Source organism: Medicago sativa, chromosome 6 (assembly GCF_051527215.1).
Source record: "Medicago sativa cultivar Bolivia chromosome 6, Bolivia_mono, whole genome shotgun sequence".
NCBI lineage: Eukaryota > Viridiplantae > Streptophyta > Magnoliopsida > Fabales > Fabaceae > Medicago > Medicago sativa.
The window spans coordinates 26,929,683-26,983,535 of NC_140754.1; the positions used below are offsets into that span (position 1 = coordinate 26,929,683).

Here is a 53,853-nt window from a genome sequence, read left to right on the forward strand (position 1 = left end):
TCATTTTCCTCCCAAAAACAGGGGAGTAAACTCATTTTAGATTATATAATTCGAAAATCCTCAAGGACACTTTCAGAACAAAATAGGATGCGCAAGAAATGGATAATGCGGAAAAAAAAAGTAAATCCCTTGGAACAATGGCAACATAAATACGAGAGGACATTTTTTATGTCAATGGTAAACCAAATTGAGAGGACTTTTATTCTTCTTAACTAACTCAAATTGAATTAATAAACTTGGTGTCCCACGTCAATAAAGCTTGGAAATAAAATAAAACTAAATTATATTCTTGTGAAAAGAGGTTGGCAATAAACTTAATTCTTCTCTTCGTGACATACAATATTAAACTAAACAACTAAATAAATGGTGGTGATGCACTTTTGGCGGAACTTCGTGCTATTCAATTTGGGATCACAACTTGTTATGATCTCGGCTATATACACTTCATCTGCGAGAGTGATTGTTTGGCAGCGATAGACCTTATTCTCAATGTGGCAAATGTAAGTTTGCATGTGTATGCCTATGTGTTATTAGAAATCTCAGATGCCTTGAACCGTGGGACAATTTAGTGAATATTCCAAGGGAGCAAAATATATGTGCTAATTTTATGGATAAGAATGATACTCATTCCGCTTCTTCAGCTAACTGGGATAGTCCTCCAGATGGCTTAGAGTCTCTCCTTTTGAGAAATAAAATAGCTATGTAGTGTTTTTTTTTTTTTTGTTTCCTTTTGCTTTGTTTCTTTGTAACACCACTAAAAAACAACTAAACAAATGAATCCCTTCAAAAATAAAAATAAAAATTAAACAAATGAATCAAGCTTCCAATAATATAGGAGTTTATATCAATAAAATATATAGTTCACATAATCATGTGATTGAAACACATTGGAGTAATTGATGATCTCAAACATAAATGTTATAACCAACAGCATCTCAGCAGCATTGGAAAACCGTCAAGAAAATCAATCATAGACCGCAGTTTTTTCTCTGCAAATTAGAATGAAAAAAAAATAGCAAAAATCAATTGAAGAGAAAATTCAGAGAAGTGTAAATCAGAAGAATAGTAAAGAAATAAAACATGAAAAATTCATTCATCTTCGCACCTCAGTTTTGCACATATATATATTATCAAAATATAAAAAAATTACCTTAGCACGTCTAGGGCGGCCAAAATTTCTCAATGCCTTTCCTGCAGCTTTTTTTTGGAATTGTAGAGCTTTCGAATAAGCCTTGGAATTCAATGCTTTTGCAATTAGTTCTCCTAATGGAGTATTCGAATCATCCCCGCTTCGCTTTGATGTAGTTGATTTCTTTTTACAAGGGCCTGCTCGTGAAAATAATTGAGGAGTAGCCAACCCTATTCTAGAGGATTGAGCAACATTCTTCATTTTGACTTGCAAATTCGAACTGTCCTCTTTAGGTATTTGGATATCTTTCACATGACTATTTGTAGCTTCTGGTTGCATTTCAAATTTACTTTCCTTCAAGATTAGGTCAGATTCTGGTGCCGCAATTCCACGAGATATGTCGACATTATCCGAGTGTGCCTGTCATAAAGCATACTTATTTGAAATTCTGTGATATCAAACGGTAACCAGGCTTCAAGAACATGAAGCAAAACATATAATTAAACATATCCCAAAATAGGATCTGAGAAAAAAGATAATATCGTATACATACCACAACTTTATGAATGGTTTCAATTGTCTTCCCCTTGTTACTTTTACTAACGTCTTCACTAATTATCACAAAATCATCAGAGTCGTCACTCTCATCGATGTCAATCACATCATGCCGAATGCCCTACAATATCAAATTACAATCATTATATCCTAAACAAATACAGGGTCATATCATATGGATAGGAGTTTGTCACATGATTATCTTTAGCATATCATACCAAATACTATTTTAAATGTGCTCCACACATCAAAACTAGTATACATTTTGACAACCATATCAAAGGTTCTCAGTTTTTTTTTTTAAGAGGCTAAACTAGTCCACCATAATTGACACCGAGGAGAATCGAACCCTATATCTCAAAGAGTAGCACACTCCAAGAACCCAAGTCATCACGGCCAGACCAATCCAAGTGGTCTTATATAATTGTTCTTGTGATAAAGCATATTAATCTACATTTGTATATTCATACAAAAAGATACCAATGCAGTCATCATCTTCATATGATACCAAAGAGTTACAGTTTGAAGACTCAATTCAACTTACCGGTCCAAATCTTTTCCCGACAAGTACGAAAAGATAATATCAATCTATTGCAAGAAATGAAAAATAACATCGTATACAAACAACAACTTGATGAATGGTTTCAATTACCTCCCTCTTGTTACTTTTACTAACTTTTTCACCAATTATCACTAAATCCTCAGAGTCATCACCATTGTCAATATCAAACACATTATGCAAAATGGCCTGCAAATGTAAATTACATTCTTCATATGTGAGAACAGAAAAATAGAAACTTCAGAAACACTTGCAAGCGTAGACAAATTATAGAAATTTGCATTGATTGTGCATCTTTCAGAATAAACAAAAAAGCAGAATGCTTCTTTGGTAAGATCATCTGCATATGTGTTCAATATTGTCTATGCACCCCACTTGCTTTAAATATACATACAACAAGTAAGTTTTCTATTGGTATTTTAATTAAATAAATAAATAAATGAGACTCATGTTAAAATTCAGCTTTGTAAAAAAAGAGTGCCAAAGGAATCTCCATAAACAAATCTCCACAAACCTAAACAAAAATTGTAAAACTATACATTGATAAAACAGAAACAACTCTCGATTTCATCTTTAGGTTTAAAAAATAAGGGGGCTCTTTATGTGCTTTTGTGCGTTTATGCTATAAGCTACAAATTAAAATGTTTATCCAAACGGGACCTATGTTACCCCAAAATCCTTAAATTCCATCATCCCAAAAGACCTAAATAAAGTCTTTGTTTTTTTTTTTTTTTTTTTGGAAACTCAGTGTATAGTTCTCAAAATGTTACCCCAAAATGATTTTTTTTGGCACTCGATGTATTCAAACCCTAAATTATAAGGAAACAAAACAACTCTCTAAGCATACGAATATACGATATATAGCAAGAGAATCACTTATAGCAATTAATCCATAATGAAATTGAAGAAAAGTGAAAGCAAAACGCGAAAGCAATGAACATAGAAGCTTGCATGCATACACGTTTATGCTCTTTGAAGGGATGAATTTCGACAATGTCATCTTCATCCATTTGAAACTGTTGCTATCACCGTTCTTCTCAAAGTCTCTTGATTAGGGTTTCGTTTGACAATACCTATCAAAACATGTACGAGTGATACGAATAATGAGGGAAACTTATTTTTAAAAGTAAATTACACACCCCTCCCTTAGAAAATGTGAATTACTTACATTCAACTGCTCTCATAGGTTAAAATATACACTCCTCCTCGCCTCTTATGCAAAACATATTAGAAAATATTTCACTCTCACCCCTGAAAGAAGCTTGAATTACATTCTCCACCCCTCTTATGTTAAAATCTAAAGTTTCCTCCCTTAATAAGTTTTTTTTATTTCTAGTAATTATCAATAAAAAAAAAATCGAACACACTCCGAAGAAAAATAGTATTGTGGGTCCACTTTAATATAATCAAAATTCAAATTCATATTTTTCTTTATTTTTTATTTACAATTTTACTAACATCTAGTTTTAAACCCTATATTTTGTCAAAAAATAAACCTTATTATAAATTATAAAATATAAAATAACACAAAATAAAATATGATTGTTTTAAAATGAATTTTATATTCTAAGTTATAAAATTAATAACAATATTTAAATTTAATTATCATTGACACTTAAATTTAAAAAAAAAAAAGAATTTTTTTCTTAAATGGTGTTTTAAAATTAGTAGATATCATAAAAATATTTATTTATGTTAAATTGTAGTGCATATTTAATTATTAAGGGAGATGGTTGTAATTCAAGCATCTCATCGGAGAGGGGAGTACAAGTTTTATTTTTCAAGGGAGGGGAGTCTATATTTTAACTTAAGAGAGTAGTGGAATGTAATTTAATCTTCTTTTAGGGGAGAGGAGCGTAATTTACTCTATTTTAATTTAGATTCTTAAAAAAAATTATGAAATTCAAAGAGTGCAAATGGATATGCACTGATCGTTTAAACTCAACTTTACACTATCATTCAATCAAAGTGTTTCTTTTGAACACATCAGCATCAAATACTTGAAAATTATTTTACTAAAAAAATATAATTAGCCATATTGTTCTCTCCCATATTTTTTTTTTGTGGTGTCCGGAGTTCGAATCCCGACTAAGACGGTAAAAATGGATTCTAGGGACGAACTGATAAAATCTAAGTCTCAATGTAGGAATTCTAATGATTTAGAATAGAATACGGTACAAAAGAGAAGTCATGTGCGAATAGTGTTGAATGAGAGTTTTAGGTTTTAGAGAGAAGATAATTTTTGAAATGTTTGATTGATTGCAAATGAGGCACGTGACCAAATTTATTTAAAATGAGGCACAACCCTCAAGGCTAAAAGAGTAAAATAACATAAAGTATATCCTTATTTATTAATTTTATTAGGTCTGCAGCAACTTAACCTAATAATTTTCCTCTAAAATGTTGCATTAGGTTAGCAGCAATTTAACCTAACAAATTCCCTTTAAAATGCAGCAATCCCTAATATTTCTCCTATATAATGAGTTTTTCATTCATATCATGTTGTGTCATCGTTTGTGTGTGTGTATATATATTGTGTGTGTGTATATATATATATTGTTTCTGTAGATTTTTTTTTTACAAGTTGTTGTACACTTATTCAATACGTTTAGAAACAGAATACCATAATTTCAATGCAAACTCAGCTACCCTAATTTCCATGCAAACTCGGCTACCCTAATTTCTATAGAGAGTCTCAATACTTGAAAAATGTTTATTTTATTCAATGTGAATTTTTTTTTGAAGGAATTTTACTCTATGTGAGTTAATGATGTTACTAAATCTAGTTAATTTCAACCGCCAGTGCTTCTACTAATTTACGGTTACTTAAAATATGGTTTATTTTATTCTATTAACGTGTACTCATTAAGATATTTGTCATGTATCCGTCGTGAATTTTGTTTGCGGATATCACAAACAAATTTTTGGTCATCCTTAATTATATGTTTAACCCAGGCAACGCCGGGTAAATATACTAATATTATTTAAAATAAACTAATTATCTAACACTTTATTCCTGTAACTAACAATACCCTCCCCTTAGCATCCTTATCCTCAAGGATGAACAATCACAAGTGTCATGTTTAAGAGGCAAGACTTTCCATTTGATTAGAACTTCAGCATTCCGAACATTTCCCCTATCGATCATCTTTCTATGCACCGCAAGCACCGACTTTGTTTGTTGAAAGATTAGCAAAAGATCCTTGGTTAAACTGTGGTAACTAGCATAATGTGGACATATCTAATTTGCTGCCGACCGGTGTCAGCTGTCTCATTCTAACCTAGGATCAGTTGGCAGGAATGTTGCAGCTGCAAGGGTTATGTGAATAAACCGGTAGAAACCGGTAAGACTTGCTAAAAACCGGATTAAACCGGCGACTCGGCCTGTTTTCGGACCCAATCCGGTTCAATAGTTTTTTTATCATAATTATTTACTCCCTCCGGTCACTATTATAAGCAAAACTTCACTTTTTAGATACATTGAATAATTAATGTATCTAGTCTATAATAAAGACTAGATACATTAATTATTCAATGTATCTAAAAAGTCAAATTTTGCTTATAATATTGACCTGAGGGAGTATTAATTAAATCCATTAATGCTCCATAATGCTGTTTAATACCGTAATGGTCAGACTTTTTTTTAGTTTAATGCTTTTTTTTTTAAATATTCAGTTTAATGCTATTTAACACCATAAACCATAAATACTCTGACTTTTAAACTTTGTAGAAAAAATCAGAATTTGAAAAAGTTGGGGATTATGGGAATCGGACCATACACATCAAAAGGAATAAAGGGGAACTTAACCACCGCAACAATTAGTAGTTTTTGTTTTCAAATAAAATTTATTATATATATTTAAGTAGACAATATGTTTTTAGACATAGTAAGTAGTATTTCATTATTAAATATATTATTTACACAAATCACAATAATAGTAATATCTTATCATCTCTCCCCTAGAAAACATATACACATCAAAATATAGCTATACTCTTTAAAAAAATATATAGTTATATAAATATTATTACACATATTATATGTCAGTTTTTTAGTTTTTAAGTGGCCGAGTCATTGGTTCAATCCGATTTAATTGGGCTAATTACCTATAAAGATTTAATCTTAAACTGAGTCATCTAGCCATGTTATTCGGTTTAATCCGATTCAGTCATGCGGTTCAACCAATGACTCAGTGGTTCGACCATTAACCCAGTGACCCGGTACGCTTACCGAGTCGATGACCGAGCCGAGTTTTAAAACTATGTCATTCAAGCAATACTGTTATCTACATGGTGAAGCGCGAAGGCGACGATCACGACAGTGGTGGACTGGTGGTAGCGATGATGGTCGAAGTTCTAATGCATTATGCATTACAATCATTAGATTTAAACCAAGTGCATGGTAATTCTTCAATGGTTTCAGGATATAATGATCATAGAGAGTTATCTACCGTCGTGATCGTCGCATTTGTCCAATTTAGCTGTGTGGCCAAAGAGTTTCAAAAAATATGGAACAAATAATATGAGCATTGGCCTTTATTTCTTTCCACAGAATGAAAGGTAACAATGTTCATATGATATTAGTAAACTAGTATATCACTTTTATTTTCTATTTTCTTATTTCTTGTTTATGAAGATGTCACTTTTATTTTCATTTTGTTTTCCGTTTAATTTCAAGTATTTGTATTAAGACATCATAAATAGTATTTGTATGGATTTATAGGATATGCACCGTCAGGCGTCAGTGTAAACTAGTATACACTAGATTTATTCAATTTTGTCAAAATACCACATCAATTCACTTTCATAACAGTATTTTAAAATTAATGAATGTCAATGTAAAATTAAGTTACACTAACAGTTATTATGTCCACTATTTTGAATTTGTTTATGGAAAAAAAGAAACAATGTAAGAAATAAGATATTTTTATAATAATTAATTAAAGCATAATATAATCTGCGCGTGTGGTTGAGGAATATATGGAGGAAGAGCGCGTGATTCTTCATGAGGAGGAGTTGGATGTTCCAAAAGCTGTGGTGGGTCCGGTTTTGGAGGAAGTGAGGCAAGCTAATGGGCTTTTGGATGCTGGGCCTAGGTTATCTAATATTTCTGAAAATGAATATGTTCCAGAAATCATTTTGAAGAAAAGGGGGGCTGGAAAAATTAAAAAACCCAAGAAGGGTAGCACAAGTTTGGGTGCACCAAGGTGTATGGCGTTGAAAGAGTTGGCGGTCAATGGCAAGAAAGGAAGAGGGAAGGAAGTGGGTGAGGGTGGAGTTAAAAAATCTAAAGGGGGTGAAAGCATGGAGGAGGCTAAGGAGGGGTGTGCGGCTATTGTAGGAGGAGAGTTAGAGGTGGTTTTACCGAGTTGTTCACAATTGCCTATGTCCGGTGTTCAATTCCTAATGAATGAAGAGGAGGGTGGGGTACCGGACACCCCTTTGGAGGAAATGAGAGATGAACGTGGGAAAGAGGTGGATGCCGAGAGATTGTTAGGTGTGGAGAAGGAGTTAGGCATAACTTTTTCTATGGCGGATGGTCGAGTAGTTGATAGAATGGTTGTAGCCAAGGATGTCGATTTTGGTAGAAGACTACCGAAGGGGACGACGATGGGTATTTAATGATAGTGTTATCATTTAATATTAAAGGTTTGGGTGGAGTTTTGAAGAGAAAGAAAATCAAGGAGTTGGTGAGAAACTACAAAGTCGACTTTTTGGCTATTCAAGAAACAAAAATGGAGATGGTGTCCGAGTTGGTGTGCCGTAATTTATGGGGGGATAATTGTAACACCCACGACTGACGAGAGCAGGGGAGTGATCGTCGGTGCACAAGGCACGACAATGAGCGGCTCCCGACAGTTTCTAGAGGAACCGAATCACATCAGAATGAGAGGGATCCTGAGGCCGTGTAGGTATGTGACTACATGGTTGAAGGAAGGCTTATAATAATTGTTAGGTACTACCTATATCAACAAGATGCATCTTCTTTTCGGTAGCTCATTCCATAAGAACTCCACAGTTAAGCGTGCTTGACTTGGAGCAATTTTGGGATGGGTGACCTACCGGGAAGTTTCCCGGTAAGCGTGCGAGTGAGGACAAAACACGCTGAAAAGACTCGTGTTGGTTGCGTGCTTGACTTGGAGCAATTTTGGGATGGGTGACCTACCGGGAAGTTTCCCAGTAAGCGTGCGAGTGAGGACAAAACACGCTGAAAAGACTCGTGTTGGTTTGTGGGTCAGTCGGCAATGCTTGAAGTCGTCTGTGATGTTACAAATGGTATCAAATAAGACCTTTCCCAGTACGGTGTGGTTCGGGGACGAACCAGGCGGAAGCTGGTGGGCATGTAACACCCATGGCTGATGAGAGCATGGGAGTGATCGCCGGTGCACAAGGCATGACAATGAGCGGCTCTCGACAGTTTCTAGAGGAACCGAATCATATCAGAATGAGAGGGATCCTGAGGCCGTGTAGGTATGGGACTACATGGTTGAAGGAAGGCTTATAAGAATTGTTAGGTACTACCTATATCAACAATATGCATCTTCTTTTCGGTAGCTCATTCCATAAGAACTCCACAGTTAAGTGTGCTTGACTTGGAGCAATTTTGGGATGGGTGACCTACTGGGAACTTTCCCGGTAAGCGTGCGAGTGAGGACAAAACACGCTGAAAAGACTCGTGTTGGTTTGTAGGGTCAGTTGGCAATGCTTAAAGTCGTCTGGGATGTTACAATAATGATTTCCAATGGGTGTATCTCCCATCGGAAGGAAATAGTGGCGGTATTCTATCTATTTGTCATAAGTCGGCGGCAAATTTTTATTACTCTTTTGTGGGGGATGGTCTAGTTGGTGTGTGTCTTGAATAGGGAGTGGAGCGAAAAAGGTGTTTTGTGGTGAATGTCTATTCGAAGTGTGAACTTTCGGAAAAAAGGCGGTTATGGGAGAAGTTGGTGGTGCTTAGAAGATCTTTAGGAAGGGGAGTGTGGTGTTTTATTGGTAATTTCAACTCGGCGTTGGAGCCGGAGGAGCGAAGGGGGGTAAATCCGTCGGTTTCTTCGAAAGGTAGGTTGGAAAGGGTTCTTTTTAATAGGGCGTTGGTAGATTTGGAGGTGGAGGATGTGAATTTGGTGGGTAGAAAGTTTACTTGGTATCAACCGAATGGTAGGGCGATGAGTAGAATTGATAGGGCCTTGGTGTCGGAGGAGTGGGCGGATTGTTGGGGGAATTATTCACTTTGGGCACTACCTAGAGATGTTTCCGATCATTGCCTATTGGTGTTGAAGGTGGATGTCATCGATTGGGGCCCTAAGCCGTTCCGTTTTAATAATTTTTGGCTTGAGAATAGTAGCTTCAAGAAGGTGGTGGAGGAGGCGTGGAGGAAGTATGGAGGGGTTGGGTGAATGGGTTTTGTGTTGAAAGATAAATTGAAAGGGTAGAAAGAGGATATTAGAGAATGGAGTAGAAAGGAGTATGGTAATGTCGACTTGAGATTGCTTAAATTGAAGGAGGATATAGAGATGTTGGATTTGAAGAGTGAGGAGGGGTTGTTATCTTTAGTAGAGGTGGAGGAGAGGAAGACGAAGTTTGTGGAGTTGTGGAAATTGTGGAAGAGCAAAGAGGCGACTTTGTGTCAAAGATCAAAGTCCAAGTAGCTTAAGGAGGGGGATGGTAACACAAAATTCTTCCATAGGTGTGTGAAGAGTAGAGCTAACCGGAATGGTATCAAAATTCTTAAGGATGGGGATGGTTGGGTGAATGATGTGGAGGGAGTAAGAAGGGTGGTAGTGGAGTATTTCAAAAACCAAGTATCTAGTGAGGAGTGGGAGAGGCCGAAATTTGATGGAGTGAATTTCAAAACTATTTTCGAAGAGGGTAATTGCTCTCTACATGATGTGTTCCCTAAATGTCTATTGGCATATTTTGTTACGCTTATCCCGAAAGTGAAAGTTTTGTTGTCTCTCAAGGAGTTTAGACCGATTTCCTTATTGGGAAGTTGGTATAAAATCCTCTCAAAGGTGTTGGCCGGTAGGTTGGCAAAGGTGATGAATTCCGTTATTTCCACGTCTCAATCGGCCTTTCTTAAAGGGAGGCATTTGGTGCATGGGGTGTTGGTGGTGAATGAGGTGGTGGATTTGGCCAAGAGAAGGAAAAAGGAAGTGATAATTCTTAAGGTGGACTTTGAAAAGGCGTATGATTCGGTGGATTGGAGTTTTTTGGAATACATGCTTAGGAGGGTTGGTTTTGTAGAGAAGTGGATATCTTGGATGAAAGCTTGTGTGTGTGGTGGGAGTATGTCTATTCTTGTGAATGGTAGTCCAACCGAAGAAATTAATATTCAAAGAGGCCTAAAGCAAGGGGATCCTTTGGCGCCTTTCCTTTTCCTCTTGGTGGCGGGGGGTTTTAGTGGTCTTATGGAAAATGCGGTACGGAGAAATTTGTTTAAAGGCTTTGAGGTGGCTAGGGGAGGGGTGGTGGTCTCTCACCTTCAATATGCGGATGACACTCTTTGTATAGGAGAGGCGACGATGGAGAATTTATGGACTTTAAAGGCGATTTTAAGGGGGTTTGAAATGGTTTCCGGGCTCAAGGTGAATTTCCATAAAAGTTGCCTTTTGGGTGTTAATGTGTCTCCGCATTTTTTTGGAGATGGCTAGTAATTTCCTTAATTTTAAGTTGGGGTCTTTTCCTTTTACATATTTGGGACTTTCGGTGGGAGCTAATGCTCACAAATTGTCAACGTGGGAACCTTTGTTGGATCAATTGAGAAGTAAATTAAATTCTTGGGGGAATAAGTATGTTAGTTTAGGAGGTCGCGTTATCCTTTTAAACTCCGTGCTTAATTCGATCCCAATTTTTTATTTGTCTTTTTTGAAGATGCCGGTGAAGGTGGTTAAGAAGGTGGTTAGCTTGCAATGAAGTTTTCTTTGGGGAGGGGTGGGGAGTGGAGGGAGGAAGACTTGTTGGCTTAGGTGGAATAAGATTTACCAACCTAAAGAAAAAGGGGGTTTAGGTGTCAAAGATATTAGGAAGATGAATATGAGTCTCTTAGCCAAGTGGAGGTGGAGATTGTTATGTGAAGATGGGTCACTTTGGAAGTTGGTATTCGCGAGTAAATATGGACCAAGAGTGGGGAGGCGAGTGGAGTTGGAAGGGGAGGGGTGGTCGTCATACTCATCTTGTTGGTGGCGTGACTTGATGGCGTTGGGTGTGGAGGGAGGGGATAGGTGGTTTGATAGAGAATTAGTTAGGAAGGTGAACAATGGTAGGGGAACTCTCTTTTGGAAGGAAAATTGGGTGAATAATGAGCCCCTTGGTGTGACATTTCCGAGACTTTATTCTCTTGCAATTAACCAAGATTGTTGTGTGGGAGATGTGTGGAAAGGGGGTGGGGCCGATGGTTGGGAGTTTATTTGGCGTAGAGAGTTGTTTGAGTGGGAAAGAGACTTGTTACATAATCTTAAGGTGGTTTTGGTGGGGGTGGTGGTGGGAGTGGAACCGGATAAGTGGGTGTGGAAGCCGGGTGAGGGATGTGTTTTTTCCGTTAAATCTTGCTATGTTTGTCTCCAAAAGTTGGATTTAACGGAGGAAGAGGTCTCAAGGGAGGAGGGGGTGCTATTCTGAGAGTTGTGGAATTGTAGGGCACCGTCAAAGGCCTTGGCTTTCTCTTGGAAGTTGATTCTTGATCGCATTCCAACAAAGGTTGTTGTGAAAGTGACTCAAAATTGGAGTTTGGAGGCCAAAATTAATGTTTGCTGGAAGTGGAAATCGGTGGCCGATTTGAGAAATCGGGGCCCGATTTTGGCTGCAGGTTGGAGCAGTTTGGTGCTGGAAAAATCGGCGCCCGATTTGGAAAATTGGGGCCCGATTTTGCGTGATGTTATTTTTCAGAAACGTATTTTTTGGGCCAGATTTGGTACAATTTTATGGGAGTTACTTTTACTATAAATATAGGCAATGTATCAGTGTAAACCTTAAGATAGAGGGGGCTGAAACAAGGGTTTAGAAATCAAACTAGGGTTTGTATAGAGTTTGTCTCTTGGCAACAAACTAGGGTTTGAAGGTTGATTCACCTTGGGAAACACTATTAGGATTGAGTCTCTTGGTTACGGGAAGAGGCTGGGATTTGGGTAGGATTAGGCGGGAGACTGATTCTTGTAACTCAATACCTCTTTGTAACGTTACTCATCCTATAGTGGAACGGAGGGCTGCTATCTCCCCCAGACTAGGTCAATTTGGACCGAACTGGGTCAACAAATTCTTTTGTGTTCTCTCTTCTTTTTCCTCGCTGTTTTCTACTTTTGCTTGTGATTATAATTGTTCCATACACTTTGATTTTGGTTGCTTGATTATCCCTTGCTCCACACATCAAGTTTGTTATTGGTGTGATTTTTTCATCGAATTCGCAAGAATTGGCGCCCACCGTGGGGCAAGGGTCAAAGGATAATTTAGTACCATGGGTTCGAAGTGGGATATTGAGAAGTTTACCGGAGATAACGATTTTGGATTATGGAAGGTAAAGATGGAAGCGGTGTTAATACAGCAGAAGTGTGAGAAAACTTTGAAGGGTGAAGGTTCGTTACCGGTCACCATGTCACGAAAGGAGAAAACCGAGATGGTGGACAAGGCCAGGAGTGCCATTGTCTTGTGCCTCGGGGATAAAGTTTTGAGAGAAGTAGCAAAGGATACAACCGCGACATCAATGAGGGCAAAGTTGGAATCTTTGTATATGACAAAGTCTTTGGCTCATCGGCAATTCCTAAAGCAACAACTCTACTCATTCAGGATGGTGGAGTCAAAGGCCGTCATGGAGCTACTTGTGGAGTTCAACAAAATCATTGGTGATTTGGAGAACATTAAGTTGCGTGTTGAGGATGCGGGTGCTCTGATGGTATGGTGTTGTTTGGAGGATGAAGAAAGTGATGTGTCTCACCTTGAGAGTGATGCCTAGTGGAGCGGTGGTCGTCTGGAGAGACGTTAAACACTCAACATCAGCCTGGAGAGGCGGTGGTAAAAATACTCATGATCAGTCTGGAGAGGTAGAGGCAACAATACTCATGATCTACCTGTTGAGGTGGAGTTTGAAGGTTGAAGACATAGTGGGATGTACGCATTTGCTAGTCGAGGTAGAGTACACTCAGCTTGAGGTGGAGTTAAACACACCGGTAATGGTACGACTATGGAGGACCTTGGGTGCTATGCTCTATGGTGAGCAAGAGATTTCTTCATGAAGACGGAAGGCATTCCGGAGGTTGAAGAATGTATAGCACGGCTTGCGGGATTACCCTAAAAAAAGGCCAAAGGTGATTGGATGCAAGGTGATCTTCAAGGAAGTGGGAGATGTCCTGTGTTGAAGATGTCATGGTGAATGCTTGTGGAACTACCTAAAACTCCTAGCGTAGTTGGACTGCAAAGACCTTCGAGAAGGCGGAAGACATTCCGAGGGCTGAAGGGGTTGAGGTGTATACTTGTGGATTACTCTAAAAGCCAAGGGTGATTGGGAACAAGTAGATCTTCAAGGAAGCGGGAGATGTCTCGTATTGAAGAGGTTATGGTATAGTCTTGTAGAACTACCTGAAATTCCTAGCGTAGTTGGACTACAAGCATCTTCGAGAAGGCGGAAGACATTCCGATGGCTGAAGAGGTTAGGGTGTAAACTTGTGGAGCTACTTGGTGTAGTGGGAAGCAAGGGAAAGAGCAGCAAGGTGTTGATGTTATATTGGCATCATCACTAATTTGGAGTCAAGGTGGAGATTGTTGTGAAAGTGACTCAAAATTGGAGTTTGGGGGCCAAAATTGATGTTTGCTGGAAGTGGAAATCTGTGGCCGATTTGAGAAATCGGGGCCCGATTTTGGCTGCAGGTTGGAGCAGTTTGGTGCTGGAAAAATCGGCGCCCGATTTGGAAAATTGGGGCCCGATTTTGCGTGCTGTTATTTTTCAGAAAAGTATTTTTTGGGCCAGATTTGGTACAATTTTATGGGAGTTACTTTTACTATAAATATAGGCAATGTATCAGTGTAAACCTTGAGATAGAGGGGGCTGAAACAAGGGTTTAGGAATCAAACTAGGGTTTGTATAGAGTTTGTCTATTGACAACAAACTAGGGTTTGAAGGTTGATTCACCTTGGGAAACACTATTAGGATTGAGTCTCTTGGTTACGGGAGGAGGCTAGGATTTGGGTAGAATTAGGCGGGAGACTGATTCTTGTAACTCAATACCTCTTTGTAACGTTATTCATCATATAGTGGAACGGAGGGCTGCTCTCTCCCTCAGACTAGGTCAATTTGGACCGAACTGGGTCAACAAATTCTTTTGTGTTCTCTCTTCTTTTTCCTCGTTGTTTTCTACTTTTGCTTGTGATTATAATTGTTCCATACACTTTGATTTTGGTTGCTTAATTATCCATTGCTCCACACATCAAGTTTATTATTGGTGTGATTTTTTCATCGAATTCGCAACAAAGGTCAATCTTGCAAAGAGAAGGCTGTTATCTAGTCAAGATTCATAGAGGTGTGTTTTTTGTGGTTTGGTTGATGAAACAAGTGTCCATTTGTTCCTCCATTGTAATTTTATTTCTCAAGTTTGGAGGGGGGTTATGAATTGGATGCAAATCAATTTTATAACTCCTCCTAATTTGTCGACTCACTTCATTGGTTGGTCAAGTGCTTTGTACCCCCAAGAAATCAAGAAAAGGGCTGTTGGTGATTTGGAATGCAGTGATTTGGATTGTTTGGAAGATGCGGAATGGTCGAATATTTAATAATGTAATTTCGGGGATTGACGAAATGGTGGAACAAGTCAAGGTCATATCTTGGCATTGGTGTATGAATAGGGTGAAAATACCGACTTGCTTATTTTATGAGTGGTGTTGGAATCCAAGAGAGTGTCTTTCTAGATAAGATAGTGTTAGAGAGTTATATTAGACTCAAATAAATAATTTAGATATTCAGTTTATAAGTAAAATAATGTTAGTTTAGGCCCATTAGGTCTTTAGTCTTTAGGCCCATTAGGGTTACTATCATCCCTATATATAGTGTTTTTGACACACTATGCAAATCAATGAAATGAATGAAAATGTTATTTTATTTTCTTTAGTTTATTTATCTTTTCTTTGTTCTTTACTTTTTATTGCTTTGTTTCTTTAATTCCCAGTAATGTTGTTCTAGCTTCCTAACATTGGTGCTTTCATTCTTGAACTTCAACCCCTCCCATGGCCGATCATACCTATACTCATCCATGTTACTACACCTTTGCTACTCCGCACTACCCCAACATTTCACCTCCATCACCTAACCAATACACAAATCCTTCAAGAAAATTGTTGTTCACACATTAGAGAAGGCTGGGACACACTTGTAAAATACGCTTTTGCCCCCTCGGCAGTTAACTGCCGAGGAATTTGAATTCCGGCTGCAGTTAACTGCCGAGGAAAGCATTTATGCAGACAGCAGGTCCTGCATTAATGCTAACCCTTACCAAGCCGTTTTTAGGCCAGTTTTGACCTGTAATTTCACCAGAGCATTTCCATAGGCAATTCAAATTATACAACAATGAAACTCGGGCATAAACAAGAAAAATACAATATCTTTTACATATGTCCATAATTAAATCAAACCGACATTTGGTTCAAACCACACAAAAGTTTGAAATTCATCCAAACGGAACATAGTGTCCATAATCAAACAACACATTACAAGTCATTACACATCATTACACATCATTAAATTAAATCCCTACTTACATTCATTACAATTGCATATGGAACGAACATATATATATATATATATATATAATACATTATTTTCCACCATATTCCTAAACATAAATCCGACGTCGCTATCGTCTTTAATAAGCCAAGGCATATAGCTTGCCGTTTTCCATGCGAATTCATCTCTATCTTCTCCTAGGTCTATCATTGGCATTAGAGCAGACAAGTGACGTGTATATTGATTTTCACCAAGATGCTCAAAATAAGTGTTAAGTTGTGTCTTCAAATCATCAATAGAGTTCGTCGGTGTTATCATAACCTTAACCGTCTTTTTAAACGAGCAATACCTAACACGACCTTCAATTCTTGCAACCTCTGACATGTTTCACTTGACAAAAGCTTTAACAAAGTAATCATAGATTAGAACAAAATTAAATGGAATGTAATAACGAATAAATCAAATGCGTAAACATTAATAAGCTATAAATAAGTATTACACTAGTTTCAAGTAAATAAAAGTCATATTATCATATATATCAATATCAATTACATAATGTTACTTATATATTGGCCACAAAAAATTGGCATTACAATTTTGACCCCAAAATATACGTCGGTGTAATTTCTACCAAAAAAAAGGACTAACACCGACAAAAAATCCCTTGTTAATTGCCAAGTGATTGGAGAAGATCAAGTGACATAAAATCTTCCTCATCTTCCGCAATAACTTCAAATTGTTGCTTTGGTTTTTCGAGAGTGTCCAACAAAATAGGCGCCGCTTTGTTTGATTCCTTTTGTGGTTTTGGCGGTTTGTTTCCACTTTCAATAGCCATGAGCTTTCAGAACAACTCATGTTGATCCAAATACTCATCTTCCCAAGTCACCGCATCTTGTTTCTTGTGATTGTGCCACTCCGTAGATTATGGAGGTAGTGGACAACCATTCCTCAAGTAAATAAGCACAAAGTGATTAGGAATTACCCCAAGGCACATGATGGGAGTTTTTTGCTTACCCAGCGGTGGTGGCCCTCTTAGTGGAAAAAAAGATTCCGAGTTACCAAGTTCAAGATTTGTCAACACAACCACACACCTTTTGTAATAATTGGCAACAATGTGCCCCATGTCCGGAAAAGTCAACCACTTATCAACAAGATGTGCACAACTTTTTGTATTTGCGGGAGGATGTAAGCCATTTAAAATGTAGTTATAACGATCCTCACCCGCAAATACTTCAACATAATCATCTCTATGATCTTTTAATTCTTGAATAAGATGTGTACGAATCATGAGATGATTTTGTTCGGTTAAGCCCATGAACTCGGCTATAGCCCGGAATCCACAATGTCCATCGCCAATAACATCCACCACTTTTTCAATAAATGGAAGCATGAAGCGTGGCATATAATCAATAGGTCTCATAACCGGGATAGCCTTAGGCTTTGGATACCGAGAAGGTGGTGGAAGTGGGGAAATTGGTGCTTTACCAAGACGAGCACCTTTTTTCCTTTTATATGATGATGTTGTTGGTGATGGTGACGGTTGACTATCCGGATTTTGGGAATCAACAACCTCCCAAGAAGAAGGGATCCGGCTAGTGGATGTAATTCTTCCTTTAGACCTCGCAATGTCCACTTTTTTCTTGGCTCATTTGGTTGTTGCTTTTTGTGGTGGTGGAGACATCATGGTGGTTTCAGGAAATGCCAATTGCCGCAAAGCCTCCTTGACTTCAAGCTTCATTTGGAAAGGGAGTTTCTTGAGACGTTCTACAATACCCTTCAACTCATCATCCACCGAAAAACCAAGTTCATTACTTTCTTCTCCCATGCGTAACCTTTGCCAATGGTGGTGTATTTCATCCAATAAAATTGGCTTTTCTTCAAGGAGTTTAGTTGCAATTTCGCATGCACATGGTAAGCCGTAAGATGTCCTTTGAACACAACCACAAATTTCCTTGTTCATGCACAACGTTTCCCTACAACGTGACTCTTCCATAGCAATGTTGTCCAAAGCATATCTAGACACATGACCACCTAAGCCGGAGTACAAAGTGACATCTTTGAATCTATGTTCCAACACGGTAACGCTCTGACCAAAGGCTATTTGTATCGCAGTGTGTTGAAGCAACAACATGTTATGTATTTTCTCCCAACAAGTACCCAAATCACCGACACTATTGTCCAAATATTTCTTCACCAAAGCATGAGCCGATTCTACCCTATTGGTGGATCTACAACCAAGATGCAACACACGGTCTGTCCATACCCTCACTATTTTCTCCTTCACTTCATTCAAGGTGGTCATGGCATAGGCTAGGAAAGGAGGGAAATCACTACAAGCATCTTGGAACTCCACTAATGCATTTGCATATAACTCTTGAGTGGACGATTCAACCATATCTTTCCATGCCCTCATGATCTTCTTGACAACATCGCGATTACTCACCTCTTTCCCATCCTTTTTTCCCATAGGATATTTACAATCTAAGACGCACCTTTGTTTAACATTTGCTTGCACATGAAAGTAACAATTCATACCATAACTTTCCGGGAAAACAATTCCAACCGCTTTCATCAAAGACCCATCTCTGTCGGTAACAATCACCTTAGGCATATTCATCTTTGAAGTAAGAAGTTTACGCAACATTTTTGAAACCCAAACAAAGTTTTCCTCTTTCTCATGCATCAAGAATCCAAACCCAACCGAATATGTCAAATCGGTTGAAGTTACCCCAACTACCTCAAACATTGGCATCTTATACAAGTTGGTTTTGTAGGTGGAGTCCATAACCAAAACCGTTGGAAAATTGTTAAACAACTTAACGGATGTTGGATGAGCCCAAAAGATATCTTCGATTGTATTACTTTCACCATGTGTTCTTGAGTAATAAGTATAGTTGTGCTCCTCCAACTTCGAGATTAGATATTGCAACGGCTTCTTGTCACCTCTATTTGCCTTCCATATTTTTTGACGTTCATTGTACACTTGCTTCACATTTGTCATGCAATGTGGTCTTTTGTTCTTCAAGTGTATCACAATATTTCTTGGAAGCATCTTGCTCTTGGTCAAGTCATGTACAATCTTCTTGTCATCCTCCTTTAATCTACCGGCAAGAATGTGTCCTTCTAAAGCCGGCTCCATGGCATGGTTGTGAACTCCATTAAGAATGTTCAATCCCCATTCCTTTGTTTGCGTACTTTGATATCCACTAATCATGAACAAGCACCCGCATTTTCTTGAGCCCGTTGTCGCATGTTTTGGTTTTTTTTTTAGGCACTTTGTGAGCTCCACTCCTTTAACACACTAGGCGCAATATTGGATGGATCAAGCTTGATCTTTGTGTAACAATTGTAAATCCCGCCTTATTTGCTTGACAACGTACCCACCCAAGCAATTCTTCTCTATCTTGAGACTTAATGTCGTCAGAAAAAAACCTAGCCGTGTCCACTTCGTGGGCTTGAAGTGGGACGACACCGGGGCTAACATATTTAGAAGCTTGTTCAATGTTTGGTTTGACTTCAACCTTAGGCGGCTTGACATCTCCGGAAATTTGGACTAAATTACGTTTTGTCTCTTCCGAAACATCTTCCGCGTTCTCGGTCATTACTATAATTAAACAACACATAAATATGAATTAACAACTAACTAATGCATAAACATCAATGCCATAATGAACTAAAACAAAAAAAACAAAAAAAAAAAAAATTTTTTTTTGAAAAAATGGCAGTAGTTGCCATTTTTTCGCACCAAATTTTTTTCCTAAGTGTTCCTCGGTAGTTAACTACCGAGGTTTTCATCGGTAGTAAGGTACCGAGGTTTTCCTCGGCAGTAAACTACCGAGATTCCCCATGCCAGAGTTCTACGTAACTAACGTAGATACCCATACAATAACCAAAAAATAAATCGATTAAAATGCTCAATACCTGTTTTTTTACGTCTAGAGTGTGTTGATAGCTCCTATTCTTGATGCTTGAATCATTTGGGGGAAAGATTTGATGGAAAAAAATTATTGAATTTGGGGATGAATGGATGAAATGGTATGGAAGTTGATGAAAATAGTGTGTAGGGGGAGCAGGTTTCCTGTTTCATCTGACGAAACATAATCCTCGGCACTTAACTACCGAGGAATTCCTCGGCAGTTAACTGCAGCCGGAATTCAAATTCCTCGGCAGTTAACTGCCGAGGGGGCAAAAGCGTATTTTACATGTGTGTCCCAGCCTTCTCTAATGTGTGAACAGCAATTTTCATCCTTCAAACCCATATGGCTATGATAACCTGCGTTACTACTACAACCTTCAACAACCACCACCACCACCAAACCCAAACATGCCGTACTCAACAACCTCAAACCCACAAATTGATGGATACCCAAACTCCTTTTCAGCTTCACCGCCACCTAACCCATACCATCCATTTTCAAATTCTTCTAACAACCCCAACCACAATCCTCATATTCACAATCTGTTGAAGCAATTGAAACTTTAGAGAATATCCAAAAAGCATTGATTGATTTTTCAGAAGCTTCAAAAAAAATCTACAAAAGATTTGAAAGAGCAACTTCATGACTCCCATCTTTCTATCAAAGCAACACTTCAAGAGATGAGCAAATCATTGGCAGAGTCGACTAGAAAAATTCATGAGGCCTTTCAACAGCAATTGCATCAATTGAAGGAGAAGTTTGAAAGAAAGGAGAAGCCTGAAGAAGAATCAGATGCAGAAATTTTGGAAGATGCTTCCACAATTAAACATGGAAAAATAGATGTAGTAGGACTAGGAGTAGCAAATCTTCAAGCCAGGAGCAACAACATCAAAAGCATGGTGAAAGAAAGGAAGCTCGCAGATTCAACATGTTATCTACCAGCATCGGAAGTCCACATCACTCCGTCACCGCAACCGCCACGAAAACCACCGGATAAAGTCATTTGTTCTTAACACCACAACCTCATCCATCGTTCACTAGCTTACCGCCGTCGCTATCGCCGGAGTCACCGAATCTCAATCTCACTCCTCTGCCTCTAGAACCACCAGATTCATATGTCAGATGTTCCTTAGTGCGTGTGTTGTTTTTGATCCCGGCGGAACGCTCGAAGTCGCCGCATGTGTGCTGTCACCGTCGCCGCCTCCGAAACCACCGGATTCACAATCTTCATTGTCACCACTCGTATCTCGTTGTTCGTATTCCATACGGTTTGGATTGTTTTCCCAAAAAATATGGTTGAATTCTCTCTCTCTGGGTACTCATATTATCCAATCTCAACCATTAGATGCTCAACTAGTAGCCTTGGCACAATCCCAACCGTCCACAAAAAGTATAATTTGTGTGAACCTTGACCAGCGAATAGAAGCTCACCACGTGTCACCCCTTCTCTCTTGTTTCGACTCCACGTCGTTGCACAGGACACTAAAAGTGCTGGTCCCTTGTAATTGCAAGCCAGGTACAAGATTCAAAATCCCACAATTTGTGTGCCAACGGTTTTCACAAAGAGCCACCAACATTATGCTTCACAAAGGACAAATTTCATGTGTCTTTTTGCACCAATTCACATTTGCAACAAACATTTTCATTTATGTGCTCTTTTCACGCAAGAATTGTTTCCAACCATTTGACCAACCTTCATACTTGGACTTGAGAGAATTGTTTGTGTTGGAACATTGTTTTCATGGGCCAAAATTGTTTATGTCTCAACTTTACGGTCCTAAAGAATTACTAAGCTTCTTCCACAATTCAATTGGGCCACCGCGCACACCAACTCGCAAACCTCCGGATTTGTTTCTGAACCTTGAGGACAAGGTTCAAGTGAACCCGTCGGCAATGTTAGAGAGTTATATTAGACTCAAATAAATAATTTATATATTCAGTTTATAAGTAAAATAATGTTAGTTTATCCTTTGAAGTATTTCTAGTTGGGCCTTTAAATTATGTCTTTAGTCTTTAGACCCATTAGGGTTACTATCATCCCTATATATAGTATCTTTGACACACTATACAAATCAATGAAATGAATGAAAATGTTATTTTATTTTCTTTAGTTTATTTATCTTTTCTTTGTTCTTTACTTTTTATTGTTTTGTTTCTTTAATTTCCAGTAATGTTCTAGCTTCCTAACAGATAGTGGGTGCTTAGGTGCTCTGTTGTTTGTGTTCTTTACATCCCTATATGTTGCTCTGTTGTTTTTGTTTTGTGGGGTTTAGGTGCTGCTGTTGCCGTGTTGTTCTGTTTAGGCTGGCAGGTTTTTCTTTTTTGGGGTGCTGGGGGCCTGGGGCAGCTGTAGCGCTCCCCTTGTAATTGTTCCGTGAGTTCTTTCCATGTTTTGTGGACAGTCCTCTTTCATATATATTATTGCTGATTAAAAAAAAAAAATCTGTACCAAAAAAAAAGCATAATATAATCTTTTCCCAAATGAGATAGCCTTTATATCATCACACTCCATGCTCATATTCAAACTAAATATTGAATTAATTGTTAATGTCCTTTTATAGAGTTGAGAGATATTTTGACCAGCTAGTTGACGAAATGATTTCGAATGACCATGCCATAAGAGCTAGGATTGAAAAATCTGAGCTTTTAATTTTTCCTTCCACAATGCTCCCAAACCAATATAAGAGTGAGTTACATTACATTACATAAATGCTACTTCTTCTACTAAACTTTATTATTTGTTAACTGTGTCTAAATTTTTGAGTTACTCATTTTGTAGGATTTCAATCAAAGTATTACTTGTGGGGAGTTTTTAAAAGAAAGCAAGCAACAAGCACCATCAAAAATACATGCTAGTTTGAGAACTAGTTGTATATTTTGTTTCAATGCATAGTGTACAAATATGTATATAACCATAACCATAGTTTTTTTTTGTTTCAATATGTAGTGTACTAATATGTATATTAGATTATGTATTAAAAAAATGTATATTAGTTTATGTATGCCTCCTAAAAGTTTTTGTTAGGAGTTGGTGCTTTTTTTTTTTTTTTATACAAGTACTATATTTAATAATTATATGTAATTAATATATATGGTTTTCTGGAACAGCAAAAGTATTTCAAAATAATTTATTTTTATGTTTTTCAGAAAATACTAAGACAGTAGCTTATGAAGAAAGAGAAACTGACATACCAAAAAATCACTACAAAATGTAAAATCAAAATTGGTGATTAACTGTGTGATTGTCTCAAAAAAAGAAGAAGAAATAAACGGCATCATCTTGTCCAAATTGACAGAATCAATATACGAGATAAAAAGATTGTTGGTAGCTTTGAAAATACTTTGTATTTTTAGGAGTTTTCCTAGTTTAAGTACACACTATTTTAAATAATAGTATAAAAAGATCAAATCTACAGTGACTGAGACGTTATAGCTCTCTACAACTTTTCAGCGGTAAACTTGTTTGAGACAAAATAAAATAAATCATTTTGGTGTCACAACAATAAAAAGAAAATATTAAAAAGAAAATATTAAAATCATTTTGGTGTCACAACAACTTGTTTATGATAAGGCTTTGCAACGGTGTAGAGAGATAAAACTTTTTATAGCTTCCTGGCAACTTGGTGGTCTTAGAGGTTTTCCAACTCAACGATCTTGTTAGACACGATTTGACACACCTTCAAGGTTTCTATCACAGTATCTAACAGACAACATTACTAGGTTAGGTCGCAGTGGCTCTTCATTTATGGAGAGACTGACCCTTTTGCCTATGACAAGAAATCCAGATAGTGAAAGGAATTCCTCTTTAGTTGGAGAGAGAAAGAAGGAGAAACATTAACAATTATAGAAAATGGAATTGAAAGTACGTGAGTATTTTTTGGTGAACTTATGGATGGAAGAAAGAGAAATTTTCTCTTGATATTATAGCCAACCGTTGTAGCATGCATATTCATTATTAATACTTCATTTTATTTCATTTTCTAATATCAGAGTGAAAAGCCTTTTTTGAGATACATATCCAAAATAGGGTTTATCCACCATATTTGTTGGTGAGAGTTGTAATAATCATTTTGTATTGTTATTCATTTTAAACAGAAGATATACTTGTTGTTCCATTGTTATTGTTATTGTTATATTGTTATTATAGTGGGAAAAGTTTGATCCAGGGATAATCATTTATTCGCCGACCTTGTTTTAGGTGTTTGTTTTTGTGTTATCTTTCCCAACAAGTGGTATCAGAGCTTCGGCTCACCAAACATTTTAACTTTCATTATTACAATGGACGAGTCAACCTCTGTGGGATCATCAACAATGATCAAGTTAACTTCTTCAAATTACTCCATTTGGAAACCCAGAATGGAAGACATACTATATTGCAAAGAGTTGTATCAACCTTTGCAAAATGAGGGGACGAAGCCTACCGGAAAGTCTGATGATGACTGGAATGTCATGAACAGGAAAACTGTCGGACAAATTCAACAATGGATCGATCAAATCGTTTTTCATCATGTTGCGCAAGAAACAGTTGCGTACACATTATGGAAGAAACTATAAGCTTTGTACGAGAGAAAGACAGCCCAGAATAAAGCCTCTACTATTCGGCGATTGGTGAACCTCAAGTATAGAGAAACTAAGAGTGTTTCTGAACACTTGAGCGATTTTCAAAGATTGATAAATCAACTCACCAATATGAAGATGGTGCTTGAAGATGAATTGTAAGCATTATTATTACTATGTTCCTTGCTTGATAGTTGGGATACGCTTGTGGTTTCATTGAGTAACTCAGCACCACAAGGTGTTCTAACATTGGACATAGTAAAAGATAGCATGTTCAATGTGTTGGAACAAAATGTGTTTAACAATGAACCTTAAAGAGTTTTGATGATAACAAGGTATTAAAAATTGTAAATTGGACTAGCTAATATTTGTTCAAGTGTACAGGACCATAATTAAAAAGTTACATCATCATTGGTTCTGAATGAACAAATAAAGAGCAAAGGAAACAACATAATTGAAGCTTGGACGCTCCTGAAGGCAACGTGCTCCTGAAGTTAAGTCGCTTCTGAAGTAAGAATAGTGCTCCTGAAGACAAGAGGTCCAGAAGTCGTATCATCAGAAGCTGCTTCATCAGAAGCTGCCTCATCAGAAGCTATTTCACCAGAAGCTGAATATCAACTGGATTTGCAAAGATTCAAGAATTGAAGAATCATCACTGCAAAAGCTGTCTATTGGATTCGAAAATGCTACAAAGGATTAGTGGAATTTTGCAACGGTCATTTCAAAGGTGTTTGAAGGCATGTGCTTGCAATTTGGACGAAAGCGTTGACATTTGTACGAATTGTACAACCACGTTCTCCACTACTCTGTTTTGTGTCCACGCTACAAGACAAGAAAACAGCTCCAGAATACGGCTTCGCCTGCATAGATGTTCCTTTGGATAAGGAATGGATTTCAAATTTGTTCTTCATATGACAACAACCAAATCAGGCAAAAGATCAAAGGTGAAAGATCAAGCTTCAGCAACGACTCTTTGGGTGCTGGCAATTTCACAACGTCTCTTTCACACCTCTATATAAAGGAGTGAAGACCTAGAGATTTTGTAATGCTGAACAACAGACTCTCAATACTTTTACAAGTGCCAAATCTCTGCTGAAATTGTTCTGCATTCACTTAGAATTTCTGTGTCTCAAAGTCATATCTTAGAAATTCATAAGTCCATTGAGTCTGTATCTGATTTGTATTGTGAGCACCTCTGATTGTATATCAAGTGTTCAACCTTAAACAATTTTCCGTGTAATTTTGTTTAGTTAGGAAGTCTCTTGCAGTTGTGCTTGAGCAGGAAGTCTCTTGATTGTGTTCTTGAGCAAAGGAAGTCTCTAGCTTGTGTGCTTGAGCAAAGGAAGTCTCTTGCTTGTGTGCTTGAGCAATTGTAATCAGATATTACTCTTAGTGAAATCTCCTTGGAAGTGCAAGGGGGACTGGACTACTTCCGGATTGTGGAAGGAACTAGTATAATTGCTTTGTGTCGTTCTTCTTCTCTCTCTCTGTTTTATTCCGCTGCATTTAGATTCTGATCATCACTTCAGAAGCTGTCTCACTTAGCTTCTGATCAGTGTGTTCAGTTTTTAGGAGAAACGAAGAATTTTTCAAAACACAATTCAACCCCCCTTCTTGTGTTTTTCTCACCTTCACAATGAAGAATCAAGAAGGAAGGAACAAGGAATGATGACTGAGTCTGAGGCGCTTGTCACTGAGTATCATGGAAGAAGTATCCACAAGAAGGGGAAATTCTGGAGATAAGTTCAAGGGTTGGTCGTGGACAAGAAAAGACATAGAATGTTTTTATTGTCACGAGAAAGGTCACATGAAGAAAGAATGTAGAAAGCTCAAAAGAGAGTTTCAAGGCAATGAGGTAATCTTTGTTGGTGATGATTGTCATGTTAATTTGACATCACAAGATACATGTTGGGTTGTGGATTCTGGTGCATCATTCCATGTAACCTCACAAAGGGATTTCTTTTATTCCTATACAAGTGGTGATTTTGGTTGTGTGAAGATAGGGAATGATGATAAATCCAAGATTGTGGGCAAAGGTGATGTTTGCCTAGAAACAAACAACGATTTTTGCTTAACGTTGAAAGATGTGAGACATGTTCCTGACATGCGTCTCAATCTAATATCAACCAGACTTCTAGATGAAGAAGGTTATACTAGTGTGTTCGGAGATAGGAAATGGAAGCTGTCAAAAAGTTCCTTGGTAATAGCCCGAGGCAAGAAAGAAAACACCCTTTATGTGATAGAAGCCAAAGTCAATAATGGGTGTGTTAATGTTGTCGGAGAAGACTCCTCGATCGAGCTATGGCATAAACGGCTCGGACATATGAGTGAGAAGGGACTTCAAATCCTAGCCAAAAGAGGTATTTTGGCCGGTATGAAAGGATTGGAAATGTCGCATAAGCCATGTACACATTGCTTGGCTGGAAAGCAACATAGAGCTTCATTTCAATATAAGGCTCCACATAGAAGACCAAATGTTTAAGATTTGGTGCATTCTGATGTTTGTGGTCCAATGAGCACTAATACTTATGGAGGTGCAAGGTATTTTGTTACCTTTATTGATGATCACTCCAGGAAGGTTTGGGTGTATCCACTCAAAACAAAAGATCAGGTGTTTGTAGTATTCAAACAGTTTCATGCTAGTGTTGAGAGAGAAACTGACAAGAAGTTAAAATGTGTTCGTACTGACAATGGAGGAGAGTTTATGGGAGATTTCAAACATTACTGTATTAGTAATGGAATTCGGCATGAAAGATCTGTCCAGAAGACGCCTTAGCACAATCGAGTGGTTGAGAGAATGAACAGGACTTGTGTTGAAAGAGTGAGAACAATGTTATCTCATGCTAAGTTACCCAAGAGTTTTTGGGGTGAGGCTCTGATGACTGCAGTTAATTTAATCAACTTATCCCTTTCAGCTCCATTGAACGCTGATGTTCGAAATAGTTTTTGGACATGTAAAGATGTATCCTACAACCATTTGAAGGTGTTCGGTTGTAGAGCATTTGTTCATATTCCAAAAGATGAGAGATCGAAACTCGACTTGAAGTCGAAGGAATGCATCTTCTTGGGATATGGTAATGAAGCATTCGGGTACAGGTTATGGGATCCTGTAGAGAAAAAGATTATCAGAAGCAGAGATGTTGTCTTCCTTGAAGACTAGGATATTGAAGATATTCAGAAGGGAGTTAAGCATGTTATTTCTGAAGAACATCCAATCAACTTAGATATGATTCCTGTAACACCCCTATTTTTTTTCCTCTCACTTTATAGGGCGCGTCACATATAATAATAAGCGCAAAATGTGAATAAATATAATCCGGCCGCGTCAAAATAATAATATTCATTTTGTTCTCGTCTTAACTATTATATTTTTTTTCCTATATATTTCTTTTTGGAACAAAAACAAATAATAGCATGCTTCCGTATATTTCTTTCTTAAAATAATAACATTCTTTTTTTCCTGTATGTTTCTTCCGTAGGTTTTACACCACAAAAATAAATTTAAAACATAAATAACAAATATTTACATCATAATATATATATATATATATATATCATTCGGTCTAAGCCTGCGGCTCATAATGCTAAAGTCATCATAGTGAATATTTTACAATGATCCATAAGTCTTCATGAGACTTAATATAAACAAAGCATAAATACCATCTAGCTAGAGCCATAATGCATTAGTCAAACTACATCAGTCCTACTATGTTACCAAGGATGACTACTATCCAAAATAATAGAGTTTTAAGAGACATTAAGTACATAACAAACTAATTAGCACTCTTAAACTCTTTCCCACACACTAGAAGTCACATCTAAACATGGCCATTAAGGTCTCCCCCAATGAACTCTCCCTCCTCAAGATACTCCTCTGGGTCCTCCTCTGGTTCCTCCTCTGGATCCTCCTCCTCTGGTGCATGGACTCCTTCTCCTCCCTGCTCAGCAACATTAGCAGGATCAGCAACAGGGGGAACTATAGGCTCCTGTGGGTCTGGTCCTACAGGTGGGACAACACCCATGTCATGGAGAGCTAGGTACAACCTCTGCAATGGTAGAATCATCTCTGTGGTCTCATGAGTAACAATAGCAGTAGTAGGCTGGCCACCGAATCCTGTGGTAGTGCGAACAAGTCCGGTAAAAATCAATGTTTGGGTGGCCAAATTTATTTCCCAAACATCGTCCCTCGGATTCTCAAGGAACTCGATCCTGCGTGTTCCTAAGTGAGCTAAATATCTCCCTGGCATCATCTACAAAACATCCGAACATACCCAAAAAAAAAAAAAAAAAACAAGATACAAAAACAAACAAAGAAGGGTGAATTACTCGTACACATGTTTTCCACGTGATTTATTACATAAGGAAAAAGAAAATAATCTATATATAACAAGAGAATATGATAATTACATAAATATTTTTCTTTTCATTCACTGTCCAACAATTACAAAGCATATTATATATAAAAAAAACTATCTTTTAAAAGGTCAAATTAGAATTAATAGTTTGACATTCAACTTGACACATGCATGAACTCTTTTGACTTTTCTCTCGACTCTAGTTTATTTTATTTTTTTCACAATTTACTACTCCATGGAGGTTCCACTTCTAATGAGCATAAGGCCGTTTCGGCGACTATAACATGATTATTAGTATTCTGAGCAAGATATACTTATACTCTAATCATTCTAGTCTGATCGCACTACCTTATTATAGATAGTCTAGTTTTGTCAGGCTCACCGTGTCGGGTAGTACGAGAACCTTCAGTCGGGAAGCAATCCCCAACTATTGATAGGCGTTCGAAACACAAGTGCCCTCGATAGGTCCTCAAAGTAACCAAACCATAACTATCCTCATTCCCATCTACACCTAAGTGTATAGGGACCTGTTCTAGCTCCTTAATTGTCCCTACTTTCTATACAAGACAAAACACTCATACTCAACTCAACAATGTCAAACAATTATCCATCATAATTATCATTTGTGCATTAAACTGGATCAACCCTTCAGAATTATGTTAATTTAGATAATATAGTGCTTACAATTAGCTACCTTTACAACCAGAATATTCAAACCTGTTTCTAGTTCATTTAAGTATACGTGTATCATATTATAGTAAGTAATCATTCATAGCATTCATTCTTAACCAGTAAGTAAACTTCCAATTTTAACAAGTACATATATGATTTATATGATGTTGCCATAAGCTATATATACCTTTATTTCCAAGAAAAGTTATCCTACTGTTATAGTACTTCTAAATTATATCATGGTTTTTGCATTCTTAAACAGTTTCTTTTACAAGATACCTATAAGTCAAGGTTTTATTAAATAGATATCATCAAAATCAATAAAGTGAGATACAACTATCTCTCTTAGATTATTTCTTCTTAAGAGAAGTTTTTACTCACTATCAACGTTATAAGTTATCGCGTCGAATCATAATCGACACTTTTGTTATAAGTCATATGTTTCAAACCAAATTCATACATCGAATTCACGTAGTACTTATCAAAAATTAGCATATTCATTTACTTACACAAGAGTGATACCAAATAAACATAATAGAACTATCTAATCAAGTAATCATTTACAAAACTTTTTTTTTTCTAATTGTATATTACATTTTTAAAATAATACTCCTAATTATATTAACTAAAACACATATAAGTCGATGTCCTTTGACATATACTTTATCGCTAGAAATTATCACATCATCGAGAAATTAACTCTCACAAGTAGAGTTATTTACTCACACATAATCACTTAAGCACATAACTTATGCAAAATCTTTAAAACTTATTAGTAGTAATTCCCCTTACCTTCGGTTTCTTCGAAAGTTGTTGTTATATCGTTTCCGTCGGAAGCAGCTCCAATATCACCTAGAATACTCACCCAAAATAACTATCTATTAGACTATAGTTATAATCAAGGTTATACTGTCTTAGGCTTCTCATACTACATAAGACTAAAATAAAAACCCAGTTTTAATTTTATTCATTTCTAACCAACAAAAAGAATCCAGTTTTTCTCCATATTCTCTTTTCCTAATTTCTTTTATACCAACTATTCATGTATATATACACCTATATAGTTTAAAATCTACATGTTATACTTATCATATCCAAATTGATTGGTTTTAAATTTTCTTTCTTTTCATTCTGTTTTCCGTAACTTAAAAAAAATACCAAGTTATCCTTATTTTTACTAAAAGTAGAAAGTATAATCATACTTCATAATCTATTTTTATACCAAAAATAAGTTTATTTCCAAAGTCCGTGACTACAACTCTTAAGTCTACTCAGTTAATTAACTTATCATTTTTGTTAAGAGAATTGCTATACAGTACGGACGCTGGCATACGAATTTTCACGGGCGTGTGTAAAAGCTCATTTTTCACGCGCTACAGTTTCTTCAATTTTTTTAAATTAAAAAAAAAAATCGCTTCAGTTTCTCTTTCTTCGCAGCTTATCTTCAAACCACTGTTTCTCTTCCTTCCGCAGCACCGTTTAGAATCAATCAGCCACCGCGCCGGAACTATAGCTTCATGTTCGTGTTCTCTTTTCTTTAGGGTAAGTCATTTTTTACAACAAATTTACATGTTAATTTTTAAAATTGGAAAATCTCCTTCTTTCCATCTTCCCCTTTCTTTCTTTTCAGTTTGATATGGGAGATGTAATTATTGATGGTAAATCCTAAACTTGTGTTAGTTTGTTTAACATACTTCTAGTTCTATATGAAATCTTATAATTTCACTTCAAATTGTGAACTTTGTAGTACTACTTTGGAGGACGGATCGATCTGGTCCAGTTTGCAAAGATTGTTCAGGATGCTGGAATGTACTTGATTCTCCGAATTGGCCCATTTGTTGCTACAGAATGAAATTTTGGGTCTTTTTATGGCATATTATTTTTGCTATGATTTTTTCCTAGGTTCTAGAAGACCTATTGTAGGAGAGATGGATTGAGAGTCTTTTCTGTATTGAGAGTACTTCCTTTGTTACATCTTATGCAGATGGAAGAGGTAATAAATTTGCTGATTGAAACTAAAATGTTGTTCCTGTTGGATGAGCTAGGACAGATTGGGAAGAGGTAAAACAAAGGCGGCTTGGCTTAGGATTTAGAAGCTTCAACAAAGGCCAATTTGATGTTGTTAGTATTGTGCATGATGTTTCTTCCTTTGCTGAAGAGTTCAATGCAACTTGTAGACGACTTTGGTTGTTTTGAAGGTTAATATTGATGCGGGATGCTTTGAAGACGGGCACACATGTTGGGGTCTGATCGTTAGAAACCATGACGGTGCGGTCATTACGACAAATACAAAGACTGAAAATGTGTCCATGTTATGAAGTCCGTGTTAAGACCATCCATGTTATGTAATAGTGAGCATTTGCCTTTTAGGAAGTCTGTGTTAAGACCATCAATGTTATGTAATATTACTCTTGTCTATGTTATACATGTCAATGAATGAAAAGTGTAGGAACATCAATTTGTGTACTTCAAGTTTTAATATTCTTAAGTAATATTTCTTTCGGCATCAATAACATGTTATTACAGTGTTTCAAAGTTTTAATACTCTTAAGTAATATGGTTGCCAGGTTTGCTCCAACCTGTTAGGCGCGGGGGATAGTGGGAGTTTTGCCTCAGCTGTTTTTCCTGTTGCTGCTGTTTTGGTTCTGTCAGTTGATGTTTGTTTGGCAGTTTGGTTTGAAAGGCTATGGCTGATAGTGAGGTGTGTGTATACGTGTGTTAGCAGTTTCCCTTGGTTGCCTGCTCTATTGTATATGTAGGCCTCATTATCCTTGTTTTTGGGAGGTTTTTATTTGGTTTATGTTTTTGGATTGGTGCCTTAGGCCTTCTGTTCTGTTATTAACAGTGGTTAGGGAGTTTGTTTTGAGGTGTTTCTTTTATAAGGCACCTTTGTGTTTTCTTTCCATTGCCGCGAGTGTTTTAGTGTGTCTTACACTAACTCGTCGAGAATAATATTTGCCGATTCAAAAAAAAAATCTTAATATTTCTTTCGGCATCAATAACATGTTGTTACAGTGTTTCAAAGAGCAATGTTATTACAAGTTATTACTTCTCTAAATATATTTTACAAACTCACATCAGTAACCATGACATGGCACTAAAAGTGACTTGAATAGGTTTGGTATATTGATATGATAAGATATGATCCAAACAATAATGTGTATGGTACACAAATGTGAAACATGAGAAGAATATATATAGCTTTGCGTCAGTTTCTTGTTAACACCACCCAACTTTAACATACTATGGTAGTTTATTGTTTCAATTTGTTTGGCACACAGAATTGTCTAAAATTACTCCATCTAGTTCATGTTTAACATATTTGTTACGGGTATAGATTAGAGTGTCACATTTGCACACAAAAAATTGTCTAAAATTGAATGTCACTTTCAAATATACTGCAAACATATCCAAACAAACAAGCCTCCACACACTGATGAAAATAAACACCATAAGGCCACCAAAGGCCGAAACAGGGAAAACAAAACCAAACATCAATGGTATATGATTATTGTGCCATGACTGTAATCTTGCAGAACAGCAATCCTTAAACAGCACAACAGCAACCCTGCAGACCCTCATGCCATGACTGTGCTGATCATTCAACTTCTATGTATATGATGATTGTGCTGATCTTTTATATGGTGTTGTTCCTACAAAAAGAGACAGAGATTGGTATTTTTTGTATTAAAATCTGATTGTATTCCCCCACAAAAAAAACCAACAGATTGTATTTCCAAACAATAAAAAAACTTCAAAACAATACCTGTAACAGGTCAGAATAAGAACTAAGAAGCATTATGATTTATGACCTGAGAATAATAAGGAGCCTACAAAGAATATATACTTAACAGTTATGTTCATGACATAAAAGTTTAAATGAAAATAAAACACACCGAATTCTGTTCATGATATTAATCAGTTGAGCATAATTCCTGTAATACTCGATAATTTCTTTTTCAGATCCAAATGACATCCCAGCACACACGGTGTTTCTTCTTCATATGTATCATTTACTTCTAAACAATCATTAGTTTCCAATTCATCACAAGACTCAAATCCTTCTTGCAATAATGCAAAAAAATAAAAATAAAATAAAAACCTATATTAATTGACTAACACAGGTAAGTAAATGGAACATCAATCAATCGACACAAATTTTCTACTAATGATATATAAAAACAACAAATACACAAAATACTTACTTGTGAGTAAAATTAAAACTGAATACTATGCTTTAGTGCTATGAATCAATGGAAGCTGTGATTGTAAGCAGAAACAGAGTTATGTGAGGATGAATATGAGACCCGATTCACAGAGGCTGGAGTGTGAAAACGAGAAAACGACCACGCCGCAATTTCACAACAAACGGGATTGAGATCTAATCAGAGTATTCGATTCGCGGGAAAGAGGAGATAATTGGGGCGGGAGTGGTGAAGTGGGTCTTTTTTGTGTTTGGTGAACTGTGGTTTCATTTCCATTAAAGGATTTTATTATTCATTTAATTTTGTCTTGTTTCCTCTTGACATGAAACTGCAGCGCGTTTAAAAACCCCTTTTGCACGCGTCCGTGAATTTTCTTACACAAAACTTCCGTACCAAATATCATTTTCCTTTTGTTAATACAGTTCTCATAATGATACCTTGTTACTTATGGTTTGGGGAAAAATCAAAGTTCCGTAGATTCCTGTATGTGGTTTAAGGTGAGTACAATAACAGAACCTCTTGTGATAGTTTTTCAAGGAATATTTCAATTAAATGACTATTTTAAACTGTTTGGTCAATAATTAATTTTATAGATCTATTACATCATCATACATAATATAAGTAATCTATATAGTTTGTTTATTTTATTTTTTTTAGATCTAGGTTTGTTGCTTTCACATAAAAGGAAAGTACTCTCTTGAAAAGGATATGGTTTTTCTTTCTTTTTTCTTTGAAAATGACATAGTTACAATGAAAAGTTTGATTGTTTTGTTTGAAAGTGAAAGTGTGGTGGGACATAGATCTAATTTTTCTTTGTTTAGAATAACTTGAGTTAAAGAAAGTGATTTTGATACTGGAAGTACAGAAACAGGAGAATAAAGGAATTTAAAAAGAAGAAGATACTGACCTGTTATTAGAAGAAGCAGATAGTGAGTGTGTGTGGTTTAGTGAAGCCAAGGCATAGTGTACTTATAAGAAGAGAGAGTGTGGTTGAGGACTTAATGAAGTCATCTTTGTAACATATATGTATGATACTTCTTTCTTCAATTATCCATTCCCTTTTTAATTTTTTTTTTTTTTAGAAACAAAGTAACGTGGGGAGAAAGACAATACTTTTTCTTTTTTTTTTTATTAGAAAAAAATTGTTAAGTAACGTGGGGAAAAGTATAACTTTTTATTTTATTTTTTATAACAACAACAATTACTAACTCCACCCCCCCCCCCCTCTACTTTTAATTCTTCTATTAATACTATTCTATTATTTATTTTAAAACAAATTTGAATATAATCTTAAAATTTTTGGATGTTACAATTCGTCCTCTGGAAGATTACGAGGGAGAAGAAATAGAAGATATCGGAGATGCAGAGAATGAACCTCCAGTTGATAATGATCCAGCTGAAGAAATAGCAGTTGATGATGAAAATGAAGATATGGTTGAAGAGCCCCAATTAAGAAGGTCATCCAGGCTTCCTAAACCGCAAACCAAATATCCTGAAACGGAATTTGTGTTACTCACTGATGGGGGAGAACCAGAGTCTTATGAAGAAGCCATGATGGATATCCATAAAGGAGTGTGGTTGAAAGCCATGCAGGAAGAAATGCAATCCTTGCATGAGAACGTGACTTATAAGTTGGTAGATTTACCGAAAGGTAAAAGGGCACTAAAAAATAAAAGGGTGTACAAGTTAAAGACTGATGAGAATAACTCACGACCTAGATACAAGGCGAGGTTAGTCGTGAAAGGATTTAGTCAAAAGAAAGGCATTGACTTTGAAGAGATTTTTTCACCAGTGGTTAAGATGTCATCAATCCGGGTAGTGCTTGGTTTGGCTGCTAGTCTTAATCTAGAAGTGGAACAACTATATGTGAAGACTGCATTTCTTCATGGTGGTTTAGAAGAAGAAATTTACATGGAGCAGCCAGAGGGGTTCAAAGTCAAAGGTAAAGAAGGCTTAGTATGTCAGCTGAAAAAGAGCTTATGCGGACTTAAGCAGGCGCTGCGTCAATGGTATAAGAAGTTCGATTTCTTCATGATTGATCATGGATATCCAAGGACGAATTCTGATCATTGTGTGTTTATAAAGAGATTTGATGATGGTGAGTTCATCATACTTCTCTTGTATGTTGACGATATGTTGATCGTATGACAAAATGGTGACAAGATCAGCAAGTTGAAGAATGAAATGAAGAAGTATTTTGCTATGAAAGACTTGGGACCAGCAAAACATATTCTTGATATGTCCATCCGTCGTGATCGGAAGGAACAGAAGTTGTGGCTATCACAAGAAAAATATATCGAGAAGGTGTTGGAGCGGTTCCACATGGAAAGGCAAAGTCGGTTGCTACTCCACTTGCTAGTCATTTTTGTCTTAATTTGAAGCAGAGTACGTTAAATGAAATTGAAAGGCAGGATATGAGCAAGGTGCCATATGCCTCAGCTGTTGGAAGCTTGATGTATGCAATGGTGTGTACACGAGCTGATATAACACACGCGATTAGTGTTGTTAGTAGATTCTTGGCCAATCCAGGAAAGGAGCACTGGAATGCTGTGAAGTGGATCTTGCGATATCTCAGAGGAACTTCCAAAATGTGTTTGTGCTTTGGAAGTAGAAATCCTGAACTAATTGTCTACACAGATGCAGACATGGCGGGAGATATTGATTCTAGGAAATCAACTTCTGGATTCTTGATTACATTTTCAGGGGGAGCTGTATCATGGCAGTCAAAGCTACAAAAGTGTGTTGCTTTGTCTACCACAGAGGCAGAGTTCATTGCAACAACAGAAGCTTGCAAGGAAATGTTATGGATGAAGCGGTTCTTGCATGAATTAGGGCAAGACCAGCAGAAGTATGTCGTGCAATGTGATAGTTAGAGCGCAATCCACTTGAGCAAGAATTCAAGTTTTCACTCGAGGTCAAAAGATATCGATGTGAGATATCACTGGATACGTGATATGTTGGAATCCAAGCAACTACAGCTTGAGAAAATCCATACTGACGACAATTGCTCAGATATGATGACCAAGTCCTTACCCAAGGACAAGTACGGGTTTTGCAGGAGAGATTCTGGACCGATGAAGCCCTCCACCTAAATCGGAAGGGGGAGATTGAAAGGAATTCCTCTTTAGTTGGAGAGAGAAAGAAGGAGAAACATTAACAATTATAGAAAATGGAATTGAAAGTACGTGAGTATTTTTTGGTGAACTTATGGATGGAAGAAAGAGAAATTTTCTCTTGATATTATAGCCAACCATTGTAGCATGCATATTCATTATTAATACTTCATTTTATTTCATTTTCTAATATCAGAGTGAAAAGCCTTTTTTGAGATACATATCCAAAAGAGAGTTTATCCACCATATTTGTTGGTGAGAGTTGTAATAATCATTTTGTATTGTTATTCATTTTAAACAGAAGATATACTTGTTGTTCCATTGTTATTGTTATTGTTATATTGTTATTGTGGGAAAAGTTTGATCCAGGGATAATCATTTTTCCGCCGACCTTGTTTTAGGTGTTTGTTTTTGTGTTATCTTTCCCAACAGATAGATCTTTGCTCATTCCGCTTAAAGATCTTGGCCATATCAAGCAGTCTTTTAAGTTCACATCTCCTTCAGGTTTCAAGGACGTAATTCATATTAAACAAACAACTCTATTTCTATCTCCTTCCAGTTTTAAGGAATTGGGCAGTAAATATAATAGTGATCATGTTTTACTTTCAAAGATTGGCGTGAAAACAATTTTTTTAAAAGAAGTTTGAAGTTGTAACTTTCTAATCTTATGCAAATATAATCATAACCTCATCATATCTAAACCACTAAAGGGGTTTAGCTCATGATGAGCTTAACCACTAAAACATAAATTAAAGAAGAGATGGATGAAAATATAATATCTATATTAATAGAGAAACAAGTTAGAAAATGATTACACTCCAAAAAGAAAAGAGGTGAGCTTTTTGCACCACCAAAGTAATCATAACTCTACTCCACTAAGAACTAACACTCATGCTCATCTATGGAGGAGTTGAGATGGAGAGAGAACTCTAGTGGCTGCTAATCATAGCTGGAACATGGCTGCTCAATTCAAACTAACAAATTTTGAACCTCTAACATCAACATATGATTGTCCTTTTATAGTACAAGTCCGACGATTAAAAATTGTGCCCTTTGATAATTTATCCTATCACACATCCTTGTCTTATCCTTTTGGTACTTGGTATATTATTTTATTCCTCGTACAACAGTCATTAGGCTGCTCATTGAACTTCATCGCTAATCAATGGTAGACAAGGGACCTAAGAGTTCGTACACCTGTACTGGACGCCCTAGCACAATACAACTCTAGATTCCTTTGTAGGTTGCATCTTTATACATCGCCATCATCCTTCTCAACATTGTATCCTCTTGTATCTTTGAACCAAATGTTCTACAAAACAACCATAGCAGGCGTTACTAGTTCAAAATAAATAACAATTAAAACAAATTAAAATCCTACAAGCATTACTAGTTCAAAATAAATAACAAATAAAACAAATTAAATTCCTAAATAGTCACTAATTAGACACTATAGGCAATGTAATCACTCCATATCTCATGAAATATTAGATATAAGTGTAAGGTAATAACCAATAATTTTTTGCTGGTTATCATTTGTATTATTTTTTTAACAATTGTTTATTTATACACATTTTGATCCTTGATTTAAGGACAATCACAATCAAATGCGGTCTAAATCATGGTTATGTCAACGACGTCGAATACCAAGTAGCACAAACTATGTCATAATCATTGAACTTTTGCACAAGTTTGGTTATATACATATCTTCAACAATCTTCATAAGATGAAATGCATAGGCACACTTTAAGTTTCCATCCAATTTGGCAATGCAAAGGAATGTAATTGATGATATGTAACATTATTATACTTTGATTTGATTCAAACAACATAGATCATGTTAAATAGATAGAAATAGATTACACTTGATCGCCATTTTGGCTTTTGCTAATTATGCATACTAGCGTTGAGTGTTTGTCTGTCAACTTTTTTAATGAACAGTAGTTTTTATGAACTTTTAATTACAATCACACATATAGATATGTTGCACTTTTATAGTGTAATAAATTATATTTATCTTTTTTCAACCAACAATGTAGCAAATGTAATATAATTTTTTTTTTTTCAATGACACCAACAACAATATAGAATTCTTATAAACAAATTTTTTTGGGGTATAATTGAAAGTGAAAAAGTCACCCCAAACCATGCATTCCATTTATACAAGTAAGATAAGAATTTTTCTTTTAATTTAGAAATTTATTTGTTATAAATATAAATTTAAAAAGATAAAAATAATAAATATATCATTAAGTTTAAATTAAAAAGAAAATTTTAATATTAAATAAATCATAAATCATACACTTCTCTTTCGTCCTCATCTTAAACAAATGTATAAAATATGACCCTTAGAGTCATGCATGTTAATAACAAAAAACACTACCAACTACATGCACCATCCAACCAAAATATCTTTTTCATTCTTCATGTATTAAATATAGCTTAATGAGTCATGCATGTCATATGATAATAAATATTATATGTAAATCAAAGTGAGTGTCAATTCTATAACCCGTATTACATCCAAAAAATTTTAGTACAATTATAGCCCCTATTACATATTTTTCCCTTTTTTGAATTTTTTTTCTTATAGAATAAGCATTATAGATTTTTTCTTTTCAGAAAATTACATATTTTAACGATTTTTTTTAAAAATAGTTTGCCTCTGTTTTTTTGTTAATCTTAATATCATATTATAGATTTTTTTTTTCATTGATATTGATTATTAATTATTATATCATTTGGAATTATAAAAAACACTAGATAAATATTAGTCATTAATGAACGAGTAACTAAATTATATTGTTCTACAATTCATACATGGGTCAACATCTAGTCACTAATTAATTTTGTACATAAAAAATTGGACACATTAACACCATCTTTATCAATTTGTAATATTTTGACATATTTTTAGTTCACCACTATTTAATATTTGGTTACAACTATCCCAATGTTATCCCTAAAAAAAACTATCTCAATGTTAATAAATTAGTTAAACTGAGATTTTTTATGTAATTTTAAAAAATTAGAATAATTATAATGTAGTAATTTTAATTTATTATAAAAATAATGCATGTGATGCCTATTTTATTTTGAATAAATTGATATAAAAATATAAATGTTTGTCAATGATACGTATAAAACACCGGACAAATGAATGTCATATTTATAGTATGACACTGCATGATACTATTTAGTAACAATTATTCAAATGTTAATAATCACTTAAACTGATTCCTAAAAAAAACTGTTAAATTGAATTTTTTATGTATCATCTAAATAATAATAATAATAATAATAATAATAATAATAATAATAATAATAATAATAATAATAATAATAATAATAATAAATGTAATAATAATATAGTAATTACAGTTTAATGTAAAAAAATCAAGCACTTGTTACATATTTATTATTTATGAATTTAAAGAAAAAAACTACAAATATTTTTCAATGATATATAAAAAAAAGACTCATTAATGTCATCTTTATTATTAATTATATTTTTTTTTTTGATATTTTTACATATTTTTAACCTATCACTTTATAATATTTAATAACAACTATTTAAACTCCCCTTAGAAAAAAAAACTAATAATTATTTCAATGTTTTTATGATTAATGTTATATTTACCGTTAGCTTTTCTTCAATGCAAATAACATTGGAGATGCGTGTTAACGCATAACCCGTGCGTCAACACTCAACCTGGTGTGGAACATGGTATTCGTGCTTAACACAAGTCTATTGTTAGATAAAAAATAGAATAGATAATAAAAAAAATAAAAAAAATGTTGGTACCAAAAGATAAAAAAATATTTTGGACATGACTACTACAAAGTGTTTTATTAGTTATTTATATTGTTAGTCTAGTTCTAGAGCTACAAAACTTTTGTATCATTTAACTTATGTATTCACTAAATCAAACACCTAATTCATCAAGCACCTAATACATTAATGCCTTCTCATATCTCTCCCTCTCAACAACCATGACTTGTTTGGTATGTTCCAAGCAAACATTTAATTGTCGTTGGGGATAAAATGGTCACTAATATAAATCACGTTTATAACAATGTTTTAAAAATAATATTTTCAAATCACTGGTCATCACGTTTGATTTGAAATGCACCATGAATACAATGCTTGCGCTGCACACACTGGTCATTAGCAATTTCAACTTGACGATGATCCTTTCGGTCAAGTGAGAATTCTACAAAATTCACTCACAATTGATCTACAATTTTATGGGCCACTAGCCACAGGGTTCTACCACGCCGTCTTTAACGCTAGCACGAGCATCGCAAATTGCTTTCAACAATTTTTATATTTTCTTTGTAAATTTAATATTTAATATAATAATAAAGTTAACTGTTTATTTTTTCTGGTGTTTTTTTATATATGTTAAATTTTATCTTTTTTTTTAAAGAATGTGAAATTTTATATTGTTTATAAGCAATACTATAAATCTTTTGTTTGCTTGACAACTTATTTAGAATGTGTTCTAACAAAATATAACCAACTTTATTCCAAGTGACCTAGTTAATAAACTTTTACAAAAAAAATGTTAACCTCTGATTTACTATAAACGGGTACAAATCCTCATTATTGATTGCATGACAAATTATTTAGAATGTGTTATAACAAAATATAACCAACATTATTCCAAGTGACATAGTTAATTGACTTTTACAAAAAAATGATAACCTCTATTGTAGGGTGATGAGGAGAGTTTGGGGGATCGTTCACATCGAGGCTAGAACAACCACATAAGTGAGAGAGACGCCAAACTCTTACCCAAAATCTTAAGGCCATGGGTTTATGAGTCCTCTCACTTATAAAGTGTTCAACCTCCATTTTTCTATCTGATGTGGGCATATAACTCACTTGCACACAACACTTCCCCTCAAGTGTGAGTTCATCAATTCACAAAAACCTTAAGGCCGTGGGTTTTATGGGTCCTCTCACTTATAAAGTATTCAACCTCCACTTTTCTAGCTGATGTGGGACATATAACACACACTTGCACACAACACTCCCCCACAAGTGTGAGTCCATCAATTCATCGTACTCCCCCCCCCCCCCCCCCCCAACCGCTCTTACTTCCTTGTATCATAAGTAAAGTGTTCAACCTCCACTTTTCTATCTGAGGTGGGACATATAACCCACACTTGCACACAAGACACCCCCTCAAGTGTGAGTCCATCAATTCATCGTGCTACCCCCTCAAGCGTGTTGGTGTTGAACAAGTGACTTCAAACACACAAGAGGGGGGTGAATTGTGTTCTTTAGAAAACGATTTAAAATAAGCACTAAAAGATATTTTAACCAAAGTAGAAAAAAAAAATACTTATAGAAGTTTTTAATAAATGCGGAAAATAAAGATGTTAAGGTAAAATAAACAACAACAAAATAAAAGAGATAAGGGAAGAGAGAAAAGACACAAGAAGTTTATACTAGTTCGGCCTAAAACAACAAGGCCTAGTCTAGTCCCCAAGGAAAAGCCCCTTGAGATTTTCACTGCTCAAGCTTTTAATTAGGATAAGCCGGTAACCTTTACAAATAACGAGCACTCTCCAAACAAAACAATCATTTGTAGAAGAGTCTCTAAAAGCAAGAGATATCACCTCTCTTGAAACCTTGGGATCGCACCCAATACAAATAAGAATTACAATAATTAAATAATACACCAAATGTGTAGATATAACAAATTGAAGCATAAGAACTACAAGATAAACTATGTAGTATAAAAGAGCTCTCAAGATAATAAATTAGCAAGTGTAAAAATAATGAGAGTGATGAATAATATTTTGACAATGTTTAGTGCAAATATTAGTTCTGTTAAATGAGCTACTAAAAGACTCATATTTATACGACAATGGTAATAAGGTGGTTAAAAGAAAACTAGCCGTTTTACAAAATAATTGGAAATAGCCGTTTGTGTATGTCAAGGCTAATCATGATTAAAACATGGCCAAGAAAATCTTTTCTTAAGTGCACCTTATTTCAATGTCATAAAATCCATTGTACCAATGCCATATATAGAAATCATAATTTCGATTAAGCCGTTAGAGAAAAAGTCATATGCTGAACGTGATTCTTTGAAGAAAAAGATTATGCCATGTATAATAAAATTTGTTTTGATAAAGATATAAATGCATGTTAATCATGTTTATATGATCAGAATAATTATTCAATTTTCATAATAAATTATGGCTTTTTATGCAAAAATATATTTCATGCAAAATCATTTTTAGATGAAAATCATTGCGAGTGTGTGATTTATTTTCATGAGAGCATTTTCTACTACTTACATAAAAGTCCTAATACAAATAAAAATAAAACTCAAGACTAGAACGCTTGAATCTTCTTTTCTGCTTTTTGCATCTTTGTTCTTCTAGGACTTCTTTTGTCAATCATCAAAACCAAAGTATTCCTGTCAAAGCATATATTCACAGTTGGGTCATGGGAAGAGCCAAGGGGACCACCCACATCGAGGTTAGAACAACCACACAAGAGAGAGAGAGAGAGAGAGAGAGAGAGAGAGAGACGCCAGACTCTTACCCAAAACCTTAAGCCAATGGGTGCATGGGTCCTCTTACTTATAAGGTGTTCAATCTTTACTTTTTTTATCCAATGTGGGTCATATAACTCACACTTGCACACAACACTCCCCCTCAAGTGTGAGTCCATCTATTCATCATGTTCCCTCTTCAAGCGGAAGATCTTACTTGCTTGTATCATCGTTGCTGGTTTCTCCGCAACGGACCGACACTGTACCGCCGTTGCTGCTTTCTGTGCAAACAGACCGGCTGCCTTGTTCGTACCCTTCGTCGAACCTGGGCTCTGATACCAATGTTGGGTCAGTGAGCGGAGCTCGGGGAACTGCCCACATCGAGGCTATAACAACCATAGAAGTGAGAGAGACGCCACACTCTTACCCAAAATCTTAAGGCCATGGGTTTATGGGTCCTCTCACTTATAAAGTATTAAACCTCCACTTTTCTATATGATGTGGGACATATAACTCACACTTGCACACAACATATATTGTTGGGTATTTGTGTTGGCTGTATTATTGCTAAAACAATTATCCTTGCTCTGTAAGTTGGAACCAATGTTCCAACATGTGGTTAGGCAACTCTGTAAGATGTTGGATACAATGTTCCAACATCCTGGCACGGTTCAGTGTGCATGGGTTCTTGCCTAAATGTACGTGCGCCCTTTATTGTTTAAGGAAACAATATTTCCTTTGCTTATTGATCAAGCAACGCGCATATCATCTAAATCAGTTGTGGAATATTTCTAAAGTAGATATTTTATTTTAGGAAATATTTGTTATTATTTGGAACGCTCTTGTAAATGTTCCGACATTTTAGGACTTTCCAGATTAGTTTCTGATTCTTGTCTTGCAGGTTAGCTGAACTGATCTGCAAGTTACTGAAGCCCAATGATTTATTTAGCCCAAGCTGCTTCAGTATAAAAGGAAGACTTCAAATACCTAATTGATTATTCAAGCCGTCATACTAAAAAGTTTAGATTTTTAGGGTTTGAGCCTTCATGTATTCTGTTCTTGTATCGTTTATGATGCAAGTCTAGAATCTCTTACTGTGTACCTTTCTTGTGTCGTCTGTGATACTTGTTTAGAACTGAGTGTGTGAGTTTGATACTCTTGTGCACTAGACCGAAGTTGTGAAACAAGGTTCTAGTTGATTGTGTTGGAAGGTAACTTCTACTTTTGTTTTGGTTAAGGTTTGATAGGTCACTGGGGCAGTGACTCACCATTAGGATAGTGAGATGGGATCTCAGATCTAGGAGTTCCTAGGTTGAAGTCTAGACGGTTAGGTCCTAGGTCATATAGTGTAAACGAGGAGTTTGCTGAGAGCTATTGAAAAAGGACTACACTAGTGGATTTCCTTCCTGGCTTAGTAGCCCCCAGATGTAAGCGTGTTATGCTGAACTGGGTCAACAAACTCACTGTGTTCTTTACTTTCTTGTCGTTTATTTTTCTTGTTTTTACTTCTGTTTTATCACGCGATGTTGGAACATTAAACGAAACACTGCAAACGTTAAAACATCTGACAGAACATTTAAAACAAGTACGCTAGAATTTCAATTGGCGTCAGAGCAGGCACCCTGCCTGTTTTAGGGTGAGCTCCAGGGAGTTCTATTCTAGCATCATGGGCAAGGAAGGTGGATTTGTTAACAGACTATGACAATTGGAAATGACGCATGAGTGCTTTTCTCAAATCCATTGACAGCAAAACATGGAAGGCAGTTCTGAAAGGTTGGGAACATCCTGTGATACTTGATGTTGATGGTAACAGGACTGATGTGTTGAAACTAGAAGAGGAATGGAGTGCTGCTGAAGATGAATTGGCTCTTGGAAACTTAAAGGCATTGAGTGCACTGTTCAATGGTGTAGACAAGAACATGTTCAGATTAATCAAGCAATGTACTGTGGCTAATGATGCTTGGGAGATTCTCAAAACTGCACATAAAGGTACAACTAAGGTAAAGAGTGTTGAATTTCAACTCCTTACTACAAAGTTTGAAAATTTGAGAATGCTGGAGGATGAAAGTATTCAAGATTATCATCTGAACATTCTTGATATTGCAAACTCTTTTGAGTTTCTTGGAGAGAAAATTTCTGATGAAAAAATAGTCAGAATAATACTCAAATCTCTATCTAAGAGGTTTGACTTGAAAGTTACTGCTATTGAAGAGGCTCAGGACATTTCAAGCTTGAAGGTTGATGAATTGATAGGGTCCTTGTAAAATTTTGAAATAACTGTCAACAGCAAATCTGATAAGAAAGGCAAGGGGATTGCTTTTGCTTCTTGTGTAAAACCTGATGAGTCACAAGCAAATCAAGAAGATGATGAAGACATGGCAGAATCCCTGGCACTTCTTGGGAGACAGTTCAAGAAGATTTTCAAAAGGTTTGACAGAAGGTCCAGGCCAAATGGTCAGAACATCCGATCCAACATTGACAATCAACCTAGTAAAGAGAAGATGACAAGACCTGATGAAGTGGACTCTCACTACAAAGGAGTACAATGTCATGAATGTGAAAGGTATGGTCACATCAGAACAGAATGTGCCACTTTTCTTAAGAAACAGAAGAAAAGTCTGGTTGTGTCTTGGTCAGATGGGGATGACTCAGATGATGAGGTGAAAGTTGAATCTGCTAATCATGTCTCTGCCTTAGTTGGTAGAATTATGTCCGACACTGAGTCCTGTGAGGAAGAAATGTCTTATGATGAGCTTGCCATATCCTACTATGACCTTATGGCTAAAAATAGTGAATTAACCTAAAAGGTTGAGGAACAAGCAAGGAAGATTGCACATCTGGAGGATGAGAAGTTTGATAATCTGGCTCATATCACAGAACTCAATGATGAATTGTCAAGGTTGAATCTTCAACTAAAACAGATAAAAGAACAAACTGGAATGAACTCAGCAGAGTCAATGTTCAAACATCCGGAGGAACATCAGATCAAGAAGAAATCAAAGGTGTGGGTATGTGATCATTGTAAAGAAAAGGGACACATTAGACCCTACTGCTTCAAGCTGCAAGGTGAGTTCTTGCACTTTCATCAGAAAATGTCCAAGAATATTAGAAACACCAAGACTGGGTTAATTGCTCATACATCCCTCAGAGCATCATCTAAAGAGGACTAGTATTTTGATAGTGGTTGTTCAAGACATATGACTGGGGTAGAAACCTATCTGGAAGATGTAAGACCTTATCTTACCAGCTATGTTACTTTTGTTGATGGAGCTAAAGGGAAGATTGTAGGAATTGGAAACCTGATTAAACATGGGTTGCCTAGACTTGATGATGTGCTTCTAGTTAGAGGATTAACTGCAAATCTAATTAGCATTAGTCAACTGTGTGATTTAGGATTGAGAGTAAACTTCACCAAACCAGAATGTCAGATCTCAGATGAGAAAGGAGAAGTTCTTTTGAGGCACAAGGTCCAAAGACAACTGCTATCTTTGGGTATCTTAGGAGGAATCATTCATCTCAACATGTTTGTTAAGCAAAGAGGAAGAGATCAAACTATGACATCAAAGGTTGGGACATTTGCATCTGAACGGGATGAAGAAGGCCTTATCATCATAAGCTATTAGAGGTCTACCTGATCTGAAGATTGTTGAAGGAAGCATATGTGGTGAATGTCAAATTGGCAAACAAACAAGGATGTCTCATCCAAGGTTGGAACATCAAGCAACCTCTAAAATTCTTGAACTTTTGCACATGGATCTGATGGGACCTATGCAAGTTGAAAGCATTGGTGGAAAAAGGTATGTTCTTGTGGTTGTTGATGATTTCTCTAGATTCACTTGGGTAAACTTTATTAAAGAAAAATCAGACACGTTTGATGTGTTTAAAGAATTGTGTACACAATTACAAAGAGAAAAGGGTTGTGACATTGTTAGAATCAGGAATGATCATGGAACTGAATTTGAAAACTCTAGATTTGATGAATATTGCACTAAAGAGGGAATCAAACATGAATTTTCATCACCTATAACTCCTCATCAAAATGGTGTGGTTGAAAGGAAGAATTGGACTCTTCATGAATCTGCAAGAGTCATGCTTCATGTTAAACACTTACCTTACCGTTTCTGGGCTGAAGTTATGAACACAACTTGTCACATTCACAACAAGGTGACACTAAGAACTAGTACCACAACAACTCTCTATGAGCTTTGGAAGGAAAGAAAACATAATGTTAAATATTTCCATGTGTTTGGTAGCAAGTGTTATATCTTGTCTGATAGAGACTACAGAAGAAAGATGGATCCTAAGAGTGATGAGGGAATTTTTCTGGGGTACTCCACAAACAACAGAGCCTACATGGTTTTCAATTCCAAAACTGAAACTATGATGGAGTCTATTAATGTAGTGATAGATGATGTGCCTAAAGAAAGGGTTCCTGATGTTGAAACACCTACTCAGGTAACAAATGCACCTACCCAGGTAAATGAATCTGAACCAGAGAAAGATGAAAATGAAGATACTGAGCCAGATCAGTTGTCCACTACTAAAGGTCCTTCTACCAGGATATAGAAGAATCATCCTCAAGACCTAATCATTGGGAATCCTGATCAAGGAGTCACAACCAGAAGGTCAGTTGGAGTTATTGCCAACTCGTGTTTTGTTTCCAAGATTGAACCTAAGAATGTCAAAGAAGCCCTGACAGATGAATTCTGGATTGAAGCAATGCAAGAAGAGCTTAATCAATTCAAAAGGAGTGAAGTATGGGATTTAGTTCCAAGACCTGAAGGTGTAAATGTGATAGGTACCAAATGGATCTTTAAAAACAAGTCTGATGAACATGGGACTGTGACCAGAAACAAAGCAAGATTAGTAGCTCAAGGTTACACTCAGATAGAGGGTCTGGACTATGATGAGACCTTTGCACCTGTTGCTAGACCGGACTCTATAAGATTACTGCTAGGTGTATCATGTATCCTCAAGTTTAAGCTATTTCAAATGGATGTAAAGAGTGCCTTTCTGAACGGGTACTTGAATGAGGAAGTCTATGTTGAACAACCAAAAGGGTTTATTGATCCCAGCTTTCCAAATCATGTGTACAGATTGAAGAAAACTCTATATGGTTTAAAGCAGGCACCTAGGGCTTGGTATGAGGGACTCACTCAATTTCTTGTTGGTCAAAGGTACACGAAAGGTGGTACAGACAAAACCTTGTTTGTGAAAGATGACAATGGAAGACTAATGATTGCCCAGATATATGTTGATGACATTGTTTTTGGTGGAATGTCGAGCAAGATAGTTCAACATTTCATTCAGCAGATGCAGTCTGAGTTTGAAATGAGCTTAGTTGGTGAATTGACTTATTTTCTTGGACTTCAGGTTAAACAAATGGAGGATACAATCTTCATTTCTCAGAGTAAGTATGCCAAGAACATTGTGAAGAAATTTTGCTTGGATAATGGTGGTCACAAAAGAACTCCAGCTGCCACTCACTTGAAGCTGACAAAGGATGAAAGTGGTATATCTGTTGATCAAAGCATGTACAGAAGCATGATTGGGAGTTTACTATATCTTACTGCAAGCATGCCAGATATTACTTTTGTTGTAGGTGTGTGTGCAAGGTATCAAGCTGAACCAAAGATGAGTCATCTTACTCAAGTGAAGAGGATACTGAAGTATATCAATAGCACTAGTGACTATGGAATCTTATACTCATCTTGTGAAAACTCTAAGCTGATAGGCTACTGTGATACTGACTGGGCAGGAAGTTCTGATGACAGAAAAAGTACTTCTAGAGGATGTTTCTTTCTAGGAAATAATCTGATTTCCTGGTTTAGTAAGAAACAGAACTGTGTGTCTCTATCTACTGCTGAAGCTGAATACATACCAGCTGGGAGTAGTTGTTCTCAACTCGTTTGGATGAAGCAGATGCTGAAGGAGTATAATGTGGAACAAGATGTTCTAACCTTATACTGTGACAATCTAAGTGCTATCAACATTTCCAAAAATCATATTCAACATAGCAGAACAAAGTACATTGATATTCGACATCATTTCATCAGAGATCTTGTTGAAGAAAAGGTTGTGACGCTTGAGCATGTAGACACAGAAGAGCAACTGGCAGATATCTTTACCAAGGCTTTAGATGCTAAACAATTTGAAAATCTAAGAGGCAAGTTGGGAATTTGCTTGCATGAGGAAGCCTGATCATCTGAGGTGTGAGGCGTGCTGTCAAATCTCTACTTCTGCACGTCTTTGTAATGTGGGGTATACAAGCAATGTTGTACTCCTGATGCTCTCAACATTTTTGTTTGGCATATTTTGTGGCTAAAAAGGGGGAGAAAAATGTAGTATCTCATTATCTATACTCCCTGTATGTATATGTGCTCTTCTGCATGTATCTTGTCTACATTAAGTCTCTAACTTTGCAGTTTTTGTGTATGCCTGAATAATATAACTGCTATTCTATGTTGTTGCATTTATTTTGCAACTATGTCAGGTTTTATGTAGATGTTGGCACTCATGTTGCAACATCTTGATGGTCTGATGATCTCAGTAGTTTTTTTTTTACATGTTCCTTGCTGACATCCTCTGATATGTTGGAACATGTCTAATCAAGACTAGTGTAGATGTTAGCACTTGTGCTAGAACATCTATGTGGTGCTTCTGAGATATTATTTCTCAGATGATGTACATGTTCCCTGCAACTGCTCAATAAAAGGTTGGAACATGTCTAAGAGACCCTGTACAGATGTTGACACTAAAGTTGCAACATCTTGTTGTAATTCTGAGAATTTATTTTTCTTAGAATTCTAAGTGTACATGTTCCCTGCTACTTCTTTATATTATGGAACATGTCTGGGTGACTTTTTAAAAAGTCTAAGTGGTGTGTGTGACCTTTGATAGGTCTGCTAGCATATATCTGCTGATAGGTTTGCTAGGTTGTGAATATTCCTAGAATGTCTTATTCCCAGATCCTGAAGTGATTTATGTCTATGCATTAGGAGCTTGTTAAAAGGTTCAAATTTTATGTATGCATGTATTCAGGGGGAGTAATAGAATATTCATGTAAGTAGTCACTCATAAGTTCATATATTAAGGGGGAGTGATACTTCTATGTGTGCTTGTGCTAGTCCAAGCTGGGTGAATGATGTTGAGTCAGAAGTTTAAACATATGTGCCTGTCACTTGTAAGTGTGGGAATTTATTTTTCCCCTGCTTCTATATGTTGTTGGTGACAGTTCTCTGAAGGCATCCAAGTCTGTCACATGTAAGTATAGGAATTTATGTTTCTGTGCTTCTATGGTTGGTTGGTGACAGTACTCTGTAGGTATGAGAAATTTATTTTTTTCCCTTGCCTCTATGTGTGGCAGGTATTCCTGTCTGACGTTTTGAAGGATGTTGGAACATCCTATATCTGTAGCACTGGAACTCAGTTTTCCTCTGCTCTTGAGAGAACTTGCTTCTCTCTACTTCTGTGTGGGAATCTATTTTCCCTGAATGTACCATAGGAATTTATTTTTCCTCTGCTCTGGTGGTGAAGGATGTTGAAACATCCTATCTACAAGAACTTATGTTCCCTAGTTGTAGCTCAGAAATTTATTTTTCCTTTACTCTTGAGACTATGTTATTTATCTGATCCGCTGCTGCATGTCTATGATCCAGTGCAATACCTCTGCCAGATGAAGCTTTGATTGAAGATTCGTGATGTATTATATGTATGCACACTCTTGCTATCTCTAGAGTGATACTACCTGCTACTTCTTCTTCTTGAATATGTGTTCGTGATGACTTGAGGAAGTGTATCTATGGTATTTCTTTGGATAATGTGTGCTAGTTGTTTCTTCATAGGTATGGGTTCATGCTCTTGGAGAAATGGTCATGTGTATCCCTCTGTTTTATAAGTATTGGTCTTAATTTGTTTTAGCCAAAAATTTGCCAAATGGGGAGATTGTTGAGTATTTGTGTTGGCTGCATTATTGCTAAAACAAATATCCTTGTTCTATAAGTTGGAACGAATGTTCCAACATGTGGTTAGGCAACTCTGTAAGATGTTGGATACAATGTTCCAACATCCTAGCACAGTTCAGTGTGCCTGGGTTCTTACCTAAATGTACGCGCGCCCTTTATTGTTTAAGGAAACAATATTTCCTTTACTTATTGATCAAGCAACGCGTATATCATCTAAGAATCAGCTGTGGAATATTTCTAAAGTAGATATTTTATTTTAGGAAATATTTGTTATTATTTGGAACGCTCCTATAAATGTTCCGACATTTTAGGACTTTCCAGATTAGTTTATGATTCTTGTTTTGCAGGTTAGTTGAACCGATCTGCAAGTTACTGAAGCCCAGTGATTTATTTAGCCCAAGCTGCTTCAATATAAAAGGAAGACTTCAAAGACCTAATTGATTATTCAAACCGTCATACTAAAAAGTTTAGATTTTTCGGGTTTGAGCCTTCATGTATTATGTTCTTGTATTGTTTGTGATGCAAGTCTAGAATCTCTTACTGTGTACCTTTCTTGTGTCGTCTGTGATACTTGTTTAGGACTGAGTGTGTGAGTTTGATACTCTTTTGCACTAGATCGAAGTTGTGAAACAAGGTTCTAGTTCATTGTGTTGGAAGGTAACTTCTACTCTTGTTTTGGTTGATGTCTGATAGGTCACTGGAGCAGTGACTGACCATTAGGATAGTGAGATGGGATCTCAGATCTAGGAGTTCCTAGGTTGAAGTCTAGACGGGTAGGTCCTAGGTCATATAGTGTAAACGAGGAGTTTGCTGAGAGCTATTGAATAAGGAATACACTAGTGGATATCCTTCCTGGCTTGGTAGCCCCCAGATGTAAGCGTGTTGTGCTGAACTGGGTCAACAAACTCACTGTGCTCTTTACTTTCACTTCTGTTTTATCGCGCGATGTTTGAACAGTAAACGGAACACTGCAAACGTTAGAACATCTGACAGAACATTTAAAACAAATACGCTAGAATTTGATATATGCTGGTTACTTTTGGCAAGTTCCTTCTTGGTATTGGCATAGTATTGGTGTTACAAAATATTGTTCAAATTCCATAGGTAATTTATTGCTGAAACTTTGGGCTCTTTGGGATTCCGAGGTCACTCCCATTGTTATAAGTTGGCTTCTATGGGTCCTTCGATCCAGGTTGCGGTTTGGTTGTTGGTGTTGCCTCCCGACTTAAAGGTTGATTTCTTTATGGATTGTTGTGGTATGCCTGGATACAAGTTTCCTTAGGCTGCTATTTTTTTGTTTTCTTTTTCTTTTTTTTACTCTTGGAGGGTTTTGGCCTAGTTCCCCTCTCTTATACATATTTTTTTTCCTTTTTTTAATAGTTTTTAAGTTTGACGACATAAGATGGGGGTTTATCGCGATGCCAACATAGTTGAGATGTTGTTGCTTCCCCTTGATTTTTGTCCAAGCTCTTGGTTTAGAAAAAAAAAATGTATGCGGTAATTTTTATGATTGTGTTTTACACTTGTTGGGTTAAATATTGTTTCTGCTGGCTAAGTTTGTGACATGTTCATTCTATGTGTGGCCGTTATAGAGTTATAATCATAGGTCTCTTTTTACCTTGGAATCCTACATGCTTACCTTCTCTGCCAGGAAAGGCAATTTCCCGGTACTCTCATTTATAAAGTGTTTAAACTCCATTTTTTATCTGATGCGGGACATACAACTCACACTTTGACACAACAGTTGGAAATCCACTGGTAGATCCTTTTCCTGAGTTGGTCAAAATTACTGGAATATGAATTGATTTCTCCTTTTGCTTATATTCTACCTTAGGATTGAAAGAAACTACTGTATTTCAGCTTGTCATTTGTTTTAGCATATCAAACAGTAAAAATCACATTAAACTTGGTTTAGAAGATGCAATCCATTCTTATGCCCAAATGATGGTCGAGTTTCCACTTTGGAAGTGGAAATGTAAAAAAATATTGGCCCTACTCAATTTATGTATCTTACAATAAATTATGAGCAGAGGGTGAGCTAGCTACTCAAATTGAAAATCTTCTTTATCAGGTTTACTTGGCCTGAAAGCTAGGAAACACAGACACTCCTCGGATTAGGTGTGTCAGTATCCTACACGACACCTATGATTAAACTGAATTATGTCATTATCTCGAATTATTATCTGTGTCGTATGTCTGGTGTCTGTGTCCGTGCTTCATAGGCTGAAAGAGAATACTATGATATGTTGTTCATTAATAATTGAATTTATTAACTTAAACAGATAATTGGTTGATTTTGGTATAAGTTCCTGCATCTGAATTTGTATTATATATGTCTACTGCACATGCACACATTTATCCTGGAAACTATGGATTAAACTAGTCATTTTCTTGTGAAGAAATATACTTACAAATACATTGGGCGTTTGGATGTTCTTGGGCAATCTGGATACCTCAAAGAAGCTGAGGAGTTTACTGGGAAACTGCCATTTGAGCCTACTGTGACAATATTGTAGACCCTCAAGGGTTATGCTCGAATTCATGGAGATGTTGATCTTGAAGACCATGTTGAGGAGTTGATTATTAGTCTTGATTCATCAAAGGCCGTT

The 53,853-nt window shown here is 36.3% G+C and overlaps 1 protein-coding gene, 4 long non-coding RNA genes and 1 pseudogene across 5 annotated transcripts in view; 3 read left to right on the forward strand and 3 right to left on the reverse strand.

Annotated features, from left to right (window-relative positions):
- Positions 1-968: 968 nt before the first annotated feature.
- LOC146914250 (uncharacterized) lies at positions 969-3,243 on the reverse strand. The gene is made up of 5 exons (XM_085721029.1): positions 3,091-3,243; positions 2,337-2,432; positions 1,683-1,805; positions 1,151-1,549; positions 969-989 (listed from the first exon to the last, which is right to left on the reverse strand). Exons 1-5 carry the CDS (start codon positions 3,241-3,243, stop codon positions 969-971), a joined length of 792 nt encoding a protein of 263 aa, XP_085577155.1.
- Positions 3,244-15,894: 12,651 nt separating this feature from the next.
- LOC146914251 (uncharacterized) lies at positions 15,895-21,198 on the reverse strand. Its single transcript, XR_015014054.1, has 2 exons — positions 19,867-21,198; positions 15,895-16,346 (listed from the first exon to the last, which is right to left on the reverse strand). It is a non-coding gene; the product is annotated as an uncharacterized LOC146914251 (long non-coding RNA).
- A 9,631-nt stretch (positions 21,199-30,829) lies between these two features.
- Positions 30,830-31,959, forward strand: LOC146914252 (uncharacterized). Its single transcript, XR_015014055.1, has 2 exons — positions 30,830-30,988; positions 31,194-31,959. It is a non-coding gene; the product is annotated as an uncharacterized LOC146914252 (long non-coding RNA).
- Positions 31,960-32,797: 838 nt separating this feature from the next.
- On the reverse strand, positions 32,798-34,061 carry LOC146914253 (uncharacterized). The gene is made up of 2 exons (XR_015014056.1): positions 33,652-34,061; positions 32,798-33,276 (listed from the first exon to the last, which is right to left on the reverse strand). It is a non-coding gene; the product is annotated as an uncharacterized LOC146914253 (long non-coding RNA).
- Positions 34,062-48,683: 14,622 nt separating this feature from the next.
- Positions 48,684-49,481, forward strand: LOC146914254 (secreted RxLR effector protein 161 pseudogene; annotated as a pseudogene).
- Positions 49,482-52,539: 3,058 nt separating this feature from the next.
- The window catches only part of LOC146914255 (uncharacterized), a 2,467-nt gene continuing 1,153 nt past the window's right edge, over positions 52,540-53,853 (forward strand). The window contains exon 1 of the long non-coding RNA XR_015016507.1: positions 52,540-53,853. This exon is cut by the window's right edge and continues 648 nt beyond it. This is a non-coding gene — a long non-coding RNA (uncharacterized LOC146914255).

What these genes read in the sequence shown, in the direction of transcription:
- LOC146914250 (XM_085721029.1), bottom strand. Translation starts at nt 3,243, where the DNA reads ATGACATTGTCGAAATTCATCCCTTCAAAGAGCATAAACGTGTATGCA. An exon ending in TTGCTATATATCGTATATTC is followed by an intron (nt 2,433 to 3,090) that starts GTATGCTTAGAG and finishes TTACATTTGCAG; the next exon opens with GCCATTTTGCATAATGTGTT. An exon ending in GCCGCCCTAGACGTGCTAAG is followed by an intron (nt 990 to 1,150) that starts GTAATTTTTTTA and finishes TCTAATTTGCAG; the next exon opens with AGAAAAAACTGCGGTCTATG.